The sequence below is a fragment of the Hordeum vulgare genome, chromosome 1H (genome assembly GCF_904849725.1).
Source record: "Hordeum vulgare subsp. vulgare chromosome 1H, MorexV3_pseudomolecules_assembly, whole genome shotgun sequence".
Classification (NCBI taxonomy): domain Eukaryota; kingdom Viridiplantae; phylum Streptophyta; class Magnoliopsida; order Poales; family Poaceae; genus Hordeum; species Hordeum vulgare.
In genome coordinates, this window is record NC_058518.1 from 372,976,008 (window position 1) to 373,048,096 (window position 72,089).

Here is a 72,089-nt window from a genome sequence, read left to right on the forward strand (position 1 = left end):
GCTTTTACTCGCTGACAAACATCGCATATTGCTACAAACTCGGCAATGTCTTTCTTCATTCCTGTCCACCAGAAACTTTCTTTCAGATCCAGATACATTTTGGTGTTGTCGGGGTGTATCGAGTACGGGGAATCATGGGCCTCCTGAAGTATCAACTTCCTGAGTTCGGGATCATTGGGCACATAAATGTGATCCTCAAACCATAAAGTTACGTGTCCATCCTCACGAAAACCTTTAGCCTTCCCGTCTTTCATTTTTTGCTTAATCTCAGCTATCTCCTTGTCTAATTTCTGTGATTCGCGGATCTTTTCTGTCAAAGTGGACTGAATTTCGAGTGTGGCTACAAATCCTCTTGGAACTATTTCCAATTTGAGCTCTCGTAGATCATCGGCTAACTCCTGGGGTAATCCTCCTGCTATGAGTGTGTTCACATAACTCTTGCGGCTCAACGCATTGGCTACAACATTTTCCTTGCCTGGGTGATAATGCAATCTCATGTCAAAGTCCTTGATCAATTCTAGCCATCTCCTCTGTCTGAGGTTCAACTCCTTCTGCGTGAAGATATATTTCAGGCTCTTGTTATCAGTGTAAACATCACAACTATTTCCGATCAGGAAATGTCTCCAGGTCTTGAGAGCGTGCACTACGGCTGCTAGCTCCAAGTCATGCGTGGCATAATTCAACTCATGGGGTCTGAGCTGTCTGGATGCATAGGCTACAACTTTACCTTCTTGCATGAGCACTCCTCCGAGTCCTTGACGAGAAGCGTCACAGTAAACCTGGAAATCCTTCCAAATGTTCGGCAATATCAGCACTCGGGCTGTAACCAGACGTTTCTTCAACTCTTGAAAACTGGTTTCGCATTCCTCGGTCCAAACATACTTGGACTCCTTCTTCAACAACTCTGTCATGGGCTTGGCGATCTTTGGGAAATTCTCAATGAACCTCCGGTAATATCCCGCAAGTCCGAGGAAACTACGGATCTCCTTAACTGAAGTGGGTGCTACCCATTCGGTGACTGCTGTGACCTTGGCAGGGTCCACTGCTATTCCCTCTCGTGAAATGACGTGTTCGAGGAATCCGACTTCCTTCAACCAAAATTCATATTTGCTAAACTTCGCATACAGCTGATGCTCTCGATGTTTCTCCAGAACTAGATGCAGATGTTCCTTGTGTTCCTCCTCGTTCTTGGAGAATATCAGTATGTCATCGATGAACACCACGACAAACTTGTCCAAGTATTCCATAAATACCTTGTTCATCAGATTCATAAAATATGCCGGAGCATTAGTCAGTCCAAATGAGATGACCGTGTACTCATACAAGCCGTACCGAGTGGTGAAGGCTGACTTGGGTATATCCTGCTCACGAATCTTCAGCTGATGATACCCGGATCGAAGATCGATTTTGGAGAATATTCGGGCTCCAACTAACTGGTCAAACAGATCATTGATCATTGGCAAGGGATACTTGTTCTTGATGGTCACCTCGTTCAATGCACGATAATCGACAACCATTCTCAAGGACTTATCCTTCTTTTCAACCAAGAGCACTGGGGCTCCCCAAGGTGAAGAACTTGGGCGAATATACCCTTTGTCCAACAACTCCTTAATTTGCTTCTTGATCTCTACCAAGTCATTTGCGGGCATCCGATAGGGTCTCTTGGATATCGGGGCTGTTCCACGTAATAGCTCAATCAGGAACTCAATCTCTCTATCAGGTGGCATGCCCGGCAATTCCTCCGGAAATACATCTGGGTATTCTTGTACAATCGGTACTTCCTCCTGGACTACTCCCGTGAGAGAGTTTACTCGTTTACTCCGTGTCGGACGCTGAGACACGTACTTAATCCGCTTTTGCTCGGGGGTGGTGAGCAGAATAGACTTAAGGGCACAATCAATATTTCCTTCGTACTTGGCCAACCAATCCATGCCTAGGATTACATCCAATCCCTGAGACTCTAATACGATGAGGTCGGTGGGAAACTTATGGTTCCCGATGTTGAGACACAAAGCATGGCATCCTACCCCGGCTGTCATCATGCCTCCTGGGGAACTGACCTTAATAGGTTGGCTGAGGGTTCTAGTTGGCAAACTATACTTTTCCACAACTACCCTTGATATGAATGAATGCGTTGCACCAGAATCAAAAAGTACCAATACTGCACATGAATTTAGCAAAAACTTACCAACCACACTATCGGGGTGATCATAGACCTCTTCAACATCAATGTGATTCACCTGAGCTCGAGGAAAAGGATTGGGCTTCTTTGCTGCAGAGTTGTCATTGCCGTTTCCATTTCCCTGCTTGTTCTGGGGACATTCAGTGGCATAGTGTCCCGTCTTCTAACACTTGAAGCAGGTGATGTGATTCAGATCCTTCTGAGCTAGAGCTGAATGATGCTGAGTGCCGGTACCGCCATTCTTGAAGTTGCTGTTCTTGCGGTGGTTCCCATTTCCTCCATGGTTGTGGCCTCCATGGTTGTGCACTGGATGGTTATGCTGGACGTGTCCTCCAAACTTACCGGATCCAGTCCCGGTATTCCCTAAATAGGGGGTGTAGCAAGGCTTCTGCTGAGTGCCGGAGTTGAACTTTCCATTGCCATACTTCCGCTTGCGGTTCTCCATCTGCTGATGTTTCCCCTCCAAGATGAGGGCCTTATCTACCAGCTCCTGGTAGTTGTTGAAGTTGGCTACAGTCATTTGAATGCTCAGCTCATCATTGAGTCCCTCGAAGAACTTTTCCTGCTTGGCCGCATCATCGGCCACATCTCCAGGCGCATAACGGGCGAGCATGCTGAATTCATCGACATACTGAGCCACCGATCGATTTCCCTCGCGTAAGTTGCGAAACTCACGCTTCTTCAGACTCATTGCACCAGCTGAGACATGTGCGGTGCGGAAGGCTTGCTTGAATTGCTACCAAGTGACTCCAGCAATGGGGTATGTGGTGGTGTAGTTCTCCCACCATGCAGTTGCAGGGCCTTCAAGTTGATGCGCGGCAAAGCGCACCTTCTCAGCCTCAGTACAACCAGCAGTGATTAGTTGCCACTCCATCTTGCGGAGCCAATCATCTGCCACAATGGGCTCAATGCTGCTGGAGAAAATCGGAGGGTTCAACCTCAGGAAACGGGTGAGATTGTCGGCCTCGGGTGGATGATGGTTGTTGTTATTGTTCTGGTTCTGTATGATCAGCTGCATCAGGGTATTCTGTTGCTGAATCAACTGAGTGAGTTCCGGCGGGAAGTTGGAAGCAGGGGCACGTCTCGGAGGCATCTGATGTTTGTAGAGGGGTGATATTAGCATAGAACAATGGTCTAAAGAGTAATTACGCTATCCATATGAAATGCAACAAACAAGTATCACACCACACATTTTATTCAATACCATCACAAAAGGTTCACACACGGGGATACAAAATCCGATAACCTAAACATCGGCCTAAGCGTTTAACGATAAGATAAATTTGGTGGACTAGTCTAAGTGTCCTCCTCAGAAAAGCATGGTGGTGGGTCCTTCAGTGGAGCTTTCTTCATAGTCCTCCTCATTGCTGATCAAGGGGGCTACGTCTCCTTCGTGATGAAGGTTCTCGCCCATGTCCAGTTCCTCCTCCAGGTATTCGACTCGAGTCTTCAGCTTCTCGATGCTCTCCAGGAAGTCCTTTACCTCCAATTCGTGCTCGTGGTGGGCTTCCCGGGCTGCTTCTTCGAGTTCGAGTTCGCGGAGCGACAGTTGCTTGATCTTCCTGGCGTCCTTGATCACACGATGCTCCAAAGTCCCACTGTGCTTCTCCAAGGTCTGGGCATAGGACAGGAGAGCGTCCTTGGTCTTGCTTGAGATGATTTCTCCATCTTCTCCTCTCGGGGATACCGTGAATAGGTCCGGTGAAATAGGGCAGCCTCTGTACACTTCCTTGATACGTTCAAGTGCACAATGGACCGCCATGTCCCATCCGAGAATCCAGTTGGGTGCGATGAACTTGAAGTCCACAGGCTCAGTGCGCGGCTCGAATGTCCTTCCGGGAACGTGCACCTCAATCCTGTAGCGTGAATCCTCTGGGTAAGACGAAGTAGGCTTCCCTGTGATAGCTGGCAGAGAAATCCTCAAGTCCTTGGTGATCTGTATCAGCTCCTTTCCGAAAGGCATAGTTGTGTCGAGCTGGCAAAACTCCGTGAACTTAACGGGGATGAAGGTGGCCACCTAGAACATTGGAAAATCGGAGAGAAGTCAGGAATGATCAGAAGAGGAAATAGAAGATTTATAGACATAAGAAAATAGTTTTCTTCCTAAGGCTTTTCCATTCCTAGAGGTTACGTCCTACGGTCAACGTGTGCTCTGAATACCATTTCTGTAGCGACCCGACTCAATAAGAGTCAAGCATCTGGTGTTTCCGTACCATCCCAAGATCATGCTGGTACACACTCAGTACATCAATGTATATATCAAGAGTTCAATCACACAGCTTTATTAATCGAAATCTCATATCGAGTACTTTATTACAATAATGAATTACAATAAAGTGGCTGAAGGCCATCTCATGAGATATCTAACGAAGACTAGCGGAAGCATCAAGTAGACGAGTCCATCCGACTCCAGGGCATGTCGTTGAGCGTAGATCGTAGCCTCACTCCTGGTCGGAAAAGTACTCTGCAACATGATACGTTGCAGCCGTGTAGGTCAGCATATGGAATATGCTGGCAAGCCATTAAAGAGAGGGGAAAAATAATAACCAACTATCTCTACATGCATATTTGGCAGGTGGGGCTATAAGTTTTAGCATAAAGCCAATTTTCTCCTACAACAAGAGAGGGCTGAAAGCAAAAATATTACTACATTGTTTGTTGTTAACGAGATGGTTCCGCCAACCAATTCTCGTACCCGAGTTGTTGATAATTCCCACATCATTATTAAGTTGTGCCGAGAGTTCAGGGAAAATTTCAATGCCTTCGGCTCAAGTTGTCCATGACCGTGGACACGGCTAATCGATTAGGTTTGAGCACTCTGCAGAGTTTTGCACACGTTCCCCACAAGATTTGATCGCCTCCGAGTATGTCCTCGAACTTCAGGGTGTTTGAAGACCGGATGATCAAAACATGGTCTTTCAACGGGTCCCTCTGAATCCCTGTCGGTGCCCATCCATTCCTATCGTTCTTCTACATCTACTAGCACCGCGTGTCCAGAGTCGCCGCGTTGTCCAACCAAGCCAGAGCCCATAATGACTTGTGGCTGTGCAGGTAAGCCTTGGGTCTTGAAGCCTTCGTCCGTCTCTTCGAGACTGGGTGAAGCTTTCCACAATATGTCATGGCACGTCTCCAGCATCTCGGGGTTGTCCACTGGTTTCTCGAGGGAGCCCGTCAAACTGTCCTTCACCCAGAGTTGCATTTCTTCACGAGGTCTTGAAAATCGTATCTTAACCGGTCTAGGTTATTTAATTATCCTCGCATCAGTCGTTTTATGCACTCAACCAGAATCCCGTCTACTCAAGCATAGCAATATGAAATTTGTCGTCCCGGGCCAAGTATCGAGGTTGTTGTGTGCCTACCACATGATACTACAACCTATAACTATAATTTCCAAGTACCTACTCAGCATGCAATTGGGCAAAGAAAGGTGAAACTACCATGCATAGAAAAACATAGGAGATAGTATGATCAAAATGACTTGCCTTGATGATAGTTGTCTTGATCGAGCGCTTCTAAGTAACAAGCTTCTCACTCCGGGTGATCTACCTATACAAACAAATACACACCATAAGAACTACAATCATCAACAAGTAAAATAACATCACAAGCATAAAGTAGCTATGGCATAAAGTGAAAGAATTCACTTCACCTAACTAACGCAGAAATTGTTTCTGTTAAAACCCCAAGTCAAATTATTTAAAAAAAATTGAAACTTATACTACAGTAAGGTATAATCACTAGGAAACAGTAGCAACAAGAATCATATAAAAATCATTTTTTAAGCTCCTGGAATAAGCAAAACAAGGTTTAAACTAAATCTGATCTAAATCAAATTTGAAATTCAAACATAGACAAATTATATATTTTTAAAAACTACAGAAAAATTGTGGTCTACTAGAACAAGAATCAACCTCATTGGATCTCTAGATCGAAAGTTATGAGCCAAACAAAATTAGAACTTTTTCTTTTTTGGAATTAAACATGAAAAAATAGAACTGATTCTATTGGATAGGGGTACACGTGGCAGCTTCTGGTTGGCCTAGGTTGTGTGTGCTGCGGGGCTTTCTAGCAAACAGCCGCTATGTAAGTAAAACCTCTCGGCTAAATAGTAAGTGAAGTAAAACCGGCTCGGTTCTTAACTAAAACCAAAGGGGTACATGGTATCAAATCCTAGCCATCTAAAACAGATCGGACGGAGGAGGGAGAGATGGGGTGTAGCTCACCGTGGGGCTGCTGGTGCTTTTCCTCCAGCGAGGCAGAGAAGGTGGCAAGGTCGGGGCTGCGTCTCCGGCGAGGCCGAGTGCACCAGAGGATGGCGGAGGGCTCCTCCGACGGATGGCGGCGACGGCGAGGCGAGAGGTCGGGGGCGTGGTGCTCGAGCTTCTCGGGCTCCTCGAACGGCCGAACTCCAGCGAGGCGTGGGGTGGTGAGGAGGCGGCGAGGGCTCGAGCTAGGGGGGAAATGGGTTGCGGGGGTGGTGGGGGAGCTCGTGGCGGCGTCGGTTGGGGCGGGGAGGTGCGGTAGTGGCCGGGCTGGCATGGCATTTTTTTTCTAATGGAGCTTAGGCTCGACCGAGGTTGCGGGGGCGATGGGGTGTTCTCGCGTGGGGAGGAGGGGGCCGAGGGGGGCTGGAGGCGGCAGTTTATATAGGGGGCGAGGGAGGCCGAGAGAAGGAAGGGGAAGGGAGGATCGGGGGGCGGTCCCGTGGGATCAGGAGGTCACGCCATGGGAGGGCCAGTCGCTGGGGAAGGAAAGAGTCACGTGAGAAGAAAGGAAAGAGGAAGAAGAAGGAAGGAAAGAAAGAAAATAAAAAAAAGAAAAGAAGAGGGGGGTGCGCTGGAGGCGGTTGAAGGGATCTCTCCAGCGATGGGGGGTGGATTCTGGCCCAAGAAAACGCCCACGGCGCCTTCCAAAAAAAAGTTTTTTTAAACAGTAAGAGAAAAATAATAAAAGGAAACAAAATAAAAATAATTTATATGGGGTATTATATACCAAATCGATTAGAAAAATATGTCCTAGTTGATTATCATTTCCGAAAACCAAAATAAAAACTTTTTAAAAATGTTTTTTTTCAGAAAAACCCCTAAGGCTTTATTTTCTTTTTGAATTTTTTTTCTCCACAATGTTTGTGTTTCCTTGGCTAAAAATATATCAAAAGTGCCCCTGGTCATTTTGGAGGGTCATATTCCTCCTCTCTTTCTTGCCTGCAAGAAATTATTTCCCGGCACTTCTTGCACGAAGAGAACAAATAGAAATGCAAAAGAAAAATTTCAAAGAATTCAAATGCAAATCTTTATTGCCATTCAATATGCATAGATGCTTAGCTACAATTTGCAAAACATTCCCAATTGGGAAAATTGGGATGTTATACCCCACCTCCTCCGGTGCCCTCTTTTGGCCTATATTTAGTGTTCCGTGAGGAAGCCCTCGCAGACTTACACGAATCGCGAATTTCTCCATCGTTCCGCCGCCGCAACGCTTATGTGATCGGGAGCGTGAGGAGACCTCTTCCCGGTACCCTGCCGGAGGGAGGATTGACCTCCGGGAGCTTCTCCACCACCATGGACGCCTCCCGGATGTGCCGTGAGTAGTTTTCCTTGGACCATGAGTCCATGACCAGTAGCTATGTGATGTCTTCTCTCCAATCTTGTGCTTCAATGGTTAGTCCTTGTGAGCTACCCTACATGATCAAGGCATCTATGTAATTCTCTTGCTATTGCTATGCTCGGTTTGTTGGGATCCAATGGATTATGAGATTATATTCAGATTGTTATGAGTTATATATTTGATTATCCTTTTATATTATCTTCCTTAGTGATTCTTGCATGTTCTCCATTGCTTTTTATTGCTTTGTCCAAGTAGTAGATCGTAACTCCAAGAGGGAGCGTTATGGATGATTGTGGTTTGGGCCCCTCGATGTCTAGCTTGAGTGACAGAAACATGAGACTAGGGGATGTGCTTGTTGCCACCAGGGAGAAAACAACGGTGCTTGTGACCACGGTTGCAAGGATTGTTTACCTTAAGCATAGTATGTAGTTATCCGTTGCTTTGAGTTTACACTTTGGGTGGGTCTTGCAACTTAATACCGGAGAGTTGTTCTCGGTAGATATCTCAAGGTGGATGATTAGTAAGTAGATACTGATGAATAAACGGTCTACTTGTCTCGGCATATTGCCCATTACTATTGAACATCTAACTATCAAGGAGCATAATTAGCATTGCGGTGCGATCATAATTTTGTCAATTGCCCAACTGTGATTTGTTTACCCTAGCATAGTTGTTTATCGTATTTTGGGAGAGAGGCGTCACTAGTGAACGTCATGTGACTCCGGTCCATATAACCATCAGTGTTTACACCTCCATCATTTACCGCTTTATTTACTTTTCCGTTGCAACCACTATTACCTTCCCGCTTGTGTTTTGATCCTTTGAAAACTACAAGGCGGGAGACATTGACAACCTCTCTGTACTCGTTGGGAGCAAAGTTATTTGTTGTGTGTGCAGGTCCACGTCTTCTCCTAACGCCACGGTGGAAAACACCTACTTGTTGAGACTAGGAGTCCTCCTAGTTCGATAAACCTTGCAGTCTCTGTGTGAGGGAAATTTGCTACTAACTACATCTCCACCTTCCACTTGGGGTAACCAACGAGGGGCGAGAAGTATATACATGAACTCGTCATCAAGCGAATTTCTGGTGTCGTTGCCGCGGACTCCACTCTTCAAGATATGGGAGTTGCACACTATCTTTTACCTTTGCTTTTTAGTCTTGTTAGTTTGCTTTCTAGTTTTTGCTTTAGAGTCTTATAACCAAAAACCACACAAAAAATAGTTACTTTCTTTAGTTGTCAAGAATGTTAAGGTTTGATTTCGAGTCTTGTTAGTGGGCTTCCCGGGCTGCTTCTTCGAGTTCGAGTTCGCGGAGCGACAGGTTCTTGATCTTCCTGGCGTCCTTGATCACACGATGCTCCAGAGTCCCACTGTGCTTCTCCAAGGTCTGGGCATAGGACAGGAGAGCGTCCTTGGTCTTGCTTGAGATGATTTCTCCATCTTCTCCTCTCGGGGATACCGTGAATAGGTCCGGTGAAATAGGGCAGCCTCTGTACACTTCCTTGATACGTTCGAGTGCACAATGGACCGCCATGTCCCATCCGAGAATCCATTTGGGTGCGATGAACTTGAAGTCCACAGGCTCAGTGCGCGGCTCGAATGTCCTTCCGGGAACGTGCACCTCAATCCTGTAGCGTGAATCCTCCGGGTAAGACGAAGTAGGCTTCCCTGTGATAGTTGGCAGAGCAATCCTCAAGTCCTTGGTGATCTGTATCACCTCCTTTCCGAAAGGCATAGTGGTGTCGGGCTGGCAAAACTCCGTGAACTTAATGGGGATGAAGGTGGCCATCTAAAACATTGGAAAATCGGAGAGAAGTCAGAAATGATCAAAAGAGGAAATAGAAGATTTATAGACATAAGAAAATACTTTTCTTCCTAAGGCTTTTCCATTCCTAGAGGTTACGTCCTACAGTCAACGTGTGCTCTGAATACCATTTCTGTAGCGACCCGACTCAATACGAGTCAAGCCTCTGGTGTTTCCGTACCATCCCAAGATCATGCTGGTACACACTCACTACATCAATGTATATATCAAGAGTTCAATCACACAACTTTATTAATCGAAATCTCATATCGAGTACTTTATTACAATAATGAATTACAATAAAGTGGCTGAAGGCCATCTCATGAGATATCTAACGAAGACTAGCGGAAGCATCAGGTAGACGAGTCCATCCGACTCCAGGGCATGTCGTTGAGCGTAGATCGTAGCCTCACTCCTGGTCGGAAAAGTACTCTGCAACATGATACGTTGCAGCCGTGTAGGTCAGCATATGGAATATGCCGGCAAGTCATTAAAGAGAGGGGGAAAATAATAACCAACTATCTCTACATGCATATTTGGCAGGTGGGGCTATAAGTTTTAGCATAAAGCCAATTTTCTCCTACAACAAGAGAGGGCTGAAAGCAAAAATATTACTACATTGTTTGTTGTTAACGAGATGGTTCCACCAACCAATTCTCGTACCCGAGTTGTTGATAATTCCCACATCATTATTAAGTTGTGTCGAGAGTTCAGGGAAAATTTCAATGCCTTCGGCTCAAGTTGTCCATGACCGTGGACACGGCTAATCGATTAGGTTTGGGCACTCTGCAGAGTTTTGCACACATTCCCCACAAGATTTGATCGCCTCCGAGTATGTCCTCGCACTTCAGGGTGTTTGAAGACCGGATGATCAAAACATGGTCTTTCAACGGGTCCCTCTGAATCCCTGTCGGTGCCCATCCATTCCTACCGTTCTTCTACATCTACTAGCACCGCGTGTCCAGAGTCGCCGCGTTGTCCAACCAAGCCAGAGCCCATAATGACTTGTGGCTGTGCAGGTAAGCCTTGGGTCTTGAAGCCTTGGTCCGTCTCTTCGAGCCTGGGTGAAGCTTTCCGCAATATGTCATGGCACGTCTCCAGCATCCCGGGGTTGTCCACTGGTTTCTCGAGGGAGCCCGTCAAACTGTCCTTCACCCAGAGTTGCATTTCTTCACGAGGTCTTGAAAATCTTATCTTAACCGGTCTTGGTTATTTAATTATCCTCGCATCACTCGTGTTATGCACTCAACCAGAATCTAGTGTACTCAAGCATAGCAATATGAAATTTGTCGTCTCGGGCCAAGTATCGGGGTTGTTGTGTGCCTACCACATGATACTACAACCTATAACTATAATTTCCAAGTACCTACTCAGCATGCAATTGGGCAAAGAAAGGTGAAACTAACATGCATAGAAAAACATAGGAGATAGTATGATCAAAATGACTTGCCTTGATGATAGTTGCCTTGATCGAGCGCTTCTAAGTAACAAGCTTCGCACTCCGGGTGATCTACCTATACAAACAAATACACACCATAAGCACTACAATCATCAACAAGTACAATAACATCACAAGCATAAAGTAGCTATGGCATAAAGTGAAAGAATTCACTTCACCTAACTAAGGCAGAAATTGTTTCTGGTAAAACCCCAAGTAAAATTATTTAACAAAATTTGAAACTTATACTACAGTAAGGTATAATCACTAGGAAACAGTAGCAACAAGAATCATATAAAATCATTTTTTAAACTCCTGGAATAAGCAAAACAAGGTTTAAACTAAATCTGATCTAATTCAAATTTGAAAATTTCCAACATAGACAAATTATATGTTTTTAAAAGCTACACAAAAATTGTGATCTACTGGAATAAGAATCAACCTCATTGGATCTCTAGATCAAAAGTTATGAGCCAAACAAAATTAGAACTTTCTCTTTTTTGGAATTAAACAGGAAAAAATAGAACTGATTCTAACGGACAGGGGTACACGTGGCAGCTTCTGGTTGGCCTAGGTGGTGTGTGCTACGGGGCTTTCTAGCAAACGGCCGCTATGTAAGTAAAACCTCTCGGCTAAATAGTAAGTGAAGTAAAACCGGCTCGGTTCTTAACTAAAAACCAAAGGGGTACATGGTATCAAATCCTAGCCATCTAAAACAGATCGGACGGAGGAGGGAGAGATGGGGTGTAGCTCACTGTGGGGCTGCTGGTGCTTTTCCTTCGGCGAGGCAGAGAAGGTGGCAAGGTTGGGGCTGCATCTCCGGCGAGTCTCCGGCGAGGCCGAGTGCACCAGAGGATGGCGGAGGGCTCCTCCGACGGATGGCGGCGACGGCGAGGCGAGAGGTCGGGGGGTGCGTGGTGCTCGAGCTTCTCGGGCTCCTCAAACGGCCGAGCTCTAGCGAGGCGTGGGGTGGTGAGGAGGCGGCGAGGGCTCGGTCTAGGGGGGGAAATGGGTTGCGGGGGCGGTGGGGGAGCTCGTGGCGGCGTCGGTTGGGGCGGGGAGGTGCGGTAGTAGCCGGGCTGGCATGGCATTTTTTTTCTACTGGAGCTTAGGCTCGAGCGAGGTTGCGGGGGCGATGGGGTGTTCTGGCGCGGGGAGGAGGGGGCGAGGGGGGGGCTGGAGGCGGCGGTTTATATAGGGGGCGAGGGAGGCTGAGAGAAGGAAGGGGAAGGGAGGATCAGGGGTGCGGTCCCGTCGGATTAGGAGGTCACGCCATGGGAGGGCCAGTCGCTGGGGAAGGAAAGAGTCACGGGAGAAGAAAGGAAAGAGTAAGAAGAAGGAAGGAAAGAAAGAAAATAAAAAAAAAGAAAAGAAGAGGGGGGTGCGCTGGAGGCGGTTGACGGGATCTCTCCAGCGATGCGGGGTGGATTCTGGCCCAAGAAAACGCCCACGGCGCCTTCCAAAAAAAAGATTTTTTTTAAACAGCAAGAGAAAAAGAATAAAAGGAAACAAAATAAAAATAATTTATATGGGGTATTATGTACCAAATCGATTAGAAAAATATGTCCTAGTTGATTATCATTTTTCCAAAACCAAAATAAAAACTTTTTAAAAATGTTTTTTTCAGAAAAACCCCTAAGGCTTTATTTTCTTTTTGAATTTTTTTCTCCACAAACTTTGTGTTTCCTTGGCTAAAAATATATCAAAAGTGCCCCTGGTCATTTTGGAGGGTCATATTCCTCCTCTCTTTCTTGCGCGCAAGAAATTATTTCCCGGCACTTCTTGCACGAAGAAAACAAATAGAAATGCAAAAGAAAAATTTGAAAGAATTCAAATGCAAATCTTTATTGCCATTCAATATGCATAGATGCTTAGCTACAATTTTTAAAACATTCCCAATTGGGAAAATTGGGTTGTTATACCCCACCTCCTCCGGTGCCCTCATTTGGCCTATATTTAGTGTTCCGTGAGGAAGCCCTCGCAGACTTAGAGGAATCGCGAATTTCTCCATCGTTCCGCCGTCGCAACGCTTATGTGATCGGGAGCGTGAGGAGACCTCTTCCCGGTACCCTGCCGGAGGGAGGATTGACCTCCGGGAGCTTCTCCACCACCATGGACGCCTCCCGGATGTGCCGTGAGTAGTTTTCCTTGGACCATGAGTCCATGACCAGTAGCTATGTGATGTCTTCTCTCCAATCTTGTGCTTCAATGGTTAGTCCTTGTGAGCTACCCTACATGATCAAGGCATCTATGTAATTCTCTTGCTATTGCTATGCTCGGTTTGTTGGGATCCAATGGATTATGAGATTATATTCAGATTGTTATGAGTTATATATTTGATTATCCTTTTATATTATCTTCCTTAGTGATTCTTGCATGTTCTCCATTGCTTTTTATTGCTTTGGCCAAGTAGTAGATCGTAACTCCAAGAGGGAGCGTTATGGATGATTGTGGTTTGGGCCCCTCGATGTCTAGCTTGAGTGACAGAAACATGAGACTAGGGGATGTGCTTGTTGCCACCAGGGAGAAAACAACGGTGCTTGTGACCACGGTTGCAAGGATTGTTTACCTTAAGCATAGTATGTAGTTATCCGCTGCTTTTAGTTTACACTTTGGGTGGGTCTCGCAACTTAATACCGGAGAGATGTTCTGGGTAGATATCTCAAGGTGGATGATTAGTAAGTAGATACTGATGAATAAACGGTCTACTTGTCTCGGCATATTGCCCATTACTATTGAACATCTAACTATCAAGGAGCATAATTAGCATTGCGGTGCGATCATAATTTTGTCAATTGCCCAACTGTGATTTGTTTACCCTAGCATAGTTGTTTATCGTATTTTGGGAGAGAGACGTCACTAGTGAACGTCATGTGACTCCGGTCCATATCACCATCATTGTTTACACCTCCATCATTTACTGCTTTATTTACTTTTCCGTTGCAACCACTATTACCTTCCCGCTTGTGTTTTGATCCTTTGAAAACTACAAGGCGGGAGACATTGACAACCTCTCTGTACTCGTTGGGAGCAAAGTTATTTGTTGTGTGTGCAGGTCCACGTCTTCTCCTAACGCCACGGTGGAAAACACCTACTTGTTGAGACTAGGAGTCCTCCTAGTTCGATAAACCTTACAGTCTCTGTGTGAGGGAAAATTGCTACTAACTACATCTCCACCTTCCACTTGGGGTAACCAACGAGGGGCGAGAAGTATATACATCAACTCGTCATCAAGCGAATTTCTGGTGTCGTTGCCGCGGACTCCACTCTTCAAGATATGGGAGTTGCACACTATCTTTTACCTTTGCTTTTTAGTCTTGTTAGTTTGCTTTCTAGTTTTTGCTTTAGAGTCTTATACCCAAAAACCACACAAAAAATAGTTACTTTCTTTAGTTGTCAAGCATGTTAAGGTTTGATTCCTGGAAGGAAAGTAAGGTCCTAGACTTCCATCAAAGGAATGGAGAAAATATGAAGGAAGCATGGGATAAAATTTATGAAGCCCGCAAAAGAATTATGCCTTGGATATCCATCAAAATTGTGCTTAGAAATTTTTATCATGGTCTCTTTTTATGGTGCAAATACTCTCTTGATATTATAGGTAAAGGAGATTTCTTAGAGTGTGATGAGGCAAGAGTTCTTGATATTATACACGGTCTATCTAATAATCTTGTTTATAATCATGGTTATGACACTATTATAGATAGACTTGCTACTATTGAAGGAAAAATAGATGCTCTAGACTTAAGAGAAAGAGAGAAACCCATGGTTGATAAGGAGCAGATTTTGAAAATAAATGATGACTTGGAGCCTTTCGTTAGAATTAGCATCTCTAACCAAGACTTCCTTGCTTATTGTGATTTTGGATCCATGATTTCTACTATGCCAAAAGTTGTTTATGATTCTCTATGGTTAGACATGGAAACTTTTTCATCTTATCATGAACATGCTAATGGTGATATTTCTGAGATCCAATGAAAGGTACAAGATGTCCAGGTTACATTCTCTAAAAGGAGTGCAAAAATTGTTTTCTTCATCATGGAGCCCAACAAACGGAATATAGTGCTTGGAAGGGACTTCCTCCGAGCCATGAGAGGCTTCAATGATTTAGGTAAAGGACACATACTCTTAGGAGAGAAAGAGAAAGGTACATACCTATTCCCTAGGAAAAATGAGGATGAACTTGTTGAGGATCCGTTTGAAGGTCTTTATAATTCCGACAACTTTGAAGAACTTTGATCCTCCTTCTTGCATTACGCCTAGCTCAAAGGCATAAAAGAAAGCGCTTGTTGGGAGGCAACCCAATATGTTTTTGCTTTCTCTTTTAGTGGTCTTGATGTGTGTTACTACTCTAGAAACATCATAGTATCTTTATTTTTAAGCTTTGTGCCAAGTTATAGCCTCCAATTGCAAGAAAGTTCAAAAATTGTGACATGTTGTCCAGAAACAGATTCTGTCTGCTTGACGGAACAAATCGCCAAAAATCACCGGATCATTGTTTTGATCTGATTTGTTTTGACAGAGTGCTCTATATAATTTTATTTTTGGCTTATGTTCTGAGGTTTTTGATTTGAGTGGCAGAAGTGCCCCGAATAAATTATTTACTACCTGTTGTTCTGTTTTTCACAGGTTCTGCCATGTTTTGTGTTTTCATTGTTTCGCAAATCCTAAGCTTGCTTTTTATTTGCAAAAATCTTTTGACATTCATGAGAAGCAGTAGATTTTTATGAGAATCTTTATTTCCAGCAGGTATTGAATTATTTTACTAAGGGAACTAACTACTCTAATCAGCTTATGATGAGTTTTGTATGAAGGGAGTTTATAGTATTGCGATGGGAGAGATGATGAATGTCGTGGGTATAAGTCTGACAGTAGATGTGTAGGGTACGAAAGGATGGGCAGAGCCTTAGCTACGACGAGGTTGTATGAGTTCAAGCCCCTCTACGGTGGAGGTAAAAGCCCTACATCTCAGTGCTCTTGGGATCTTGATGTCGAGTGGAATATGGATTACAGTGAAAAGCCAACCCCTACACCAGTGGGGAGGGAGGCTTATATAGAGTGCGCTGCCCTTCACAACGGTTTGGTGCACAGGGGTGGAGTAGTGGCGAATAAATGCCTACGTTACAGGTAATGTATGTCTTAAATGCTAATAACGGCACATGAAAACGTATGACCGTTGCCCTCCAGGGGGTTACGATATACAGAGTGGAATCCAGTCGGTAAGTTTGATACGCTCCGAATGCTCATGTCCGACTGGATGATGGAGGAATCGTCACCGACTGGATGATGGGAAGTCCTTAATTCAATCGGAACTGACTAAGGGCCTTGTCCCTTATGAAGGATAGTCCTTGGGTAGGACCAATAGGGCAGGCCTATGACCCTACCCTCGGACTATAACCCCATCATTAGTCCCCGAATGGATCGGGGTTGGAACGACGAAGCAATGCTTGGAGTACGGATCCGACTGGTATGGATGCGACTTTGGCGTTCTTTGCCTCGATCCATTTTATCCTCTTGACCAGTGATCCGAGTGGATATATCTGTGAAACGAACCGTCAGAGACCGAGTGCTTCCGCGGAATCTTTCGACGTGACCGGTCAACTGAAAGCGGCGGATTTTCCGGGATCCTCAAATTTCGGTTGCCGCGCGCTCAGCGGGATGACGGCATCGTCATCGAGTAGTTTCTGCCGCCTCGATTGTCGCGCCTTCATCTCCTCCACTAATATCGCAGCAGCCGGTCGGGGGATAAGATTTCGGGGCCACCTGTTAGTGACCCAGTCAGAAGCTTATTTAAACTTCCCCAGTGAGGGTTTCTCGTTGTGCTCTCCTGATTACTCGCACTTGCCCCGCTTCTCCCGTAGCTCCCTACACACTCCACGCCTCCTCCTTCCTCTCCTCCCCTGCGGATCTGCAGCCTCCACCATTACGAAGGGGCAGACGAGCAAGCTCGAGTCGCAGAAGAAGAAGAAGAAGAAGAAGAAGGCGGCTCCTGCTCAGCGGCGACAGCGTGCTCTGTCGGCGGGTTGGATCCAGGGGGATTTCCTCCCCTCCACGGTGACGAAGAATGACCTGCTGGAGCTGGTGGAACAAGGAATGATTGCCAACCAGCCGTGGAGGTTGCCGGCGGAGGGTGAGACGGAGCCGGCACCGCAGGAGGGAGAGCGTGTCTTGCTGCTCAGTCACGTGTACCGGGGCTTCTCTCTGCCTCCTCATCCCTTCTTCAGAGGTATCATGAACCACTTCGGGGCGCAGCTCCATCATTTTCCTCCCAACGCGATATCTCATCTCTCTCCGTTCGTAGTGCTTTGCGAGTGCTTTATCGGTTGTCCTCCCCATTGGGGGCTCTTTAAGTACATCTTCTCCGCTAGATCCCAGACTGTCAAAAAGCTTAGCTAGTTGGATGATAAAACCCATCTCCTCCAGCTCTGCGGGGGCTTAGGCTTCCAAAAGGAAACGAAGAGTAGCTACCCCCCTCTCCAGTTGTCCGAGTCAGTTAGGAACTGGCAGTCGACCTGGTTCTACTGCGAGGACATAGCTTCTTTGAATGCTGCGACTGTGTTGCCGCCCTTTAGTCTAGACCGACCGGCTCCGCCCAGGCAGCTTGCGCTCACGAAGATGGAAAAGATCCAGGTCCAACCTCTGGTCGAAGCGCTGATAGATGTCGTCCGCAAGGGAGTCACCGGCACGGATCTGCTCGAGACTTTTCTGGGTCGGCGCATCCAGCCTCTGCAAGCTCAACACCACACCATGTGGCACTACGCGGGGCCTGGGGACTCCACTCGGACTCATCCCGAGTGCGTGACCAGGGAGGTTGTGACGGCGTGGGTCCGCGGCATCACAGGCGCCTGCGATAACCCAGAGGAGCCCGGTGAGTGAAGCCCTTCCGCGTTGACAACCCTCCTCTGAATGAGGTGAGCATATCTTGCCGAGTGCTTACAATTCCCTTAGATTTGCCGCCTTTTCTTGCATCACCGTGTGACGTCTGATGTTGTCAACTGTATCTTGTGCAGGCGTGGACTAACTGGTTTTCTCCCGTCTTGAACGGGAATCCGGCTGAGGAAGAGGAAGGCAGCTAGGAGGGCAGCGTGGAGAGCGTCGAGTACGTCTCCGACAGTGGGGAGACGGAGGAGGAGTCCGAAGAGGAGGAGGGGGAAGATGGGGAGCAGAGCTCGCCACCCCCACCACCAGAGCCTCAAACTAAGCGCCGTCACGAACCCGTGACTCCGTCGGCTCCTCCAGCGGCCCCGAGTGCCCCGCCAGCTCCTCTCGTGGTTCCAAGCGCCTTGTCAGCTACTCCCGTGGTTCCGAGTGCTCGGAGCACAAAGAGGACCAGGGACGCTGCTGCTGAGCCCGCGGGCCAACCTCCCAAGGTGGCTAAACCGAGTGGATCCAAGCCTCAGAAGGCTTTGCCTTGGATGAGAATCGCCGTTCCCGTTGCCTCAGCGTAAGTGTCTTGTTCTCCTATCTTCTTTCAGTATTTGATTGAACTCATGCTTATTGGTCGAGTGGATTTTACTCGACAAAGCTGCTACCTCCACCACTTCTCCGCCACGCCAGGAAGACGATCCCATGGATACGGACAACGTTGTCACATCCCAGCAAGGTACGTCGCGACGACTCCGAGAGCTTACATTATTGTTTCACGAATTCAGTCTTTGATCTTGCCCTTTTTTCTGTGGTCTCACATCGTTCAGTCGGGCTTCCTTCAGAGGTGATTCATCTGGAGGAGGACGACCAGAAGAGGTCCGAGCAAGCTTCGGTGCCTGTCCTTGAGGTTGTTCCATCTGCTACCGCTCCCGCCATGGATGCGCCGCCAACCGAGACGATGTCGTCGAATGAAACGGTGCTCATCGCGGCTGAACCGACTGGAGCAGGACTTGGGATGCCCAAGGAGTCTCTTGTCGCGCCAGGTCCGTCGACCGTCCAGTACGACGCCCAACGCCTCCCGGAAGATCAAGTGGGAGCTGCCAAGGAGGCCATGGTGCAGGTGGAGTTGATGGCGGGTGATGCCAAGAGCGCGTATGACTCCATCGCATCTTTGTACAAGCGAAGCTTGGAACTCCGGGACGATATCCGAGTAAGTGCGCTAGTAAGTATTTGCTTTCCTCTTGTAACCCAGTGGGTGTTTAAGCGATATACTCGGATACAGTAGAATTATTTTGCAGTGGGTTCACTCTGAGTGAACCCAGTGGGTGTAGTCCCCGAGACTTCTGTCGAGTGCTTGCACCGGCAGTTGTCTTTATATACATCTTCTTTAACTTGATCGGATAAAAACTAATCTGTCCGAATGGTACCGCTGGGAGCACTCCGAGTGCACCTTTTGGAAGTAGTCCCCAAGAGTAATTTTACTCAGGTCGGGTAGTAGTAGCCTCGTAGGCTTGTTTTTGTTATGTAGCTCAATAGGGCGGACCTATTCAATCTTCATGCCAGTGTGGTCACTCTTAATGAACCCACTGGGTGTAGTCCCCGAGACCGTTGTCGACTGCTTGCGTCGGCAGGGGTCTGAAGAACTTTGAGCTTTTATTGTTTTCCTTGTTGAATGTGTCTGATCTTCTCTTTGCGCTGATTTGCAGAAGACTAGCGAGATGGGATCAGCGTACAATGCTCTGAAGGCTGAAAAGATTTAGCTTGGTGCAGAACTGGAGACAGCTGTGCATGACTTAGCTGGTGTGAAGGGTGCTCTTGCTGAACAAGAGAAGAACTTGGAGGAATCCCGTGAGGCAAACAAGGCATTGGTGGCCGAAATTGAGAAAATGGGAAAGCAAAGAACTGAGTTGATGGGTCAGATGAAGGTGATGAACAGTCGATGCATATCGCAGGACAAGTACGTCAGTGACTGGGCTAGGAAGATGATTGCGCTGCTCGGTGGTAAGTTTATTCCGAGTGCTTGTTGACTTTGTATTTCATTCTGCGCTTACTTTCTGCTCATCTTGTCTTTGCAGATTTTTGTATGGACGCTGAGGCTGAAGCAGCTAACATTGAGCGGTCGATTATTCCAAACGTTCCACTCGGCGACGAAGCCAATCGAGACATGCTCCGAGCGCACATTCGCCTTGGCAAAGTGGGACCTTTCATCGGTCGCCTGAGAGAAGTCGTCGGCCGAATCGACAAGGAGTTGTGGCCCGAAGACGAGTCCCGGCGGGAGATAGAAGGGTTGATGACTCGGCTGGAGGACGTCCCGAACCGAGTGCAGGCGTGGAAGAAGTCTGCTGCTCGATGTGGTGCGGACGTGGCGCTGTCGCTGGTCCGAGTGCACTGCACGGAAGCTCGCGAAGAGAAGCTGAAGGCGTTGGAGGTCGCCAACACCAAGAAGCTTCGATTCGAAGATTTCATGGAGACCCTCCTTGAGTGCGCCACTCGCATCACAGACGGGATTGACCTCGACACTTTCGTGGAGCCTGCCAGTCCCAGTGCCAGTCCTAACGACGCTTGAAAAACTTAACCTCGGTATGCCGAGTGGTATTTGTATCAAACTTTGGCCACTGCTGTTGCCGTCACATTCGTGGTTCGGTGTGGATAAGCTTGATCTACACCGAACCAACTATCGTCGAACCAACTTTGAATTCAAATCGAATATTTTTCTCTTCCTTCGCCAAAAAAATCTTGACACGATTTTGGCTCGTGGTTTCTGTTTGGCGTTTCTCGGTGAAGCCAGTGGCAAACATGCGGAGCATGTAGTTGTCAGTTGTCTTGACATCTGCATGAGCCTCAATGAGGGTCTGCTAAGCCTCCGAGTGGAGCTGTAGGATACATTCGAAGGGAGTTCTTTACTTAGGCGATTCGTGATCGCAGCTAAGTCTTCGAGCGCGACTGTAAGGTTGCACTCGGAGCGAGTTGCTACTCATGTAATTGTCAGTTGTCTTGACATCTACATGAGTCTCAGTGAGGGTCTGCTAAGCCTCTGAGTGGATCTCTAGGATACACTCGAAGGAAGCTTTTTACTTAGGTGATTCTTGATCGCAGCTAAGTCTTCGAGTACGACTGTAAGGCCGCACTCGGAGCGAGTTGCTACTCATGTAATTGTCAGTTGTCTTGACATCTATATGAGCCTCAATGAGAATAGTTGCTACTCATGTAATTGTCAGTTGTCTTGACATCTACATGAGCCTCAATGAGGGTCTGCTAAGCCTCCGAGTGGATCTCGAAGATACACTCGAAGGAAGCTTTTTACTTGGGCGATTCTTGATCGCAGCCAAGTCCCCGAGTGTGCCGTTTAGAGCACACTCGAAAAAAGTTAGTGCTTAGGCGATTCTGGATCGCAGCTAAGTCCCCGAGTGCGACGTTTAGTGCACACTCGCAGAAACTTGTAACTTAGGCGATTCTGGATAGCAGTTAAGTCCCCGAGTGCGACGTTTAGTGCACACTCGTAGAAAGTTTGTACTTAGGTGATTCTTGATCGCAGCTAAGTCCCCGAGTGCGACGTTTAGTGCACACTCGGAGAAAGTTTGTACTTAGGCGATTCTGGATCGCAGCTAAGTCCTCAAGTGCGATGTTTAGTGCACACTCGGAGAAAGTTTGTACTTAGGCGATTCTGGATCGCAGCTAAGTCCCCGAGTGCGACGTTTAGTGCACACTCGGAGAAAGTTTGTACTTAGGCGATTCTGGATCGCAGCTAAGTCCCCGAGTGCGACGTTTAGTGCACACTCGGAGAAAGTTTGTACTTAGGCGATTCTGGATCGCAGCTAAGTCCCCGAGTGCAACGTTTAGTGCACACTCGGAGAAAGTTTGTACTTAGGCGATTCTGGATCGCAGCTAAGTCCCCGAGTGCGACGTTTAGTGCACACTCGGAGAAAGTTTGTACTTAGGCGATTCTGGATCGCAGCTAAGTCCCCGAGTGCGACGTTTAGTGCACACTCGGAGAAAGTTTGTGCTTAGGCGATTCTGGATCGCAGCTAAGTCCCCGAGTGCGACGTTTAGTGCACACTCGGAGAAAGTTTGTGCTTAGGCGATTCTGGATCGCAGCTAAGTCCTCGAGTGTGACGTTTAGTGCACACTCGGAGAAAGTTTGTACTTAGGCGATTCTGGATCGCAGCTAAGTCCCCGAGTGCGACGTTTAGTGCACACTCGGAGAAAGTTTGTACTTAGGCGATTCTGGATTGCAGCTAAGTCCCCGAGTGCGACGTTTAGTGCACACTCGGAGAAAGTTTGTACTTAGGCGATTCTGGATCGCAGCTAAGTCCCCGAGTGTGACGTGTAGTGCACACTCGAAGAAAGTTTTTTTTTTAGACCGGAGTCTGCCAACGCGAAAGAATTTTGAATCTGCAAAAAATCAATCTGCTTTGTATTACTTCAACGATACTTGTTCTTTACATTGCTCCAGTCGACGGTCACGTGTGGAAGCGCTTCAGGAGATCTCCATTCCATGCTCGCGGCTCATCCGTTTCCCTGGCGAGGTTGTAGAGTCGATATGCTCCATCGTTCAGTACCTTGGAGATGATGAAGGGTCCTTCCCACACGGGAGCCAACTTGTGAGGTCTCTGCTGATCCACTCGGAGCACCAGGTCGCCTACTTGGAATGTACGACTCCTGACGTGACGCGCGTGAAATCGCCGCAGATCTTGTTGATAAATGGTTGAGCGAGTCAGTGCCATCTCGCGCTCCTCTTCTAGAAGATCCACTCCGTCTTGCCTGGCTTGCTCTGCTTTGGCTTCGGAGAAGAGTTCGACTCGTGGAGCATTGTGAAGCAAGTCACTCGGAAGGACTGCCTCTGCTCCGTAAACGAGGAAGAATGGGGATCGCCCTGTAGATCTGTTTGGAGTTGTGCGGAGGCCCCACAGCACCAAAGGCAGCTCAGTGACCCATGCGCAAGCACTATGTCCAACTTCTCGCAGGAGTCGAGGCTTTAACCCTTGAAGAATAAGTCCATTCGCCCGCTCTGCTTGTCCGTTTGTTTGGGGATGCGCCACAGATGCAAAATCCACTCGGATACCTTGACCTATACAGAAACCTTTGAATCTGTCCGAGTCAAAGTTTGTGCCATTGTCAGTGATTATGCTGTGCGGTACTCCGAATCTGGAGATGATGTCCCTGACAAATTTGATGGACGTAAGGGTGTCGAGCTTCTTGATGGGCTTGGCTTCAATCCACTTTGTGAACTTGTTGACTGCCACCAACAGATGTCTGAATCCCCCTTGGTCTGTCGTGAATGGACCGACTGTATCCAATCCCCATACTGCAAACGGCCAGACAAGAGGGATTGTCTTTAGCGCGGATGTTGGCTTGTGAGACTTGTTCGAGTAGAATTGACAGCCTTCGCATCGGTCGACCATTTCCTTCGCCATTTCATTCGCCTGCAACCAGAAGAAACCAGCTCTGAATGCTTTGGCAATGATTGCTCTTGAGGAGGCATGATGACCACAAGTTCCCGAGTGAATTTCTTCCAAGATTAACTGTCCCTCCTCAGGGGAGATGCATCGTTGAAGGACGCCTGAAACACTTTCTTTGTACAACTGGCCATCGACGACGGTGAACAACTTCGACCTGCGGACGATCTGCCTGGCTTGGACCTCATCTTCTAGTAATTCTTGCCTTAGGATGTACGCAATGAGCGGCACAGTCCACTCAGGGATGACAGCGAGAATCTCCATGATCAGATCAACCACAACGGGGACCTCGACTTCAGTCGGATTTGTCGAGCTCTTTGGTTGTACTGGTTCCTCTGTGAAGGGATCTTCTTTAACTGAGGGAAGGTGTAGGTGCTCGAGGCATACATCACTCGGGACTGGTCTCCGAGTGGATCCAAGTTTCACTAATTCATCAGCTGCTTGGTTTTTCAGTCGCGGAACATGGTGGAGTTCCAGACCTTCAAACTTTTTCTCGAGCTTCCTCACCGCGTTGCAGTATGTAGTCATGGTGGGGTTCCTTACATCCCACTCCTTCATCACTTGATTAACCACCAAATCTGAATCGCCATAGACCATCAGGCGACAGATGCCGAGTGCGATGGCCATGCGCAATCCATAAAGGAGAGCTTCATACTCTGCCTCGTTGTTGGAGGAATCGAAATGTATCTCCAACACATACTTGAGCTTGTCATCCTTTGGCGATATGATCACAACGCCAGCGCCGGAGCCATTCAACATCTTGGACCCATCGACGAACATTGTCGAATGAGCCGAGTAGATGTGAGTCGGTTGCTGTTGTTCTACCCATTCTGCTATGAAGTCAGCCAGAGCTTGAGACTTTATAGCTTTCTTGGCCTCGAACTTGATGTCGCAGTATAACATCTCCATTGCCCACTTCGCCACTCGGCATGATGCGTCCCGATTGTGGAGGATTTCCGACAACGGAGCATCAGAAACGACAGACACCGAGTGGTCCTGGAAATAATGAGCCACCTTCTTCGCAGTCATGTAAATCCCGTAAAGAAGTTTTTAACACTCGGGATACCTCTGCTTGGAAGGAGTCAGGACTTCGGAGACATAATACACTGGCCGCTGAACCTTGTATGCTTTGCCTTCTTCTTCGCGTTCGACTGTGAGAACAGTGCTGACGACTTAATTTGTAGCCGCGATGTACAGAAGAAGGGGTTCTTTACTGAGCGGAGCAGTAAGAACCGGCTGGGTGGAAAGTAGGACTTTGAGGTCGTCGAATGTGATTTGGGCTTTGTCTGTCCACTCGAAAGTATCTGATTTCTTCATGAGTCGGTACAGAGGTAGTGCCTTCTCACCGAGTCGACTGATAAACCTGCTCAAAGCCGCTAGGCAACCTGTGAGCCTTTGAACATCGTGTATTCTGACCGGCCGCTCCATTCGGACGATGGTCCCGATCTTTTCGGGATTGACATCGATCCCTCGTTCGGAAACGAAGAAACCGAGTAACTTTCCGCTGGGAACACCGAATGAACACTTGGCTGGGTTGAGCTTGATATCGTACCTGCGAAGGTTGGCGAATGTTTCTGCCAAGTCAGTCAGCAGGTCGGAACCTTTGCGTGACTTGACTACGATATCATCCATATATGCCTCCACATTTCGACCTATCTGGTCAAGGAGGCATTTTTGGATCATGCGCATAAAAGTTGCTCTTGCATTCTTCAAACCGAATGGCATAGTGATGTAGCAGAAGCACCCGAATGGGGTGATGAAGGCTGTTTTTAATTCATCGGGGCCATACAGACGGATCTGATGATAGCCCGAGTAGGCATCAAGAAATGACAAACGCTCGCAACCCGCAGTCGAATCAACAATTTGATCAATGCGGGGGAGCGGGAAATGGTCTTTCGGACAGACCTTATTGAGATGCTTGAAGTCGATGCACATTCGGAGAGACTTGTCCTTCCTGGGCACCATGACAACATTGGCGAGCCACTCGGAGTGGTGTACCTCGCGAATGAAGTTGGCTGCCAAAAGCTTAGCCACCTCTTCTCTGATTGCCTTCCTCTTGTGCGCGGCGAACCGACACAGGCGTTCTCAGACAGGTCGAGCAGCAGGATCCACATGCAGTCGGTGCTCAGCCACTCCCTGGGTACACCTGGCATGTCAGCGGGCTTCCATGCGAAAATGTCCCAGTTCTCACGGAGGAATTGGATGAGCTCGGCTTCCTATTTTGGATCGAGGGTGGTGGAGATGTTCGTCGGGGCAGCGGTGTCGTCCGTCGGGTGGATGCTAACCTTCTTCATTTCTCCCGCCGACTGGAATGCGGACTCCGAAGCTGGCTTCTTTGAACGCATCAAGTCAGCGGGGTAGGCTGTCTTCTTGTACTCGTCGAGCTCGAGGACAGCCATCTGCTGATCGGCGATCCTCGAACCCTGCTGCAAACACTCTTCGGCCCGCTGCCGATTGCCTATGACAGTGATCACACCTTTGGGACCTGGCATCTTCAGTTTCAGGTATATGTAACATGGACGGGCCATGAAACGCGCATACGCCGGACGGCCGAGAATCCGTGGTATGCACTCTGGAAGTCCACCACCTCGAATGTCAGCTTTTCCTTGCGGAAGTTCTTGTTGGAGCCGAAGACGACGTCCAACGCGATTTGGCCGAGTGACTTGGCCTTTCGTCCAGGGACGACTCCGTGGAACTGCATGCTGCTCTCACTAAGTTTGGACATCGGAATGCCCATCCCCTTGAGAGTGTCGGCGTACATGATGTTCAAGCCGCTGCCGCCGTCCATGAGGACTTTGCGCAGTCGGACTCCTTCCACCACCGGGTCGACGACCAAAGCCTGCGTCCCTAGGGTGGGCACGTGTGCTGGATGATCCGACTGGTCAAAGGTGATCGCAGTCTGAGACCACTTGAGGAACGTGGGGTTGGTTGGGGTGGCCATGTTCACCTCTCTGTTCACCAGCTTCAGTCGACTCTTGCTTTCCACGTCAGCAAAAATCATCAGTGTTGCATGGACTTGGGGGAACGGATCCTCCTTGTCCTCCTCATCCTGTTCATTGTTCTTTTCACTCGGTTGCCCTTCGCCGAACCCTTGGATCAGGAGGCGACATTGCCGAGTGGTATGCTTCGGAAATATGCCGTTGCCTTCTTCATCCATCTTCGTGTGGATTGGACATGGCTGATCCAGGATGTGGTTTCCGAACTGCTTCTTCTTGGGAGTGAACTGAGCCTTCCCCTTGCCCTTGAACTTGGCATTGGTAACGGCTGCGGCCTCTGCCTGCAGAGTGGACGGTGCTTTCTGCTTCTGCTTCCGAGTGTTGTTCCCATCTCCATCAGCGACTGCTTTATGCTTGCCGCTACGAATGCGATCCTCTTCTTCGCCATTGGCATAGCGTGCTGCTATCTCCATCATCTTGCTCATGGAGATGTCGCGTGTCCGACCGAACTTCAGGTACAGATCCCTGTACCGCATGCCTGCCTTGAAAGCGCAGACTGCTTGGTGCTCTATGATGTTCTCCACCGTGTGGTACAGGGTTGTCCAACGCTGGATAAAGTCACGCAGGGGCTTATTCTGCTTCTGGACACAGTGTTGGAGCTCCATGAGACCAGCAGGGCGTTTGCACGTCCCTTCGAAGGTCCTGATGAAGACTCGGGCCAGATCTGCCCAGCTGTAGATGCTTGAAGGGGCTAACTAGTTCAGCCACGCCCATGCCGAGCCGTCGAGCATCAGGGGGAGATGTTTCATGGCGACCTGGTCATCTCCGCCACCGATCTGGACTGCCACTCGGTAGTCGTCCAGCCACGTTTCTAGCTTGGATTCTCCTGTAAACTTGCTGATCCCCGTCGCCAATCGGAAGTTGGGAGGGATGTCAGCCAAGGATGGCCCGACTAAAACACTCGGGACCAGAGACGATGGTCCTGCTTCCACTCGGACGGTCTCTATCATGACCATCACGGTGGGCTCGGCCCCTGTCGACCTTCCTCTGGGCGATGTATCCTCTTGCGTCGGGCCTTGGATCATAAGTGTCACCGACCGAACGCCGATCATCATGATGTCGGGGCCCATAGGGCCCACCCCGCGGAGGGGTGCGTGAACGGCGACGATCTTCGGGATTCATGGAACGGCTGCCTCCTGTGTGTCGCTGATGAGAATCGGGGCTGAAAACTGACCGATGCGTGTTCGCGTGAACAGAACCGTTGTGGATCATGTGGTGCGACTGGGAGACTGCCGAATTCTGTTGTTGCGCCGTGTGCAACAGGGCACGGATCTGCTCAATCCCTCTGCCAGCCTCTGAATCAGTCGGCTGGAGGGAATCGGCTATCTTGGCGGCGGCAGCCAAGTTGAGGACGGGTGTGCGGAACACCTCCACGTTGCTCTGAGGAGTGCGTCGACTGGCAGAACGATGGGGCTGACGGCGAGCACCGGATGTCTCGCCGACCTCGTGCTCATTCCGACCGGTTTGGCGGGGACTTTCATGGGAATTGGCCATGTGCACTTCGGCTGCAGGCCCGCGACCCACCTACTCGGAAGGCAACTCAGTCGGAACTGAGTCCGAGTGCTGGGACGGTGGCGCAACTACAACCGACTCGAGGACCGCCACTTGAGAAGACGCGTTCTGGCGCGCCTGGGCGTGTTGCACCCATCGCTGGAGCCGCGGACGGCGAGACCGCTTGTTGCGACGCGTGACGGGGGCGAAGATCGACACCGAAGCCGACTGCTGGAGAAGAAGGATGTCGCGGGCGCCTGCACGGAAGTGCGTAGCCCCGCGACTGGGGAGCGCCTCGACGTCGAGAGGGGCATCCCGAAGCCATGCCGAATCATCGACGATGAAGGAGAGTGCGCCAAAGAGGATCTCATGACCCAAGCACAAATCTCCACCGGATGACATGATGAAAAGATGTAGTTGCAAACTCGCCGGAAGTCGCTTAGACGCCTGCCCCACGGTGGGCGCCAACTGTCGTGGGTATAAGTCTGACAGTAGATGTGTAGGGTACGAAAGGATGGGCGGAGCCTTAGCTATGGCGAGGTTGTATGAGTTCAGGCCGCTCTACGGTGGAGGTAAAATCCCTACGTCTCAGTGCTCTTGGGAGCTTGATGTCGAGTGGAATATGGATTACAGTGAAAAGCCAACCCATGCACCAGTGGGGGAGGGCGGCTCATATAGAGTGCGCTGCCCTTCACAACGGTTTGGTGCACAGGGGTGGAGTAGTGGCGAATAAATGCCTATGTTACAGGTAACGTATGTCTTAAATGCTAATAACGGCACATGAAAACGTATGACCGTTGCCCTCCAGGGGGGTTACGATATACAGAGTGGAATCCAGTCGGCAAGTTTGATACGCTCCGAATGCTCATGTCCGTGATGGAGGAATCGTCACCGACTGGATGATGGGAAGTCCTTAATTCAGTCAGAACTGACTAAGGGCCTTGTCCCTTATGAAGGGTAGTCCTTGGGTAGGACCTATAGGGCAGGCCTATGACCCTACCCTGGGACTATAACCCCATCAATGAAAGAAGATAAAGGAGTGTCAAACACTCAAGCTTGGGGATTCCCCCATTCATCCCAAGAAATATTCAAAGGAGACTCAAGCGTCTAAGCTTGGGGATGCCCCCATGCATCTCCTTCTCTATCAACAATCATCAGGTCATCCATCCCCATACTATATTTTTATCATTTCACATGATATGTGCTATGCTTGGAGCGTCCCGTTGTTTTTCTTTTAGTTTGTTTTAGTTTAGCTTGCTGTTCATAACAAGTCGGAACCTAGCCTACCTTGTTTGGGAGAGAGACACGCTCCATTGCATTCTAGAACACAACATAGTTTTTCATGCTTATTCTTTTTGTGTGTTCTTCATCTTTTCATTGCTACTGTCGTGCTTAGCTCTTAGCTTTCATGCTTATTTTCTTAAGAGATTTTATTTAGGTTGATTTTGGAACTCTCTTGAGTTATCATGCTTATCTTATTTAGAGAGTTGGCTTGTTGCACTGAGTTGTGTGTCTTGCATAAGTAGGTAATTGAGGTTGCAATTTAAGTATAGTAGTAACTTGCAATAGTTTTGAGGTACTGATTTGAGTAATGTTTGGACTATTGGTGCCAAGAGCTTGAGCCTATTAGTGATAGTTGTCGTATTTTGGGAAATACGTGTGTTTTTAAAAAACTAAAAATTAGTTGAGAACTCTAGCTACTAAATTGAACGCTAACCTCTGGAGGGGTTGGAATATATACACTACCCACACGTTGCCATGAGTCGAGGATTCGCAAGGATAACCAAACCCCCAAACATTCCTCCTCGGGGTAAGATACGTCTCAAACGTATCTATAATTTTTGATGGTTTCACGTTGTTATCTTGTCAACTTTGGATGTTTTGTTTACCTTTTATATCTTTTTTGGGACTAAATTATTAACTCAGTGCCAAGTACCAGTTCTTGTTTCTTTTGTGTTTTTGACTCTTTTCAGATCTGATTTTGGAACGGAGTCCAAACGGAATAAAATCCCCGAAATGAATTTTTCTAGAACGGAAGAAGATCGGGAGGCTTGGCGGCCAAGCAAGTGGGCCCACAAGGGGCCCACAAGCCCTGTTGTCGCGGCCAGGGGGGAGGTCGCGACAACCAAGCTTGTGGCCCCCCTGGCGCTCCCCTGCCCTAGGTCTTTGGCCTATAAATTCCCTAAAAATCCAGAAAAAATCAGGGCGTCCACGAAAACACTTTTCCGCCGCCGCAAGCTTCCGTTTCCGCGAGATCTCATCTGGAGACCCTTCCCCGTGCCCTGCCGGAGGGGACTTTGGAGTTGGAGGGCTTCTTCATCAACATCATCGCCCCTCCAATGACTCGTGAGTAGTTCACTTCAGACCTACGGGTCCGTAGTTAGTAGCTAGATGGCTTCTTCTCTCTCTTGGATCTTCAATACAAAGTTCTCCATGATCATCATGGAGATCTATCCGATGTAATCCTCGTTGGTGGTGTGTTTGTCGAGATCTGTTAAATTGTGGATTTGTGATCAGATTGTCTATGATATATATTTGAGTCTTTGTTGATTTCTTATATGCATGATTTGATATCCTTGTAAGTCTCTCCGAGTCTTGGGTTTTGTTTGGCCAACTAGATCTATGATTCTTGCAATGGGAGAAGTGCTTGGTTTTGGGTTCATACCGTGTGGTGACCTTTCCCAGTGACAGAAAGGGCAGCAAGGCACGCATCGTGTTGTTGCCATCAAGGGTAACAAGATGGGATTTTATCGTAGATATGAGATTGTCCATCTACATCATGTCATCTTGCTTAAGGTGTTACTCTGTTCTCATGAACTTAATACACTAGATGTATGGTGGATAGCGGTCAACGTGTGGAGTAATAGTAGTAGATGCAGAAAGTATCGGTCTACTTGTTTTGGACGTGATGCCTATAGATATAATCATTGCCATAGATAACGTCACGACTTTGTGCGGTTCTATCAATTGCTCGACAGTAATTCGTTCACCCACCGTCTACTTGCTTTCATGAGAGAAGCCACTAGTGAACACTACGGCCCCCGGGTCCATTCACGACTATCGTTTCCACTTTCACTTTTACTTTGCTTTGTTACTTTGTTGCTTTCAGTTCTCACTTGGCAAACAAATCTATAAGGGATTGACAACCCCTTCTTAGCGTTGGGAGCAAGCTCTTTGTGTTTGTGCAGGTACTTGTGATATTCCTTCACTGGATCGATACCTTGGTTCTCAAAACTGAGGGAAATACTTACAACCGTTGTGCTACATCACCCTTTCCGCTTCGAGGGAACACCAACGCAAGGCTCCAAGGCCACGGGGGGATCCTTTGCATATTTGCCTAGGAAGTCCCTAAAGGCGTAGCCGTAGCAGAAGGATTCCTGGTGCCGTTGCTGAGGAGTATCAAGACAAGAATAGTCTCCCATCAGCACGCTTGTTTCTGGCGCCGTTGGAAGGTCTTTTGTTGCAGTAGCAGAAGTATTTCTGGCGCCGTTGCCGTGGAAGGAGAGATCTATCCAAGTAGGTCTCACAAACTCATCTCTTGCATTTCCTTTTTTGCCAGTTGCCTCTCGGTTTCCTCTCCCCCACTTCACATTTGCCGTTTTCATTTGCCTTTCTCCTTTGCCGTTTTCTTTTGCCTTTTTGTCGTTCTCTTTTGCCCATTTCACTCGCTTACTTCCTGCTCGTTGGTGTGTGGGATAGTCCATCAATAGCTAGACCCCACCACTCCAAATGATACCCCTGAGTACGAAGTTCTCAATTTCAAGCAGATTGAGCAAGAAAATTTAAAGGACGCTTGGTACAGGATTTGCAATGCTCAAAGTAGATCTACTCGTAAGCAATCCACTACCGTTCTTCTTTGCAGTTTTTATGTTGGAATCTCTCCTTGGAATGGGTATATTCTTGATACCATCGTAGGCAGGAATTTTTTGGGGAGCCATACTTTTGACTCCTATGGAGCTATCATGAATTTGGTAGGCTCAACCCCGCTCATGGTTAATGGAACTACCTTAACCTTGGAACACGTGATGCAAAGGCTTGATGCTATTGAAAACAAAATTGCCATAGTTGAACTTATTGAGGGTTTGGATAGAAAGATCCACAATCAAATTACTCAGTACGGATCCAAAGTGGGAAATGTTTTGAAAAATTTAAGGGAGAAGGAACCTATAATTAATGATTCTTCTAGAATTGGCAAACTAGAGGATGTCATAACCAACTTGGGTTCCGCTTTTGCCACTGTGCAAAATACTCCAAATCTCACTCTCAAAAAGACCGTCAAGTCTGTTTTTGTTCCTAAAGCTAGTGGTGAGTCATCCAATAAATATGAAGATCTTAAGATGATAAATGATCACACTACTTATGGTTTGAGCACCAAGGATGACTATACGTGGTTCCATCACCTTATGCCTAGCTAAGGGCGTTAAACAATAGCGTTTGTTGGGAGGCAACCCAACGAATCTATCCTTTTTCTTTCTGTTTTGTGTTTTCCACACTTTCATAATTCTGTTATGATTGTGTTTTTTCTATTTATTTTTGCGTTTGTGCCAAGCAAAACCGTTATGATTAGTCTTGGGGATGATCGTTTGGTCATGCTGGAAAAGACAGAAACTTTCTGCTCACGAAAATAATTTTCGTTTTTTTATGTAAGAGATTTTGAGTTGATTCTTTTTTCTGCTGATTGCTACGCACATTCTTCAGATTGTCGTAAGTTTTCCAAATTTTTCAAGTACAAGAAGTATACGAAGTATACAGATTGCTACAGACTGGTGTGTTGTTAACAGATTTTGTTTTTGTTGTGTTGGTTGCTTATTTTGATGAAACTATGGATAGTATCGGGGGGTATTAGCCATGGAAGATTGAAAATACAGTAACCAACATCAACATAAGTAGAATTTAAGTTAGCTATAGTACCTAAGGAAGTGGTGGTTTGCTTTCTTATACTAATGTTATCACGAGTTTTTGTTTGAGTTTCATGTTGTGAAGTTTTCAAGTTTTGGATGAAGTTCTTATGGACAAAAAGATAAAGAGTGGCAAGATCTCAAACTTGGGGGTTCCCAAGGCACCCCAAGATGATTCAAGGATGCCGTAAAAGCCTAAGCTTGGGGATGCCCCGGGAAGGCATCCTCTCTTTCGTCTTCAATCCATCGGTAACGTTACTTGGGGCTATATTTTTAATCACCACATGTTATGTGTTTTGGTTGGAGCGTCTTGTATCGTAGGAGTCTTTTATTTTTGTTGTGTCACAATCATCCTTGCTGCACACCTATAGAGAGATACATGCACTCACCGTGATTTTTTCGAGCTTCACTTATATCCTTTGGTAGACAATTCAGCTCACATGTGCTTCACTTATATCTTTTGAGCTAGTTGCTTTTGCTCTGTGTGCTTCACTTATATCTTTTAGAGCACGGTGGTGCGTGGCTTGGTAGTTGATCTATGCTATGAAAGTAGTCTCAAAAGGGGTAGTTATCCAAAGGGATACGAAAACTTCCACCTTCATGTGGATTGAATAGTTAGAGAAGTTTGATTCATCTCAACTAGTTTTGAGTTGTGGTTTTGGTAATATTGAAGTTATATTAGTAAGGTGTTATGGATCTAGAAATACTTGTGTTGAAGTTAGTGATTCCCGTAGCATGCATGTATAGTGAACCGCTATGTGACGAAGTCTGAGCACGATTAGTCTATCGATTGTCATCCTTTGTGTGGCGGTCGGGATCGCGCGATGGTTTATACCTACCAACCCTTCCCCTAGGAGTATGCGTCGAATGCTTTGTTTCAATTACTACTAAAACTTTTGCAACAAGTATATGAGTTCTTCATGACTAATGTTGAGTCCATGGTTTAGATGCACTTTCACCTTCCACCATCGCTATCTTCTTTAGTGTCGTGCAACTTTCGCCGGCGCACAAAACCCACCGTTAGCGTCCCTCAAAACAGCCACCATACCTACCTACTATTGCTTTTTCAAAGTCATTCTGAGATATATTGCCATGCAACTACCACCATGACATGTGCCACCACATCTACATTGCCATTGCATGATCGTAAGATAGCTAGCATGATGTTTCCACTAATGTCCATGCCATGCTAGATCATTGTCACGGTACACTACCGAACGCATTCCATATAGAGTCATCGTTGCTCTAAGTTTTGAGTTGTAAGTGTAATAATCATCATTGATGGAGCATTGTCCCATGTGAGGAAATAAAAGAGGCAAAAGATGCCCACCCAAAAAAAAAAAAGAGGCCAAAGAGCCCATCCAAAAAAAATGAGAGAAAAAGAGAGAAGCGACAATGCTACCACCTTTCCACACTTGTGCATATTAAGCACCATGATCTTCATGATTGAGAGTCTCCCGTTTTGTCACCACCATATAGCTAGTAGGAAATTTTCATTATATAACTTGGCTTGTATATTCCAATGATAGGCTTCCTCAAAATTGCCTTAGGTCTTCGTGAGCAAGCAAGTTGGATGCACACCCACTAGTTTTCCTTAAGAGCTTTCACATACTCTTAGCTCTAGTGCATCATTTCTATGGCAATCCCTACTCATTCACATTGTTATCTATTGATGAGCATCTCCACAGTTCATTGATATGCCTAGTTAATGTGACCATCTTCTCCTTGTTTGTCTTGCAACCTCCACCACACTCCACACCACTTATAGTGCTAAAACCATGGCTCACGCTCATGTATTGCGTGAGAGTTGAAAAGGTTTGAGAAAGTAAAGGTGTGAAAACAATTACTTGGCCAATACCGGGGTTGTGCATGATTTAAATTCGTTGTGCAATGATGATAGAGCATAGCCAGAATATATGTTTTTGTAGGGATAACTTTCTTTTGGCCTTGTTATTTTGAAAGTTCATGATTACCTTGCTAGTTTGCTTGAATTATTATTGTCTCCACGTCAATAGCAAACTATTGTTCTGAATCTAATGGATCTGAACATGCACATCACATAAGAGGAGTTACAAAGGACATCTCTGTTAGATAGCATGAAAGCATCAAAAATTCATTCTTTATCACTTCCCTACTCGAGGACGAATAGGAGTTAAGCTTGGGGATGCTTGATACGTCTCAAACGTATCTATAATTTTTGATGGTTTCACGCTGTTATCTTGTCAACTTTGGATGTTTATTTACCTTTTATATCTTTTTTGGGACTAACTTATTAACTCAGTGCCAAGTGTCAGTTCCTGTTTTTCTGTGTTTTGACTCTTTTCAGATCTGTTTTTGGAACGGAGTCCAAACGGAATAAAATCCCCGAAATTAATTTTTCTAGAACGGAAGAAGATCGGGAGGCTTGGGATCCAAGAAAGTGGGCCCACAGGGGGGCCACAAGCCCTGTTGCCGCGGCCAGGGGAGAGGCCTTGGCAACCAAGCTTGTGGCCCCCCTGGAGCTCCCCTGCCCTAGGTCTTTGGCCTATAAATTCCCTAAAAATCTAGAAACAATCAGGGCGTCCACGAAAATACTTTTCCGCCACCGCAAGCTTCCGTTTCCGCGAGATCTCATCTGGAGACCCTTCCCGGTGCCCTGCCAGAGGGGACTTTTGAGTTGGAGGGCTTCTTCATCAACATCATCGCCCCTCTAATGACTCGTGAGTAGTTCACTTCAGACCTACGGGTCTGTAGTTAGTAGCGAGATGGCTTCTTCTCTCTCTTGGATCTTCAATACAAAGTTCTCCATGATCTTCATGGAGATCTATCCGATGTAATCCTCTTTGGCGGTGTGTTTCTTGAGATCCGATGAATTGTGGATTTGTGATCAGATTATGTATGATATATATTTGAGTCTTTGCTGATTTCTTATATGCATGATTTGATATCCTTGTAAGTCTCTCCGGGTCTTGGGTTTTGTTTGGCCAACTAGATCTATGATTCTTGCAATGGGAGAAGTGCTTGGTTTTGGGTTCATACCGTGTGGTGACCTTTCCCAGTGACAGAAAGGTCAGCAAGGCACGCATCATGTTGTTGCCATCAAGGGTAACAAGATGGGCTTTTATCGTAGATATGAGATTGTCCATCTACATCATGTCATCTTGCTTAAGGCGTTACTCTGTTCTCATGAACTTAATACACTAGATGCATGCTGGATTGCGGTCGATGGGTGGAGTAATAGTAGTAGATGCAGAAAATATCGGTGTACTTGTTTTGGACGTGGTGCCTATAGATATAATCATTGCCATAGATAATGTCACGACTTTGCGCAGTTCTATCAATTGCTCGGCAGTAATTCGTTCACCCACCATCTACTTGCTTTCATGACAGAAGCCACTAGTGAACACTACGGCCCCCGGGTCTATTCACACCTATCGTTTCCACTTTTGCTTTTACTTTGCTTTGTTACTTTGTTGCTTTCAGTTCTCACTTGGCAAACAAATCTATAAGGGATTGACAACCCCTTCATGACGTTGGGAGCAAGCTCTTTGTGTTTGAGCAGGTACTTGTGATATTCCTTCACTGGATCGATACCTTGGTTCTCAAAACTGGGGGAAATACTTACCACCGCTGTGCTACATCACCCTTTCCGCTTCGAGGGAACACCAACGCAAGGATCCAAGGCCATGGGGGAATTGATGTATACTACGCAACCTTCTCCTTGTAGACGTTGTTGGGCCTCCAAGTGCAGAGGGTTGTAGGACAGTAGCAATTTTCCCTCAAGTGGGTGACCTAAGGTTTATCAATCCGCGGGAGGTGTAGGATGAAGATGGTCTCTCTCAAGCAACCCTGCAACCAAATAACAAAGAGTCTCGTGTGTCCCCAACACACCTAATACAATGGTAAGTTGTATAGGTGCACTAGTTCGGTGAAGAGATGGTGATACAAGTGCAATATGGATGGTAGATATAGGTTTTTGTAATCTGAATTTACAAAAACAGCAAGGTAACAAATGGTAAAAGTGAGCACGAACGGTATTGCAAAGCGTGGAAACAAGGCCTAGGGTTCATACTTTCACTAGTGAAGTTCTCTCAACAATGATAACATAATTGGATCATATAATTAGCCCTCAACATGCAACAAAGAATCACTCCAAAGTCACTAATAGCGGAGAACAAACGAAGATATTATTGTCGGGTACGAAACCACCACAAAGTTATTCTTTCTGATCGATTTATTCAAGAGTCCATAGTAAAATAACACGAAGCTATTCCTTCCGTTCGATCCATCATAGAGTCCGTACTAGAATAACACCTTAAGATACATATCAACCAAGACCCTAATGTCACCTAGATACTCCATTGTCACCTCAAGTATCCATGAGCGTGATTATACGATATGCATCACATAATCTCAGAATCATCTATTCAACCAACACATAGAACTTCAAAGAGTGCCCCAAAGTTTCTACCAGAGAGTCAAAACGTGTGCCAACCCATGTGCATAGGTTCCCAATGTCATGAACCCGCAAGTTGATCACCAAAACATACATCAAGTACTCACATGAATCCACGTGTGCCAACCCATATGCATAGGTTCCCAATTGTCACAAACCCGCAAGTTGATCACAGCAGATAGACACGTGCAAGACATACATCAAGTGTTCTCAAAGACTCAATCCGATAAGATAACTCCAAAGGGGAAACTCAATTCATTACAAGAAGGAGAGGGGGAAGAACATCATAAGATCCAACTATAGTAGCAAAGCCCATGGTACAACGAGATCAAGACATCTCAAGAACACGAGAGAGAGAGAGAGAGATCAAACACATAGCTACTCGTACATACCCTCAGCCACGAGGGAGAACTACTCCCTCCTCGTCATGGAGATCGCTGGGATGCTGAAGATGGCCACCGGAGATGGATTCCCCCTCCAGCAGGGTGTTGGAACGGGCTCCAGATTGGTTTTTGGTGGCTATAGAGGCTTGCGGTGGCGGAACTCCCGATTTAGGTTTCTTTCTGGAGGTTTCTGAATTTATAGGAATTTATGGCGGTGGAATTACGTCGGTTGGGCCCACGAGGAGGTCACAAGCCTGGTCGCCACCACCTAGGGGATGGTGGCGGCGTCAGGGCTTGTGACTCCCTCGTGGCCCATCTGGCCTTCTTCCAAAGCTTCAGGGGTCTCTTTTGGTCCAAAAAAATCATCGTAAAGTTTCATTCCATTTGGACTCCGTGTGAAAATGGGCCAAAAACACGGAAAAACAGAAACTGGCACTTGGCACTAAGTTAATAGGTTAGTCCCAAAAAAGATATAAAATAGCATATTCATGCATATAAAACATCCAAAGTTGACAAGATAATAGCATGAAACCATCAAAAATTATAGATACGTTGGACACATATCAAGCATCCCCAACCTTAACTCCTGCTCGTCCTCGAGTAGGGAAGTGATAAAGAATGAATTTTTTATGTTGCATGCTACCTAGCATAGTTGTCCTTTGTAACTTCTCTCACGTGACATGAATGTTCAAATCCGTTATATTCAAACAATAGTTTGCTATTGACGTGGAAACAATAATAATTCAAGCAAACTAGCAAGGTAATCATGAACTTTCGAAATAACAAGGCCAAAAGAAAGTTATCCCTACAAAGCATATAGTCTGGCTATGCTCTATCATCATTGCACAACGAATTTAAATCATGCACAACCCCGGTATTGGCCAAGTAGTTGTTTCAGACCTTTACTTTCTCAAACCTTTTCAACTCTCACGCAATACATGAGCGTGAGCCATGGTTTTAGCACTATAGATGGTTGTCATGCCCAAGATGCGACCCTATCCTCAATTTGGCACGAAGGCCTCGTCAGGGATAGAAGCGCATCTCGTCGTGTCGCAAGAATGGATATCGTTACAAGTACATGTACTGAAAAGAAGAGGTATATACAGAGTTGGCTTACACTAGCCACAAGCTACATCAGAGTCGCATCAATACATTACATCATCATCAAGAGTAAGAGCACGGTCCGACTACGAACGAAAACAAACGACAAAAGAAGAACGACGTCCATCCTTGCTATCCCAGGCTGCCAGCCTGGAACCTATCCTAGATCGATGAAGAAGAAGAAGAAGAAGCAACTCCAAATGACAATCAACGCGCTCACGTCGAGTAACCTTTACCTGTACCTGCAACTGGTGTTGTAGTAATCTGTGAGCCACACGGGACTCAGCAATCTCATTTCCAAGGGTATCAAGACTAGCAAAGCTTAATGGGTGAGGTATGGTTAAGTGGTGAGGTTGCAGCAACGGCTAAGCGTATATATGGTGGCTAACTTACGAGTACAAGAAATAATAGGGGGGTGATCTACGCATAGCGCACGTGACTACTGATGATCAAATGAGTGATCCTGAACACCTACCTACGTCAGACATAACCCCACCGTGTCCTCGATCGGAGTAAGAACTCACGAAAGAGACAGTCACGGTTACGCACACAGTTGGCATGTTTTAGTTAAGTTAACTTCAAGTTATCTAGAACCAGTGTTAAACAAAGCTTCCACGTTGCCACGTAACCGCGGGCACGGCTTTCCGAAAGATTTAACCCTGCAGGGGTGCTCCAACTAGTCCATCACAAATTACCACAAACCGCATAGAAATCCTCAATCACGAAGCTCGCGACCTCGTCGGATTCCTTACCGGAAAACCTCAACTCTGAGATTATCCAAAGCATCACCGGAATCCCGATGCACAAGATATCTCGTCAAAGGTAAAACTAATCCAGCAAGGCCGCCCGACGTGTCGACGATCCCGATAGGAGTCGCGTACCTCGTTCTCAGGACATGGCGGATGAGCTAGACGTCGGGATTGCTAAACCTCCGGGTGACCAGAGGGGCGCCGGACATCGCTCAGGTGGGACCAACACTCATGAGGAGCAATGGCCCGGGGGTTGATTAAATTATCCTCGGGGTCCGAAAAGTCCCTATGCAATTTTATTAGGTGTTTAGGCAAATGTAGTACCAAAGTTGGGCCTTGCCAGACCAGCTTTAATCTAAAACGAATTATCAAGGGGGTCCCCATAACAACCCCGATCGTGTTAGGAGCGCTCATTTATGGAACATAACACCGGTAGCCGAAACTAAGGGGGCAAAGGTGGAACAAAACACCAGGCTAGAAAAGGCCGAGCCTTCCACCTTTTACCAAGTATATAGGTGCATTAAATTAAATAGCATTAATATGGGGATATAACAAGGAACCCATGCTTTCGCATGGAAGCAACTGCACATGCAACTAGCAACGCTACACAGGGTTAAGCAAGCAGTAACATAGCCAATCAGTGGTTTGCTAGGTCGAACAGGTTGAAGGTTAACATGACATTGTTGAGAGGCTGATATTTAACATGTGGTAGGCAACGAGACATAAACGATAGAAGCGATAACTCTAGCATGGCAATGATAGTAATGGTATCTGGGAAAATGATCATCTTGCCTGAGATCCCGCTTGGAAAAAGAATGCCTCTGTGAAGCAGACGAACCGACGTAGTCGAACGGGTCCTCACAATCCGGCACGCTGCGGAACTCTATCGAGACGAAGCAAACCGGAAACACAAATCAACACACGAAATTCACCACACGATGCACAACACATATGATGCATGAGCTACTGAATACATGCAAGTCACGGCATGACAATTCACGCAATCAAACACTACACATTAAGTGAAGTTCAATATGCAACGAGTTGCATATTGACGAAACTCCACGTTTATTATTTAGTTCTATCCCGATTAGATACACGGCAATATTAAATGTGGTTAAACATGCAAGAGGTGAAGCGCAAATTAATCTACCTATCTAGACATTTTAAATGAGGTCGGAAATGACATATAGCATCTCCGAAACGGCCTCACATGTTAATTTACAATTCTGTCCAGATCTGAACTAATGCATTTAATTAGTTGTTAAACATCAAAAAAATAGGTTCACGTGATTCTACGCGTCCAGGCAAGCAATCTACACATAAAGAACATCTCCAACGGAGCTACGGATCAAAAGTTACAAGCACCGCAAGATATGATGGCATGAATGCAATATGCGTGCAACGGCGGCTACGAGCACTTCAAAATATACAACAAGACAAAATGAAACTACACAAGATTCTAAGCAAGTTTCATGTAGGACACGACCAAATCGGAGCCACGGTTCAAAAAATACGAGCAAAACAAGAATTGACTACAATCTGCCAAAATCAGCCACATAGCATTTTCTACGCCTCACAACTTCGGCTACACAACTCCGATAAGCTCAAGCAAGGCATGGCACGGAAGAGGGAAAGACGCACTACTACAAACAACTAACAACAATTAGCATGGCAGCAAGGAGCGCTAGGAAAAGAAGACACAAAATGGCATCTCACACACTATTTCAGACTTGGTGAAAATAACACCTCATGAAAGTGCAGTTTTCAGCCTGAAGGCATATTGACAGCAGCAAAATCCTAATCTACAGGTCTCCAAATGGCATGAAAATTAACAGCATGCTAGAGAAACACAAGGGGTACAACTAACTCCATTGGACCAACCTCAAAAGAGCTACAGATCACAAGATGCAAGCAAGACAAGACAGCAACAAAATATAACAGATTCCAGACTTAGAAATATTTCAGCTCCTCCAAATCAGCACTATTTCTAGCAACTTGAGAGCAAGCAAACAACACCTAAACATGCATTTCTATTGCAACCAAAAATACCAGGGGCTAAACAAAACATCCAAGATCAACTCTCTAGTTGACAACTCCGTCTAACGAAGCACGGAATAAATCCTACGAATTAAACAAAAGGGCATCACGGCAAAATATCTCGCGAACTAAGTTCCTCAAAAGCTAAAACTAATTGCACAGAAAAATCCATGGGATTTTTCTACCCTGGAAACATATAAAATATGTGGGGTTTGCAACACAAAATTATGCCGCACATAATTATGGGAAAATAACCTATATACGGGAAAATAAACTACCGGCAATCCATACACACAAAAATACAAATGACTGGTCCAAAATACATGATAAAATGGTCCCTAAAACATAGACATTTCTAAAACGGCATTCGGGCAAACCGGACACGCGAGAAAAATAAACTACGGGCAGAAACATTATAGGCAGCACACTATTCTAGGCATACGGCAAGCTAAACGACCTCAAATAAATATGCATGTTTCAAAGTCATATTCTACGCGCGAAACTACCACAAAACCACATATAATACGTGTCGTTCCGACTTACGGTCTAAAAACTACGGACGTTTTAATATCGTCATTTTTCTGGAATTTATTAATTCCGAAAAATTAACCTAATTATTCTAATGGGCCGAACAGGTGGCGCAGCTTAGCTAACATGTCGCCTAGGTGACAGATTAGAGGGCCGGGGATCTCACCTTGGGCCAAAGGCCTGCTGGAGGGGAGGCAGGCCGGCTTGGGGCGGTTGGATCGGGCCGACTGGGCCAGCGAGCGGGGCAGGGAGGCGGCCCACGGGGAGGCCGAGTGGCCAGGCAGCCGGGCTGTCGGGCGAGGACCTCCTCGGTCGGTCAACGCGGAGGGGGCGATGCCTCCCGTCGGCAACCTCCCGATCCCGCCTGGATCGGGGAGGCATGGAACGGCGGGGAACGGCGACCGAGGCGAGGGGTTCCGGCGCGGGGCGACCTGCAGACGCATCACGGGAGACGCGAGGGTTCGCCTACGTGCGGAACAGCGGCAAGAGCAGGCGGCGGCGGCCGAAGAAACCAGGGAGGATCCAGCCTCGGGAGGAGATCCCGCAGGGCACCAGCGAGCTGCAGGCTACGGCGGCGCGGAGGACGCGGGCGCTGGGACGCTAGGCTCGCGGGCGCCGGCGGGGCTCCGGCCAGTGGTGGCTCCGGCGACCAGCGGGAGGTGCTCGGGCAGGCAGGGCGGCCATGGGAGGGAGGCCCGAGAGCAGGGAGCTCGAACCACGGCGGCGGCGGCGCGATGGGCTCGGCCGGGCCCGATCTGGGCCTGGCGGGCCCGCGGCGGCTGGTGGGAGGGAGGAGAGAGAGGGTGCGGCTAGGGTTAGGTGGTGCGGATTTCGAGGAGGAGAGAGGAGTGGCTCTCTAATTAATGGCATGGGGCTATATATAGACAAACGGGGCGGCTCGGTTAACTGGAATCGCGTTCCGGATCCAACCGCGGGGTCGGATTCTGACGATTCCAAACGCGGGACGTGCTAAGTGGCCATGTTGTGTAGATATCCGGAGACGAGAGGGGAACCGGCGGCGCAGCAACGGATTTTAAAAACACCGACACACGTCCGACGGTAGACCGAATACGGTGCCGCTACGGTCGACCGTTTGGGTACCAGACGAACTCCGATCGCGACGAAATTCGACAGGTGGCCTACCTATAACTAATTACGACCGCATGCCAAGTTTCACCTTGATCAGAGAAAGTTTTACGCACACTTTAAAAACAGGGTTACGACGGTGCCGCGAGCGTGTGCATGTGCGGTCGGACTCAGAACGGACAACGACGAGAACCGGCAACTACTAGCGGATGCAAGTTTTGAAAACTGGCGGCAACGGAGATGCCGATGCAATGCAGATGATGTGCACGATGCGATGATGATGCGCCAAAAAAAGATAGACACACGACAAAAACGGAATAAAGGGGGAATCTTCTGGAACGCCGGCATCGGGTTGTCACAATGGTGTGGAGTGTGGTGGAGGTTGCAAGACAAAAAAGGAGAAGATAATCACATTAACTAGGCATATCAATGAGTTGTGGAGATGCTCATCAATAGATATCAATGTGAATGAGTAGGGATTGCCATACAAATGATGCACTAGAGCTAAGAGTATGTGAAAGCTCTTAAAGAAAACTAGTGGGTGTGCATCCAACTTGCTTGCTCACGAAGACCTAAGGCAATTTTGAGGAAGCCTATCATTGGAATATACAAGCCAAGTTATATAATGAAAATTTCCCACTAGCTATATGGTGGTGACAAAACGAGAGACTCTCAATCATGAAGATCATGGTGCTTAATATGCACAAGTGTGGAAAAGTGGTAGCATTGTCCCTTCTCTCTTTTTCTCTCATTTTTTATATATATTTTTTTTGGTGGGCTCTTTGGCCTCTTTTATTTCCTCACATGGGACAATGCTCCATCACACTTTCAACTCAAAACTTAGAGCAACGATGACTCTATATGGAATGCCTTTGGTAGTGTACCGTGACAATGATCTAGCATGGCATAGACATTAATGGAAACATCATGCTAGCTATCTTACGATCATGCAATGGCAATGTAGACGTGATGGAACATGTCATGGTGGTAGTTGCATGGCAATATATCTCGAAATGACTTTGAAAAAGCCATAATAGGTAGGTATGGTGGCTGTTTTGAGGGAGGCTAATGGTGGGTTTTGTGCACCAGCGAAAGTTGCACGGCACTAAGAAGATAGTGATGGTGGAAGGTGAAAGTGCATCTAAACCATGGACTCAACATTAGTCATGAAGAAATCATATACTTGTCGCAAAAGTTTTATTAGTAATCGAAACAAACCATTCAATGCACACCCCTAGGGGAAGGGTTGGTAGGTATAAACCATCGCGCGATAACGACCGCCACACAAAGGATAACAATCAAAAGACTAATCATGCTCAGACTTCATCACATAGCGGTTCACCATACGTGCATGCTATGGGAATTACTAACTTCAAACCAAGTATTTCCACATCCACAACACCTTACTAGCATGACTTCAATATTACCAAAACCACAACTCAAAACTAATTGAGATGAATCAAACTTCTCTAACTATTCAATGTACATGAAGGTGGAAGTTTTCGTATCTCTTTGGATAACTACCCCTTTTGAGACTAATTTCAAAGCATAGATCAACTACCAAGCCACGCACCGCTGCGCTCTAAAAGATATAAGTGAAGCACATAGAGGAAAATCAACTAGCTCTAAAGATATAAGTGAAACACATGTGAGCTGAATTGCCTAACTGAAAGGATATAAGTGAAGCTCGACAAAATCACGGTGAGTGCATGTCTATCTCTCTAGGTGTGAAGAAAGGAAGATTGTGACACAAAAAAAATAAAAAAACTCCTACGATACAAGACGCTCCAAGCAAAACAGATAACATGTGGTGAATAAAAATATAGCCCCAAGTAACGTTACCGATGGATTGAAGACGAAAGAGGGGATGCCTTCCCGGGGCATCCCCAAGCTTAGGCTTTTACGGCATCCTTGAATCTCTTGGGGTGCCTTGGGCATCCCCAAGCTTGAGCTCTTGCCACTCTTTATCTCTTTGTCCATAAGAACTTCACCCAAAACTTAAAAACTTCACAACACGAAACTTAAACAGAAACTCGTGATAACATTAGTATGAGAAAGCAAACCACCACTTCCTTAGGTACTGTAGCAAACTTAAATTCTACTTATGCTGATGTTGGGTTACTGTATTTTCAATCTTCCATGGCTAATACCCTCTGATACTATCCATAGTTTCATCAAAATAAGCAACAAACTCAACAAAACAGAATCTGTTAACAGCAGACCAGTCTGTAGCAATCTGTATACTTCGTATACTTATGGTACTTCAATAAATCTGAAAAATTACGACAGTCTGAAAAAATTGCATAGAAATTATCAAAAAAAGAATCAACTCAAAATCTCTTACAGAAAAAAATTGAAAATTCTTTCCGTGAGCAGAAAGTTTGTTTGGTCATCCCCAAGACTAATCATAACGGTTTTGCTTGGCACAAACGCAAAAAGAAACACAAAAAACACAATCATAACAGAATTATGATGGTGTGGAGAAAACAAAACAGGAAGCAAAAAGAAAATAAAAATTATTCATTGGGTTGCCTCCCAACAAGCGCTATCGTTTAACGCCCTTAGCTAGGCATTGATTTCAATGATGCTCACATAAAAGGTAAGGATTGAAACACAACGAGAGCATCATGGAGCAAATGGCTAGCACATTTAAGTCTAACCCACATCCTATGCATAGGTATTTTGTGATCAAACAATTTATTGGAGCATGAATTAACTAGCACACGAAGGCAAAACAAGCATAGCTTCAAAAATTTCAACATATGGAGAGGAAGCTTGATACTATTGCAATAAGTAGAAGCATATGATCCTCTCTCATAGTAATTTTCAGTAGCATCATGAATTAATTCAACAATATAACCAGCACCTAAGGCTTTATTTTCATGATCTACAATTATAGGAATCTTACTACTCTCCACATAAGGAAATCTATTCTCAAGAATAGTAGTGGGAGTATCGTAAAAGACTTGAGCACTACAAATTGTGTCCACAATGAAAAAGCAAGGTTTAGCAAAGGGGTTCTCAAGACTATGACAAGTTTTATCATCCCTCTTCTTTAAAGCATAAGTATCCTCACAATAATCATCATAGATAGGGAGCATGCTTTCATCAAAATAATTTTGATCATTCAAAGTGGAAGAACTAAAAAGATCAGCTTTATCAAATATAGCATCCCCAAGCTTGTGGCTTTGCATATCATTAGCATCATGGTTATTCGAAGAACTCATGCTAACAACATTGCAATCATGCTCATCATTCATGTATTCTATGCCAAGCATTCTATGTAATTCTTCTTTCAGCACTTGAGCATAATTTTCCTTCCCATCATGCTCACGAAAGACATTGAAAAGGTGGAGCATATGAGGCATCCTCAATTCCATTTTTTTGTAGTTTTCTAGCGCAAGAACAAGAAACAAAAAGATTCGATTGCAAGATCTAAAGATATACCTTCAAGCCCTAACCTCCCCGGCAACGGCGCCAGAAAAGAGCTTGATGTCTACTACGCAACCTTCTCCGTGTAGACGTTGTTGGGCCTCCAAGTCCAGAGGGTTGTAGGACAGTAGCAATTTTCCCTCAAGTGGGTGACCTAAGGTTTATCAATCCGCGGGAGGTGTAGGATGAAGATGGTCTCTCTCAAGCAACCCTGCAACCAAATAACAAAGAGTCTCTTGTGTCCCCAACACACCTAATACAATGGTAAGTTGTCTAGGTTCACTAGTTCGACGAAGAGATGGTGATACAAGTGCAATATGGATGGTAGATATAGGTTTTTGTAATCTGAAATTACAAAAACAGCAAGGTAACAAATGGTAAAAGTGAGCACGAACGGTATTGCAAAGAGTGGAAACAAGGCCTAGGGTTCATACTTTCACTAGTGAAGTTCTCTCAACAATGATAACATAATTGGATCATATAACTAGCCCTCAACATGCAACAAAGAATCACTCCAAAGTCACTAATAGCGGAGAACAAACAAAGAGATTAATGTCGGGTACGAAACCACCACAAAGTTATTCTTTCTGATCGATCTATTCAAGAGTCCGTAGTAAAATAACACGGAGCTATTCTTTCCGTTCGATCCATCATAGAGTTCGTACTAGAATAACACCTTAAGATACATATCAACCAAGACCCTAATGTCACCTAGATACTCCATTGTCACCTCAAGTATCCGTGGGCATGATTATACGATATGCATCACATAATCTCAGAATCATCTATTCAACCAACACATAGAACTTCAAAGAGTGCCCCAAAGTTTCTACCAGAGAGTCAAAACGTGTGCCAACCCCTGTGCATAGGTTCCCAATGTCACGAACCCGCAAGTTGATCACCAAAATATACATCAAGTACTCACATGAATCCATGTGTGCCAACCCATATGCATAGGTTCCCAATTGTCACAAACCCGCAAGTTGATCACAGCGGATAGATACGTGCAAGACATACATCAAGTGTTCTCAGAGACTCAATCGGATAAGATAACTCCAAAGGGGAAACTCAATTCATTACAAGAAGGAGAGGGGGAAGAACATCATAAGATCCAACTATAGTAGCAAAACCCATGGTACATCGAGATCAAGACATCTCAAGAACACGAGAGAGAGAGAGAGATCAAACACATAGCTACTCGTACATACCCTCAGCCCCGAGGGAGAACTACTCCCTCCTCGTCATGGAGATTGCCGGGATGCTGAATATGGCCACCGAAGATGGATTCCCCCTCCAGCAGGGTGCTAGAACGGGCTCCAGATTGGTTTTTGGTGGCTACAAAGGCTTGCGGCGGAGGAACTCCCGATCTAGGTTTCTTTCTAGAGGTTTCTGAATTAATAGGAATTTATGGTGGTGGAATTACGTCGGTTGGGCCCACGCGGAGGTCACAAGCCTGGTCGCCACCACCTAGGGGGGTGGTGGCGGCGTCAGGGCTTGTGACTCCCTCGTGGCCCATCTAGCCTTCTTCCAAAGCTTCGGGGGTCTCTTTTGGTCCAAAAAATCATCGTAAAGTTTCATTCCATTTGGACTCCGTCTGAAAATGGGCCAAAAACACGGAAAAACTGAAACTGGCACTTGGCACTCAGTTAATAGGTTAGTCCCAAAAAAGATATAAAATAGCATATTCGTACATATAAAACATCCAAAGTTGACAAGATAATAGCATGGAACCATCAAAAATTATAGATACGTTGGAGACGTATCAGGAATCCTTTGCATATTTGCCTAGGAAGTCCCTAAAGGCGTAGCCGTAGCAGAAGGATTCCTGGTGCCGTTGCTGAGGAGTATCAAGACAAGAATAGTCTCCCGTCAGCACGCTTGTTTTTGGCGCCGTTGGAAGGTCTTTTGTTGCAGTAGTAGGGTACTTGTCTCTTTGTGAATTTCCTAACTAAATAGAGTTACCGATAATAAGTGTATGAGTTCTTCGGACTAATGTGAGTATTTGATTGTTGGCACTTCCACCATCCATATTTTGCTAGCCTCTTCGGTACCGTGCATTGCCCTTTCTCACATTGAGAGTTGGTGCAAACTCCGTCGGTGCATCCAAACCCATGACATGATACACTCTGTCATACATAAGCCTCATTATATCTTACCTCAAAACAGCCACCATACCTACCTATTAAGGCATTTACATAGCCTTTCCGAGATACACTACCATGTAACATCCATCATCTCATGACTTGATCTTCATGTCATACATACTTTTGCTTTATCATAGAGCCGCATGCTAGTTGGGCCTTGCCCTCATTACTGCTACATGACGCGCTAGTATCATTGCATATCCTGCTACACTCGCAGAGACATACATCTGCATACATCATGTTAGTTTTCACTTGTCTTTATGTTGAGTACTTCTTATAAAGTGTGATGGTTTTTCTTTCTATTCACGTAAAATATAGAGTGTTGCCCTTAAGTGAGGAAAATATCTCAAAGAGGACAAACAAAAGATCCCAAAGAGGACAAATGAGAGATAAAAAGAAAGAGCCGAAGAGGCCACAAAAAATAAAAAAAGGAAATAAAAAGAGAGAAGGGGGAAACACTACTATTCCTTTTGAAGGATCCACACCCGTACTCCATTATTATATTGGTACTACATAGAGATTATCATTCATGCATAACTGTGTGGGGATCCTTACACTATAGAACTTGGTTTGCATATTCCAATGATGAGCCTCCTCAAATGAGCTCTAAGTCTTCATGAGAAAACAAGTTGGATGCACCCCCACTAGTTCCATTGGAGAGCTTACCTTAGCTCATATATGCATCCGTTACATGGCAATCCCTACTCCTCACATCATATCTATCATTTGGCTTTCTCTCGCCTATGGTTGTCCTCATTGATGTGAGACTTTCACACCATCTTGTCTTCCTTCCCCGTCATTATTTTATTTTCCATCCTAAGTACCAACATATCTTGCTTACGCCCATCCATTGCATGAGTGCTCAAAGTTGAAAGGGAGAGGATCATTTTGACTTGTGCCTCACAAGTGGTCTGGGGATGAGTCAAAACAAGATTACAAAGGAGACTAAGTGTGAGGTTTAGTAGATTGAGTTCTCAATTAAAAATATTTTTATCTCTGAACCCATCTCCCACTTCTTGCACACAAACACCATTTGGAGACATTCGAGTCACACACAGCGAGAGCTCTTACACCTTTATGTTCTTACTTTGCTAAATTCAATACTAGATATAGACTCTTGCTTGTTATTGTCTTGACTTGAATTGCATATCTCATTTGCTTTACTTTGAAGTTCTTATATGTGTGTTAGCATGTCACCACAGAAATTATTGTGTTATCATTTATCTACTCGGGGACGAGTAGAAATTAAGCTTGGGGATGTTGATACGTCGCAAACGTATCTATAATTTCTGCTTGTTCCCTAATCTTTTGGGTCACATTGTTATATGTTTTGCAACACTTTTATATCATTTTACACATATTTGGACTGACCTACTAACTCAGTGTACCTAGTGCCAGTTTCTGTCTGCTGATGTCTTTTTTGCACGGGATTTTACCCAATTTTCCGAAGCCCGAAAAAATCCAAAAAAATATTAAAAAATCAGCGAAACAGAAGCTTCTGGATGACCTAAGGAGGGCCAGAGGGGGTCAGGGGCCTCCCAAGCGGCGTGCTAGCGCTACCTGGCCCTAGGCCACGCCAGGAGGTCGCCTGGGTGGGCCCCACATCCTCCGGTGCCCTCTTTTGGCCTATATTTAGTGTTCTGTGAGGAAGCCCTCGCAGACTTTCTGGAATCACGAATTTCTCCATCGTTCCGCCGCCACAGCGCTTCCAAGAACGGGAGCGTCAGGAGACCTCTTCCCGGCACCCTACCGGAGGGAGGATTGACCTCTGGGAGCTTCGCCACCACCATGTACGCCTCCCGGATGTGTCGTGACTAGTTTCCCTTGGACCATGAGTCCATGACCAGTAGCTATGTGATGTCTTCTCTCCAATCTTGTGCTTCAATGGTTAGTCCTTGTGATCTACCCTACATGATCAAGGCATCGATGTAATTCTCTTGTTATTGCTATGCTCGGTTTGTTGGGATCCGATGGATTATGAGATTATGTTCACATTGTTATGAGTTATATATTTGATTATCCTTTTATATTATGTTCCTTAGTTATTCTTGCATGTTCTCCGTTGCTTTTTATTGCTTTGGCCAAGTAGTAGATCATAACTCCAAGAGGGAGCGTTATGCATGATTGTGGGTTCGGGCCCCTCGATGTGTAGCTTGAGTGACAGAAACATGAGACTAGGGGATGTGCTTGTTGCCACCAGGGAGAAAACAACGGTGCTTGTGACCACGGTTGCAAGGATTGTTTACCTTACGCATAGTTCGTTAATGCAGTTGTCCGTTGCTTTGAGTTTACACTTGGGGTGGGGCTCGCAACTTAATACCGGAGAGATGTTCTAGATAGATATCTCAAAGTGGATGATTAGTAAGTAGATGTTGATGAATAAATGGTCTACTTGTCTCGGCGTATTGCCCATTACTATTGAACCTCTAACTATCAAGGAGCATAATTAGCATTGCAGTGCGATCATAATTTTGTCAATTGACCAACTGTGATTTGTTTACCCTAGCATAATTGTTTATCGTCTTTTGGGAGAGAGACATCACTAGTGAATGTCATGTGACTCCGGTCCATATCACCATCATTGTTTACACCTCCATTATTTACGCTTTATTTAATTTTCCGTTGCAATCACTATGACCTTCCCGCTTGTGTTTTGATCCTTTGCAAACTACAAGGCCGGAGAGATTGATAACCTCTCTGTACTCGTTGGGAGAAAAGTTATTTGTTGTGTGTGCAGGTCCACGTCTTCTGCTAGCGCCAGAGTGGAAGAAACCAACTTTGTTGAGCCTAGGAGTCCTCCTGGTTCGATAAACCTTACAGTCTCTGTGTGAGGGAAATTTGTTGCTGACTACATCTCCACCTTCCACTTGGGGTAACCAACGAGGGGCGAGAAGTATATACATCAACTCGTCATCAACGTGGCAACACCAAGGTCACGCGGTGACCATGCGGTTGGCATGCTAGTTTGCACGTTGTGCAGTTGGGGCCCTCAGAAACAGTTTGGTGTTTCTATGATTAAATAGATACTTTTGTACCTAGAAATGATTTTGGCAAAAAATAAAAAGTAATTTATGAGGCAGGTGTAATTCAAATTTGACCCGCTCCGAGGTGAATCGGCGAAAATTTGTCTTTTTCACGAGAGGTGGATAAAACTTTTAACATCCAACCATTTGGTCAATTGTATTAAATATGGCCTAGTATTTTATATAAATGATTTGGTCCAGTTTTGCAACAAATAAATGGTAGGTCCTTCACAAAAAAATCATTTTGGACACTCGAAAAATGGAAAAATGAATTTTCCATCCAAAGAAAATGAAACATTCCTTAGGCAACATTGTTTGTCATTCCAATATGCACCCATGTGCGCAATATGAGATCATTTGAGCAAACTATGCCATGGATGAGGCCATAAGATTGATCATTTGGCTTGAAAGCCATGAATCTTCACACACGATATCTCATTTTTTTAGAACACTTTTTAAAAATAATTGCCGTATTACAAGTTCATTATTTTTCTTGGTAACTTGGTCACATATAATGACACAATGCGAAGGTTTTTCAATTTTCTGAATTTTTCATGCCCATTTCAAAATGCGGTCAAAACGGTGGGCATGCCCGTTCCTAGCTAGTGGTTGAATCTTGGAAAAAAATTGGTGTTTCTATGATTAAATAGATACTTTTGTACCTATAAATGATTTTTGCAAAATATAAAAAGTAATCCATGAGGCAGTTGCAGTTCAAATTTGACCCGCTTCCAACTAAATCGGCCGAAAATTGTCTTTTTCACGAGAGGTGGATAAAAGCTTTTAACACCCAACCATTTGGTAAATTTTATATTAAATATGGCCTAGTATTTTATAAAAATTATTTGGTCCCATTGTTCAACAAATATATGGTAGGTCCTTCACAAAAAAACTCATTATGGGCACTCGAAAAATGGAAAATGTATTCTTCGTCCAAAGGAAATGAAAACTTCCTTAGGTAACATTGTTGTCAGTCCAAAATGCACCCTTTTGCACAATATTAGGTCATCTGAACAAACTATGCCATGAATGTGCCCATAAGATTGATCATTTGGCTTGAAATCCATGAACCTTCACACATGATAGCTCATTTATAAAAACACTTTTTAAAAATAATTGTTGTAATACAAGTTGATTATTTTACCTGGTAACTTGGTCACATACGATGACACAATGTGAAGGTTTTCCAATTTTTTGATTTCGTTTGGAATTTTCATGCCCATTTCAAAATGCGGTCAAAATGACGGGCATGACCGTTCCTATCTAGGGGTTGAATCTGGATTTTTTTGGGTGTTTATATGATTAAATAGATAATTTTGTACCTTCAAATGTTTTTTTGAAAAAAAAATCATGAGAAAACTATGAGGCACCTGTAGTTCAAACTTGACCCACTTCCAACTGAATCGGCGGAAATTTGTCTTTCTCACTAGAGGTGGATCAAAACATTTGACATCGAGCCATTTGGTCAATTGTACATTAAATATGGCCTAATAGTTGAGAAAATTGATTTGGTCCAATTTTGCAACAAATATATGGTAGGTCATTCAGAGAAAAAAACTCATTTTGGGCACTCCAAAAATGGAAAATGAAATTTTCGTTCAAAGAAAACGAAAAGTCCATTTAGCAACATTGTTTGCCATTCCTAGATGCACACTTATGCAAAATGTGAGATCATTTGTACAAACTTTGCCATGAATTTTGACATAACAGTGACTATTTGGATTATAAGAGAATTGTTTTTACATAAGCTTAATTCTAATTGGTGGAATCACTCGTGGATTGGATCGTTAACATGGCAAACATCAGTCAATCCATCGTCCATCCATATGACCATCCAACCCAGCACATCACACCAAACCAAAACTCTTTTAATCACCTAAACCGCACCCAAACCTTCATGCCCTTCCTCTCTATGTATCTCGCAGGAACCCCGCGCTTCGCTCCCCCCGTATCACCGCCACCCACGCCGCCCGGTTCCATCGAGCTCCAGCCGCACGCACCACACCGATGAGATCCCCTCGGTCCGTGCCTCCCTTACCTCCGTGCAGATTCGCGGCTCCCCACTAGCTAGGTTTTTGCATCCCCTTTTGTTCGTCGAGATCCTCCACGGCAAGCCACGGCGACGCCACAGGTGCTCGGATCCAGCACCGGTATGCCCCTCCCTTCCTTCTTCGTCCACCATCTCCTCCTCACCTCACCTCATCTTCTCTTCCTTCTCTGCAGGTTGCCATGGGCGTGCCAATGACAACGGCAGGAGGGGTGCACCTCCGTGGGACGGGACGCCGCCATGGATATGGAGTCCCTTCTCCCCACCACACAGCGGACCCATGGAGCCTCCCAGTTCCCCAAACCCTAGCGGAGAGAGTGGATCTGCTCCTAGTACATCACGCCATAGAAGGTTCTTTTTTTGTTCTGTATTTTGTTGTTGTTTCTCTTCCCGATCTAAACATGTTGAAGGCCCTTTTCTCACCATGATTTATTCATCTCCCCTTCCTCTGTTATGTGCAGGTTGCTCTGATGAGGACGTCCTCCACCCCTCCCGTGCATCCACCATGATTTGGCTCATCAATTTTTTATGTCTTGTGTTAAACCTGTACATGCCACCATGATTTAAAGATAGCATCATTTTCATGGATGAGTATATGTGCACACATGTGCTCTACAGTAATAGTTCTTCTTCTTGTGTTGATGCACTTAGTCTATAGATACAACACCATTAGTTAGATCCATGGATGGATGGATGGATGGATCAACACATACATCTAGCAGTGCTAGAAACAACAAAAAATAACCTTTTGATTGATTCAGTTCAGGCTAGCATGTGCTCTGTTAGTTTTGGAGCCCAACCATGTATTGTACGTACTAAGCTAGCTCAAGCACATAAACAGCTAGCTTGATTGATTTCTAGCTTGGTTGAAATATGATTTTTTCGCTTGGTTTTCTACTAGTCTGAATCTACTTACATGTTTCACTGAATTTAATTCGGTGCAATTGTCATGTATTTCTGATTTGCCTCTGGATTCCATGGGAGTAATAGTTTAGGTGCATTTCTGGTTTCATTTTCTGTCGCACTTGTGCTCAAATCTATAGCAACTTTGATGCGTCCATTAGTTAGTACTCCCTCCGTACCATGATATAAGACATTTTAAAAATGTCTTACATTATGGGGCGGAGTAGTAGTTAGAAGTACTATATAATACTATGTCAAACGGTGAAACATCTACTCGTTTTTGCCACTTAAACCCACGCCTCATATCTACTTCAACATGTGCTTGGTGACCTATCTACGGCTGGAAAGAACAACAATAATTGGACAAGTGTTCCTGCTGAAACTGCTCTTGTCAATTGTGTTCACAAGCAATATTATCTATGACATGTTACTCATAACATGATGCATTTCTTATTTAGTGACGTGCTTCGGATACAATGCTGTCGTCTTTTGTAGGGAATGAACCACTCAAGATCCGCGCTTTTTTAATGTCTTCTTTTTGTTGTCTCTCTTGCCCTTTTTTGCATCTGCTTTTCCCAGTGAGTTTGTGTTGCTTCCTGATTTTCTCGTCTTTTTCGTTGGTTCTGATGTTTTCCTCCCATTCTCTCTTGTATCTAGTATCTAATTGGAAGCGAGTGATTTTTGTTTTCTTGTTACGCTGTGCTGATTGCAGCATCGGCTTCGAGCCTCTTGGATCATTTCTGGCCTTTGGGTCTCGTGGCTTGCGTTGGATAGCGACTTTTCCCTAGTTTCCCGCATTCACATGTGATGTGCCTTGTGTGTTTGGTAGAATATGGAGATTTTTGGACCTTGCGATTTGCATGCATAACATCACTAGATATTCCTACAAGAACTCCACTAGAAGCATATTAGAATCATTTTTTTCTTTGGTTCAGCTATCGCCACCGATCTGATGTTCCTCTGTACATACTACATGCGAGCATGTGGTGTTAGCTACTGACTAAGCACTCCTTGCGGCTACTAGGTGTTTCTTTTGGGTGCAGGTGACTTGTACACGGAGCTGTACGACCAGCTGGATGGTCACAGTCAGCGCCGGAGAGCCTACACCTTGAAGTTGGGGTTTTTCCAGCTATGTTAACTTCGTGGTTGGGTAAGTGACACTCCAGGACCATGGTTGTGATGTGCTTTGTTTTGGTGGTCGTGATGTATGAACCTACTTTTCCCATTTCTTGCTATTTTACGATATCATGTCTCATTTCAATATTGGGTTGACCGAGCCGTCGATTTTTTCGCCCTCGTCATACCATAATATGTTAGTGTTTAATCATGTATGTGTCTCCATGTTAAATTGTCGTGCTTGTATTAGTTGCAATTCCACTTGTGTAAAAATGCAATTCCACTTGTGCTTTTCCAGGAGCACTCAAGTTTTAGTGAATATATTGGTAGAGACAAGCTTATATGCCAATGCCCAAGTAGGAGTACTCCTAACATTTGGTGTAGCAAGAACTTGTTAACCTAGAAGTACTGAATTTCAATGAGTTTCACAAAAAAGTGCACTGCGTGCTACTGCTGCTAGCAAGTGCTCGCTTGCACTGGTTGCTAGCATTAGTAGCAAGTGCACTTGATACAAACTTTTTGTTGGGCAGTAGCGTAAACTTTATGTGCAAATCTGGGTTTCAAGAATCAGTATCCAACTATAGTGTATCGTTGTAGTTTCAGCAGTTCCAGTACTCATGGTCTTGTTGTAGTTTAAGTACTATTCTTGTTGTAGTTACAATAAACGTGTAGTTCCCATGTTTGGATATGTTGCATACTATTGTGTCCACGGAATTTGTTGTCAATCCTTGCTTATATGCTATTGAATCGCTCATTGGCTATTGTTTTGTTCTTATTTTTTGCATAGGTCAAGTGTGAAGTCAAGTGTGAAGTCGTGAAGCCTATCAGCAAACAGTAGCATGTTATGTATTGTGATAGTTGCCAGTAGTAGGCATATTTGAGTTGTAGTAGTGTAAAGATTGTAATAGACTAATTTAGTGTTGTTTTGCACGTATTTCATTTGCTCTTTGATCTGTTCGAAATATTGATTCTGTATGTGATTCGAATAATTGACAAGGGGGATCCACTTATGAAAATTGTTTGACAAATTTTGAAATTTATGATGTGCGGATTCTAATTATGAGGTCAACATGACATGCATGACCAATCTTACTAGTGGGACTAGTACCAAAATAAATTGGCCAAAAGAAGAAAATGAAAAGATCTAAAAAAGTAAAAGGCCATGGTCCAAAAATTAAAAAGATTGAAATGTTGGGCTTGGCCGATGTAACTGATCAAAATTAGCAGGGAAAATATATTATAAATGGGTTGAATTGTTGGGCTTGGCCCATGTAAAACACCGAACTCGACCGGACTGATTCCGATCAACGACCAATTCACTTCGTCATAATTTTGCCATGTGAGCTTGCCACGTTGGATCCGACGTGGCCCGCGCACACTGCGAGTGACCAAAACGATTGGTCGTAGAACCAATGACCTTTTACATATCACAAAAAGGTCGTTAAGTTTCATTAAAGACGGCCAGCTTTTGACCAACTGTTTTTGGTCGTAAAAAGGTCACAAATGAAAAACAACGACCATTCCATGACCAATATTGAAGGGTCAAAAATTGACATATTTTTTGTAGTGATTGAACAATAAAAAATTATACATACATTGAAGACATATCAATATGTTGTCTATTTATGTGATCCTCATAATGCGAGATCACATATCGGCTTTGTGTTCCTACATGATGGTACTGTGATATCATGGAAGTCTTCAAAACACACTCCGATGGCAACATCTACCAATCATTCTAAATTAATTTCATTATTTGAAGCATCATGTGAATGTGTATGGTTTTACAGAATGATAAACCACATACAACAGTCATGTGGAATTTGTTCGATAGAATCACCCACCATTTTCTACGAAGATAATGCGGCATGTGTTACACAACTGCAAACAAGATACATCAAGAGTAATATCACTAAGCAAATTTGTCCTAAGTGGTTTCCCCGCATAATCTTTAGAAAAGCGGGGAAATAAACATCCTGCAAGTATATCATGAGAAAACCTTGTTAATTTATTTACCAACTCTCTACCAAAGTCAACATTACATAAATATGTTCATAAAATTGGTATGGACGACTTAGGGACTTGCAGGTGTTAGGGCAAGTCTCTTCTTGAGATACCCTTTAAGACATCAAAATATGCCATCTCTTTGTGAGTCTATGTTTCAAGTTCTCATCAAAGATTTCATGAAGAACTTTTGGAGGAGAATCCTATTGAGATGATAGCACTATGCGGACAATCGTGAGACGATTCTACATGGTCAAGCATAGAGTATAGGGAGTGTTAAGATTAATTACTTCATGTAATTAGGGAGAATCTCCCCTTGCCCAAACCGTTGGGTGGTTTGTCCCGCAACCGACACATCTCCCTCTGTCGTTGGAACCGACGCCTCCTTTGGATCGTCGTGTCTCTCGAGAACATATAAATAGCGCATGTAACCATCGATCAACGCAAATATTTCAGTTCAACCTCAAACACATTCATAAGGATGAGTTATGTGCATGTTTATGGGCATTTGCGATTATACTGTGTTCGAAAAAATAGTTTCATCTTTCTCCCCCTCCTTATAGGACTACTAGGATGGAAATCATATGTACTGAGTTGGAACAAGAGTGGAAACAATGTTCTCTTTATTGTTTGTCGGCACATCAAATTAGACACCGCGAAACAATTCGTGGTTGGATGGTTAGGAGGACAGTGATATTCTATGCCCACGAGAGTTTAAGTGTGATGCTCATATTTTTCTTGATTTATTTCAGGTCTATCGACGATGTGCGTTCAGTGAAAGGATACACAACTTCGACGGTGCATGCAGTCAATTTTATTAATTATTCACAAATGTCATACAAAGTAATACATCAGTCAGCCTGAAGCCGCCATCTAGCCAACACCTCTTGCTACTCCTGTCCCCTTGATGAAGGTGTGCCGGATATCCGGGCCTAAGACCAAACCATCGCACGAAACCCTAACATCTATAGCCGGATGCCCCAGCCCAACCACATACCAGGACTGGGTCCCACACCGGACCGGCGCCCTCTCGCTCCCGTCGTGATCTTTCACCGGTCCATCTTCACAGCAGGAACTGAAGCATCGACCTTGCCTCGCTTGCCATCGACGCCAGCATGGCGCCACACAACGCCACCATCCTGCACGTGTACATCCACACGCTACCACCACCCTGCTGTCGATGCAACACCGCTCCTCCTCTTTCCTATCCAGCCATCACTTGCTCCAAAACGATGCTCCCAAGAGGAAAAGCGATACTGCGAACCCATCATCGTCCGATCCGAAAGACCCTGATCTAGTGTTTCCCCTGAAGCATCCCGAGCCTGATGACGCAAACTCAACGACGATGCCTCAACAAGGAAACAACATCAATGACGTCGCCATCTACCGCCATGACCGTAGTCGGCGCGATTTCAAGACATGTGCCAAGTCAATCTTTCAGATATGCTCATAAGATAGGGTGTGCATGCACGTTCATAAAGATGAGTTTTTTATGCTCATATATATGAGCGATTTCGGTTGTAGTGTGTTGAAAAGAAAAATTCAGACATAGAGAACAGCTGCCAGATTTGGTTTAAACTTTTCCACTTGGGCCGTTTCTATCTTCGATTTTCAAAACATGGTCACATTCGATAAACATGGAGCAAATTAGACATGTGAGGTACTCAATTATTTCACTCCCCACTTAACCACGTTTAGCGTGTCTCGAGCCAACGACTCTACAACTAATTCTTGTCATTTTTCCCTGATGAGACGTTGAGCAGGATAATGTGGTGCTGCCGCCCACTTGGCCACTACGACCAAGAGGGATAATGTTTCGAAAAACGGCAAGTTGATAAATCCTGCGATTCGGCTCCTAAATTATTGCTTACCCCGCTGGAAGGATAAGAAAAGGGCATTACTGATTATATCAGTTGTCGCACTAAACAAGCCGGTGTGGGACCCAGAAGCAGCGTCCCGCTCAAGGCGGTGTCGGTGCCAGCCGAAACCAGCCAGGCCCATGCACGCCCCGTCGACGTCAAGCTGATTCAGCTCCAGCTCCGCCGGTCGCCCCCGTCCATTTCACGTTTTAACTCACGCTCACGCGGTACGGTTTGGAGCCCAGGCACGGGACGCATCGGGGTTAAAGCGGGGCGTTGGGAAGCCAGGTTGGGTTGCAGGGTTGGGTCGACGTGACGGCCGCGCGGCTGTGCGCCGTCATTTCGTTTCGTTTGGGAGGGGGGGTGGCGGGGTTGGTGCCGTTGGCTGGTTGCGCTGCCCGTGGGCTATCTGGCTAGACGACGTGCGATGGTGGTTATCCTGTCGGCCGGGTGTTTTGGGCCGTCCAGGTCGCGCTCCGGGCACGTGCTGGGTACGGGGGCTCTCTGATTGGCGCATTGTGCTCAGGCGGTACCTTGACTTAATTTATAATCCGCCACGGTCCTCGCCTTTGACAATTCACATATCCGGTCCCTGCCGGCGGTTGGGTCTAGCGTCTAGGCTTGCTGGTGGTGGGAACGAGCCGAGCCGAGCCAGGGTTGGCTTTGGTTTGCCTCCACTAAAAAAATGGCAATGAGCTCGGCCTCGGCTCAACAAAGCTGAACAAGCCACCAGCTTCTATAGCGCAAAATCCCTCCTCACTCTAGAAAAAACATCTGGAATTAGTAATTTGTGTAGCCTCTTTTACTCCCTTCGTTATTAAATATTTGTTCTTTTAAAAATTTAATTATAAACTACATACAAAATAAAATGAATAAATTTATATTTTAAATTATGTCTATATACATCCGTAGATAGTTTATAATGAATTATTTAAAAACAAATATTTAAAAACCGATGGAGTAGTATATTGTTGTAGTATATTTTTGCTGTAAAACATGGCCATGCACAACATGTGCAAAGAAACCAGTGAGTATGATCGTTCGGCCTGGTAAACAGGCCGAAAATAACACTACTCACCGTCCATTTAACACAAGGCGATTGCTTCGGTGGGGAGTGGACTTTGCCCATTTACTTGCAACCACTCACCGTCCTCGCTCAACTGTCGCGGTGTCGCTAGAAAGGATGGTCGGCGGAGGAGTGCCTTGTGATCCATCTCGAAATCCACACCGCCCACGCGATTACACGGGTCAAACAGTTTGGTTAACGTAGTACTGTAGTACTGAACTACATAGAGAAACATTAATAAGTCCCACCGTCATTTTGGGGAGTACATGCAATCGCAGGAGACGTCTATCTGGACGGTGAGCGCGTACAGCTGCAGCAATGACGCGCCCATCTGCGCTGTAACTCCGGCTGGCTGTCACGATGACTTAGAGCAATTTCATCATAACGATCTATTTTGTTTGTCGTCGTTTGTTTGACTCCGTATGAATAAAAGTGATGGTTTAATGTGTGGACCTATTGTCAAAATGTGTTCGCTTCGCGTACACACCGACTCCATTTTTAACCCAAATTTAGGACTGAAATGCGTCGGCACGGACGCGAAACGAAAACGCGTACAACTTTTCGGTGTCCATCCCAACTATCCGCGGTCAACATAATTAATGATGACCATCCTCCGCGAGCCCACGCGCCAGCAACCTCGGTCGGCTTTTTTAATCCGAACGTGCGGAGGGGGTTCGGGCTCATCTGCTTCTAAACCCCGTCCCCATCTCGTCGCCCCTTTGTTTCCTCGTCGGCGACCCTAGCCAGCAGCTATGTCCGGCTCCGTCCAAAACAACGACAACACCCCCTTCGTTTATGCCTGCGCCCTGACTCCGAAGGAGGTCGTCTAACTCCAACATAAGAGGGCCCTGGTGGAGATGTGCGTCCGTGTTGCGCCATTGCAGCTACCAGCAGCCATGGCTGGCTCCGCCCAAAACAACAACAACACCCCCGCCGTCTATGCCCACGCGTTGCTCCTGAAGGAGGTCGCCTACCTCCAGCATAAGTGGGCGCTGCGCCTGGGGGAGCACCACGCCGTGTTGCGCCACCATCGTCACCAGCACTGCCCGCGCCGGCACATCCCACCCCCGCGCCGACGCAGCCCGACCTCACCTTTGACGACCAGGACGCCTAGGATGTTTATTATTTTTCAATTATAATGTAATGGAGACGCGTGGACTCTTCCCGACCTTCGTAACCTGCTTTTAATGTTTAATTCATGATTTTTAATTATTTTTGAAAATGTTTTTTTGACACACCGGTAAAAAATTGATTGGATCAGTGTTGGACGCATGCGTCGACCTAAATGCTGAAACGAACGTTGGTGTCCGTTGAAACGATCCAAACGGACAAAAGACGGATAAAATCGCAGTCTGTCTGGATCGTTTCGTTGAAGTTGCTCGTACTGTAGAGGACAACCGAGTTGACCACAGATGGGCATCTTTGCAACTTCCCCAGGAGAAAAAAAGGAAACAGCGAGCTGACCACGGCACCTAGCCAAGATTTATTTCAAAGGAAGCAAGTCATCACGCTAGGTAGCTAGCTATAGCTAGGATGGGAAAAGTTATCTCGTTACACGGGGCATCGCGTGTTGGGTATACCAGGATGTGGCGTAGTGCAGCGAACACGTCGAGCATGAGCTAGCCCTGCAAAGACTACTAGCAGGGACTAGAGGAAAATGCGCTGTCCACCGGCCTACGAACCGACGGACGAAGTTCAACCGCCCTACATGCATGTGAAGCTGGAAAAACACAACTCCTGGTTTTCCCTTCTTCCCTTCTTCCCGGTGTTGCTTGCTGGCAGCCAAGGGCATGCAGCACGTACGTACGTACCGCGGCAGCAACAACAACAGCAACCCATGCAGCAGGCGCGCGAGATCGCCACGAGGGGACGGGACACGGACACGGCCGCTGATGGATCACATGGTGACTGGACCACGGAGATCTTATCGCTTGTACGGTCCTGGTCCTGGAGATGACGCAGCCCCAGCTAAGCCAGCCCGGAATCGCCCTTGTCGGCTTCCGGTGTACGCGCGCGTCGTGATTAATCAAATTCAAACCAACCCATACAGCCCGACGCGGTACGTACGGTACAAGTAGTAGAACCCCATGGGGCTGGATCACGGTTGGAACTTGGAACAGCTAGCTGCCTCCCGTCCCGACTCCCGAGCCAGCCAGGGTCTACGCCGTCATTTCCAGCGAGCCAGCCAGCGGCGGAGCTGTCGCTAGTGGGGGGCGCTATTGGTGGTGGCCCGACTACTACTACGACAATCTCTTCCGTGAGCAGTGGAAGTGCACATCAGACTCCTATTGCTTTTGCTTTCGGGGTCTCTCTCACGATTAATTGTTCTACCTGGACCGAATCAGAGAAAGCTCCGTTCCTTCAAGGGATAAAACACACAGAAAGCTATGCTTTGAGTGGAGTCGGAATGTACTCCCTCCGTTCCTTAATATAAGACATTTTAGAGATTTTACTATGGACTACATACAGAACAAAATGAGTGAATATATACTCTAAAATGTGTCTATATACATTCGTATGTAGTTTATAGTGAAATGTCTAAAAGATCTTATATTTAGAAACGGATGGAGTACTGAACTATCTTAATGCCACAACAAAAACGAGGTGCATATATAATCGCTCCTACTTGCTTTGGGTGGTGATTATTATTCTATTGTTGTGTGGGCCGAGCCAGGGAAAGCTCTGGTTTAAATTAAAAAAATATGTTGGGATATGCCTGTCATGATACCGCAGCGTGAAAAATGAGGGTGTATACTGAAATCACTATATCCAGGAAAGAATTGAGAGACCTTTCCCTTGAAAACCTGGCTCTAAAATATCTCTTTTGATATTTTGTATCCACTTGTCGCTTCATTATAAATTAATAAAACTGTATTTTTTTTAAATATATTATATGTTACTCCAAGAAGGCCAGCACCTCCTCCAAGCCGCTGCCTTCCCTTCCGTCATTGTCGTCGGTGTAGTCCGCGGGAGCGGGCCGGACGCCCAAGGGGCCGATCACCTTGGGCGTTTGGGTATCCTAACCCGCTAACCGAACCCGAACTGAACGGAATTACCCGAATTGTCCGATAACTGGGGTATTATGTTATGGTCCGTTTTTTATTTCCTAGCTATTCGGTTTTCGGGTTATGGTTCGGATTCGAGTCTAAAAAACCCGAAATACGCATATTACCTGAATTATTCATACTAACCAAATTATTCATGCTATTATTACATTGTCATGTTACCCATTCTAACTAAAATACACATACTAACCGAATTATTCATACTAACCAAATTACCCATGCTATTATTGCACTCTCATGTTACCCATACTAATTAAAATACCCATATTACCCAAAATACCCATAATCTCCTAATTATTTATACAAAAGTGGATGTGTGATCCAGATACTTTGGATTTTTTGGTACCTAAATTACCCGAACTAAAATTTTAGGTAATTTGGGTTTGGGCATATTTTTGGCAGAAAAATTTTGGTTCCCTTTTCGAGTACCAGAATACCCATAAATCGAATTACCCGAACCGAAATATCCGAACGCCCGTGGTCAGTGGTCGAGGTGTTGGACGCGACGGAGATCCTCTTGGATCGGCTGGTGCAAGTCCTAGCGAGGAGAACGCGCATCGGTTAGTAAAGTGTCACTGATCGTGCGGTGACGGAGCTCGCCCTCATGGCCGACGGGAACCCGTGTTCTTTGATGATGGTGGGCGCGATGCCGGACACAGATCTAGATCCCACCAAAAACCGTCATTAGCTTTGCCCGTGGGTGGTCGGCGAGGGAGGAGGGTTCCTTGCCGACAATCCGATGGTTGCGTGTGCCGTCACGGCGAGGCTTCACGCGATTTCGGGCAATTGCTGGTCTGGAATGGTCTGAATGTCGGTGGATACCATGTCGCCCTCGGTCATGGCGGACGATGGTGGCGCCTTTGGCGTCGCCTCCTTTTGGAAGGCATTGCTTGTTGTAATTGTCGTCACCTTGTTCCGACTGCTCCACGGGAGACCCTAGATCCGGGATTCCCAGATCGGACAATGAAGAGACCTTCCGGGCATTCTTCTCTCTTTGAACATCATTTTTTGGAGCAGGTGTTGCTTGGAGAGCACAAGAAGATGAGCGGTGTTGCATCCACCGCAACGACGAGTCTCGACGGCATGGTGCAGCGGAGCCTCGACGAAAGACGCGTGCAGGTGGTGACATTGTTTGGCATAATGATGGCATCAACGGCAGAATGGACTCATAAGGTGAATGTGTTGATCGTTCCTGAAGTAGGATTGGGGAAGATAACAATCGTTGATTCTAGAGTGTGTGCATGCGGTGCATGTAGAATGTCTACTAGACAGGTTGGTGCTCTCGACTTGCTCGTGGGTAGCTTGAAGAGGCCCCCATATTAGATGGTGTGTGTGGATGCGAGGTCACGTCACATTATCAAGATTTATTGTTCTTGAATACTTGTGTGAAAGGGAGTCTACAAGGACACAACAATCTTGAGCTCGAGCTCAAATGAGCGTGCATGAACAATAAAATCGTCAAAAATCAAAAAAATTCTGATTTTTTTGTGCTAAACATTGACAAAATTTCTATGTGCTTGCAAAATTTTATCATGAAAACACATTTGGGAAAATGGTGGCAAAAAAACAAAATCGATGCTCTGAAAATGCGTGTTTCAAAAGCAATTTGAAGTGCTGATTTTGTTTTTTTGCTACTTCTACGAATGTCATTTTAAAGTGAAAATTTACAGGCACTTAAAATATTTGTTAATGTTTTATCACAAAAAAACAGATTTTTTTTATTTTGTTTTAATTTACTGTTCAACTCATTTGAGCTCGAGAGCAAAATGATACTTTCGAATCTACATGGATCTCATTTAAGGAGACATGCTCCAAATATTTCACACTTCTTATTTGCTGATGGCATCCTTATATTTTTCAAGGCAACCATTGATCAAGCCATTACAATTAAAAATATTATTATGGTTAATGAAGAGAGAACATGAGAGTTATTGAGCCCGACAAGTGCTCTATTTTGTTTAGAAAGATATGCACTTGGGAAAACCTAGTGGCCACTATGGTAATATAGAAAAATACAACTAGTGATTTCATTCATAAAACTCGAGCTTACCGGTGCTAGAGGGAAGAATGAAGACATGAAAAATTTAGTTGACCAAAGACGAAGCTTTGAAAAGGCTCTCAGATTGGATTTAAAAGTACGATTCCAATGGTGCAAAGGAAATTTTGGATCAAATTAGTTATTTAGGCTCTACCGGTCTATGTTGTGTTTTTTTTTAATTTTTTAGGTTCACTTTGTGAGGAATTATCCCATATTTTTTGGATCTTTTGATGGCGAGATAGAGGGACTCGAAGGAAAACTCATTGGCTGGCTTGTGATAAATTGACAAGACATAAAGGCAAGGATCTATAAGATTTCGAGATCTTGTGCTATTTAACAAGACTATTTTGTCAAAGCAGGCTTGAAATTTATTGGTAAACCCGGATTCACTTTGTACAAAATTGATAAAGGCAAAATATTACCCTCTGGGGGCATTTTCTTGACATGGATTTTCTACAATCGACGTTAGTGACTTGACAAGATATTATGCATGGCCCGAATTATCTTAAAAAGAGAGGTAATTTGCGGAGTGGTGGATGGATCAAGTGTAAAAAAAATGGAGAGATAACTGGATCCCACAAATACTGGCATAAAAATCTTAGCTAAAAAGAATAGAACTAATATCAAATGGGTGTTTGATTTATTCATAAGCGGGACGAGGAGAAGGGATGTGAATTTAATCTCACACTTGTTTCATCCCCATGATGTTGACAATATTCTAAATGTGTATTCAATACTCATGGGGAAATCGATTATATTGCGTGGCACTATGAGAAGAGCAGTATGTTCTCTGTAAAAAGTGTGTATGATCTCGTGATAAATCTCAAGGCGAAATATGAAGAATTATAGAAAATCTAGCGACAGTGTGAACAGGAAAAGGAAGTTTGTGAAGTCATATGGAATGCCAATGTCCCTCAGAATATGAGAAATTTTTCTTGGCGTGTCACTCCTAATAGTCTCGCGGTCCATATTAATAGAGTTACTAGATCATTTATGGCGCGCGTTGCTGCGCCCATATATTTTTGCACTTTAATGTCAGGATTTATACAAATATATGTAGATGTTATATATTGTTTTAATACCAACAATCACTGTATATATTAGTAATTATTTGAGCTAATTTGGACCATCCTAATATCTGTGATGGGCGGTCACTTATCGCGATTGCACGGCTTTGTTTTGGTCACTTATTTTGATTGCCATGCTTTATTTCATATTCCATCAAATTTGGTGGATTAGTTGGAGTTTTACATAGTCAAAAGCTCGCTACTCTCCCTTAGTGTTAAAAGGATTCAATGTTTACACTAATGACCTATTTAGGTTGCCTGGCAATATTAACTACACTCTTTATAATCTCTTCTATCACAAAATCAGGAAAAATCTTAATAAAAGTGCAAAAGCATTCCAGGAACATAATACCGCACCCTCTTTGGAATGTTTTGGCTCTTAGTTTCCGTAGCCTCCCTCTCCTCCCCCGAGCATGAACCTAGTCGTTGGGTTGCTCTCGGCGGGCTTGTCATTCTTCCCTTGCCCATATGTTGGCCATTGTTGATCTCCATTTTGCTTCACCAGGCCCACTATCCTCTTGGAATCATCCGTCTTGGACCATTTGGCATCCGATTGTTTTTAGTTCCTTACCTGGAAATCAGAATTTATACACTTGTGTAAGTGTCGGTGGCACACAACTCTTGTAAATCATCATAATTAGCAAACAAGGAGAAAAACTGAGGTGCTCATGGGAAACTCCTTCACTTCAGCTTTCACATGCGGAATGCAAACACGTAACGTACGACCATTAGAAGTGTGAATGTTTTCAATCCAATACTATTATTTTAAAAGATCATACGACTCACTTCATTATATAGGGAATATATACATGTAGGAAATCAAATAAAAGTATGAATGATTCCTTTTTAGCCAATTGGAAATTTTGTTGCTAAGCCCAAGGATTTGGGAGCATCAGTGAAGGTGTCTTTTTTTAAATAACATCAGTTGTGGTCATTTCATCTTGTATGGAACTATGCAAGATGCAGTAGCACTCCAGATGTTTTTTTCACACTTGAAATAGCTTAACTTATAATTAGAGCATCAAGACGCTATCAAGAAGTTTTCTGACAGGTGCACAACTGATTAACGAAATCCATCTAATGGATTAGCCCAGTAATATAACCACTCAAGTTTCCTGCCTACTATGAATCACACAATTTCTAATGACATGATCAGATGTCCGAGGTTGTCAATCAGATACAGAAGCTTGACATGATAGTTTTGAATTATACACACATCCATGTAACTTAAGCAAAGTAGACTTCATGGTTCTGAATATGGGAGTACACTGAAAGCAGCAAGAACACAAGACATAGATTCATAAGCAGGAAGTCAACAAGTTGTATCATGTATGTGTACATTAGTCCTTCCTTGGGATGTTGTACCATGTATTTGAGAAAGAAATTATTGTTGTTTGCTTGGTATCACGCCTTTCTAGAATAGCTTGATTATGTTTTTTTTGTTCATTTTGCTATATCATTATAAGAAATCTATTGGAAGCATACATTAACAAACAGTACCATGTCATGAATAAAATACATACATGGCACTCATACATCGTAGATACCTGCATGTTGAAGCATTAAGAGATAAGATATGCCAATCTAGCCGTACTAATAAGCTGGATGGTTGTCATTGCAGTTTGTCAGGTGAAGATTACTCAAGCCATTAGAAGAGATTCAAACTCCAGATTTTCTCAAATCAATTAAACTGAACCAGGATGAGCACTGCATGTACAAAATTAAGATTGCAAACACAGTAGCACATCACAATCACTGGGCTGGAGAGACGAATTGTAGGCCGGGACACAAATTGTGCAGGAAAGACGAACATGAAGAAGTAACCTAGTCAAGGACAAATTTTCACACAGGCGCATGAACTAAAGAGTGTGTAGGTTGCCATCTAACGTAACCCTCAATTAAAAACTCATCACAAACATACAATGTACACTTCGGAAAACAATTAAACCATACATACAGAAAAAAAGAGAAATCTGAGTTTATTTGGAATACCTAGGAGAAAAAAGGTTATACATATACCATGGAACTCACATATTCAGCCGAGTGTACTATTTAGATAATTGTCATGGACTTGTAAGTTGTATCATGTCAGAGCTCTCACACGTAGAGGAGATATTGCAAGTCCTAAACAAAAGATAGCCATGTCTTGTGGGATTCCCGTGTTTGGATCGGAAACATGGCCTCCGTCTCTGGCCTAGGCATATTGTGTATGTGGGAAGGCTAGTTGTATCTGTAGGCAAGGCACACCCGTGTGGACTCTAAATCTTGCGGCACCGCCGGCGGACAATGTCTAGACATGGTGGACGCCGCCACATGAGGTTGAGGTCGGGGGAGGGGCGCTGCCGTTCGAGGTCAATGTTAGTGGAGCGCGACAGCTTGCTTGATGAGGATGAAGGGATTTGAGGTCGGGACAGAAGCCAGGATCGGTGATAGCGTCGTCTAGCCTAGGTTTTTCCTGAGGGGTGTGGCCGGGGGCACCACCCAGTCGCCCTTGAGTACAAGCGGGCGGAACACGAGGTAGAGGAGGCGCCGTAGAGGGAGAACCACGAGGTAGGCAAGGCACGGCCGTGCCGGAGAGGGTGGCGGGCTGGCGGCTGTTAGGGTTGGTGGGAGGGAGTAGATGGCAGTAACCCAATGGGGGAGCATGATCAAGGCAGAGGGGGCCAGCTATCAGATATAAAAAAACACAATATGCATGGAAAAGATCCATATCTCCTGTATCATCCACAACAAAACGATTCAGCTGAAGCTCCAACACATATCTTATCAATCAATACAAGTTTGTAAGTCTGTGATGACCAATTCTAGGCATCAACTAATGCATCAAAGTCTATACTGTAAGTCTGTAACTCGTTAGTTTTGAGTGATAAATTCAGATACTTGTAACTCATCGACTAGAAGGGCCGACAGTCTAAGCAAGAACCTGTAACCAGGGCGCGGGCGTCGGCGGCGTGCCAGCGTGCAGTACGGCATGGGTGTGCGGTTCCGATCGAAGGAGCGGCGAGGATCAAGTCCAGTGCGTCGGCCGCGGGTGCACGGGCTGCCGCCTCCCGGCGTCGGTGGCGTGCGGTTCCAACCTAGAAAAGGGGAATCGAGGGGGAGGTGAGAGGAACCGACGAGTGCGTGCGTGGTCGTCAGTGGCTCAAATCGGGTCGGCAGACGGCAGGTCGCCATGTCCATGGGGAATTGGGGATGGAGGCTGAAGGAGCCGAGGCACGGGGAATTACGGGGACGGAGGCTGGGAGTTGTCATTGCCGGAGCAGATCGAGATGGGGCGAGAGTCCAGTGGGCGGTGGCGATGGAATTGGGATAGGGTTCGGGAGAGAGTCGGGTAGAGGTGAGAGACGAGAGATGAGTGGGCGTTCCGCATTTGTGGTTGACTGAGATTGGTTACTGGGCCGTGAACCATGGTGCGCAGGCCCGATCAAATAGAAACGCTTCAATTTTTCTACCGGAGTAGTGTCCCTCTAGGACAGATGGCCCATTGAGCGAGACACAAGCCACCAGCACCTATCGGACGGCCAGAAACGGATATATCACATAAATGAACGGCCACAAAAGCTAAATCGCTGAGAAGGCTCCATTTAGGCTCAGTTTTACTGTCCTAAATGCATCACCGGGCTACCTCGAGTATACACTCTATTTGTGGGGTGGACAACAAAAGTACTTATCCCGCCTTGGTGATTTGTCATAAGACGAGGGATTCACGCATGGCAGTTAGGGATTGCGGGATATTCTCGGGGAAGTGGTTTTCTGTTTTTCTAGGCTGGATTTGTTGCTTATCTGTCTAGATCGACTAAGCTCTTCGGCTCATCTAAAATTTCATTTACTCAAGAGACTCACACTTAAAGAATGGTCTGATTTTTGCTAAGAGGAAAGAATCTATCCCCGCCTCTATTAATTTTGTGAAAAATTACCGCCCATCGTTCTCGTGTTGCATTCCATTGCAGACTTGGTCTCTAGCGTCGAAGATATGGATGTAGTGTCTAGTTTAAGACGTGTCAATACTCCTTTGAGTATCAACGAGGTGTGGCAGCCTCCTTCTTTGAATTACATAAGATCAATGAGTTGGAAATATGACCTAGAGGCAATAGTAAATTGGTTATTATCATATCCCCTTGTTCATGATAATCATTTATTATCCATCCTAGAATTGTATTGGCCGAAAATTTAAATACATGTGTCGATACATAAACAACGTTGTATCCCTAGCGAGCCTCTACCTGACTAGCTTGTTGATCAAAGGTGGTTAAGTTTTCCTAGTCATAGACATGGTGTGATGGACAAGACCCAACCGTAAGCTTGTCATATGATCGTATCACATAGTTTAATTGCAACTCCCTCTGTTTCTTTTTACTCTGCGTATAAGATTTGGTCAAAGTCAAACAACATAAAGTTTGACCAAATTTATATCAAAAAATATGAACATCTACTATATTAAAATTATACAGTATGAAAATAAATCTCGTGATGTATCTGATAATATTGATTTCATGTTGTGAATGTTGATATTTTTTAATATAAAGTTAGTCAAACTTTACCAAGCTTGACTTTGACCAAACCTTATATGCAGACTAAAAAGAAACGGAGGGAGTACAACTTTCTTCATGCCAAGTCTCTGTTCCATAGACCATGCGATTGTGCAACTCTGTGACACCGGATGAATACTTAGTGTGCATCCAAACGTCACTTGGTAACTAGGTGATCATAAAGGTGTTCAATAGGTATCTCCGAAGGTGTTTGTTGGATTGCACGGATCGCTTCGTGTGACATAGAGATTTATCTCGGGCCTCTCGGTAATACAGGATCACAAGAAGCTTGCAAGCATGTGACTAATGAGTTGGTCATGGGATCTTGCATTACGGAACGAGTACAGAGACTGTCCAGTAACAAGATAGAACTAGATATGGAGATACACACGATCGAATCTAGGGTAAGTAACATATAGCTAGATAAAGGGAATAGCATACGGGGTTAACAGAATCCTCGACAGCATGGCTCAACTGATAAAGATCTCCGTGGAATATGTAGGAACCAATATGGGAATCTAGGTCGCTATTGGTTATTGACCAAAGAGGAGTCTTGGTCGTGTTTACATGATTATTGAATCTGTAGCGTCGCACGTTTAATCTGATGAAGCTAGAGTAGTATTGGGATATTTGCATTGGTGAGCTAGTGTTGTTCGGAGTCCCGAATGATATCCCACATAGTACGAGGAGGTCCAGAATGGTCCGGAGGTAAAGATTCATATATGGGAAGTCCAATTT